General features: G+C 39.0%; 1 protein-coding gene, 1 long non-coding RNA gene and 1 pseudogene across 8 annotated transcripts; all 3 read right to left on the reverse strand.

Moving 5' to 3' along the window:
• Window positions 1-23,806: 23,806 nt before the first annotated feature.
• LOC136208430 (uncharacterized) lies at window positions 23,807-29,649 on the reverse strand. Of its 7 annotated transcripts, none has more exons than XR_010677124.1 (9): window positions 29,411-29,649; window positions 29,146-29,218; window positions 28,412-28,950; window positions 27,736-27,814; window positions 27,537-27,589; window positions 27,359-27,395; window positions 25,752-25,810; window positions 25,091-25,188; window positions 23,807-24,748 (listed from the first exon to the last, which is right to left on the reverse strand). It is a non-coding gene; the product is annotated as an uncharacterized lncRNA (long non-coding RNA). The 7 variants fall into 7 exon arrangements; XR_010677128.1 differs by having other exon boundaries at window positions 23,807-24,761; XR_010677126.1 differs by lacking the exon at window positions 23,807-24,748 and having other exon boundaries at window positions 24,922-25,188; window positions 27,736-27,782.
• A 5,078-nt stretch (window positions 29,650-34,727) lies between these two features.
• On the reverse strand, window positions 34,728-36,199 carry LOC136208057 (annexin D5). Its single transcript, XM_065998895.1, has 6 exons — window positions 36,117-36,199; window positions 35,818-35,963; window positions 35,523-35,741; window positions 35,242-35,451; window positions 35,062-35,151; window positions 34,728-34,955 (listed from the first exon to the last, which is right to left on the reverse strand). Exons 1-6 carry the CDS (start codon window positions 36,190-36,192, stop codon window positions 34,728-34,730), a joined length of 969 nt encoding a protein of 322 aa, XP_065854967.1. The 5' UTR covers window positions 36,193-36,199.
• Window positions 36,200-39,635: 3,436 nt separating this feature from the next.
• Window positions 39,636-46,825, reverse strand: LOC136208058 (uncharacterized; annotated as a pseudogene).
• Window positions 46,826-72,089: the final 25,264 nt, after the last annotated feature.

The raw sequence follows: 72,089 nt of genomic DNA on the forward strand, positions 1-72,089 counted from the left end.
GTGACACTTCAAGCACCGGTGATTTCGAATTTCGAAATAACTGTTGGAGGCTAACAGCTTCCTGTCGCTTTCACTCTGGACGTACTCAGTGTCGTTGGCCAATGAGATTCTTGTATCTTCTGTTTACGGCAGTTGTAGACACCGAGTCGGAGGACCTGTGACGAAAACCTGAAAACAAGACGGTTAAAGCGATTGATTCCGAAAGTTTCAAAAATAATAAAATAAATAAGTTACATTCGGTCGCTGTTATCAATCGGATAGCTCGCGAATGCTTAACGGCACGGTGAGAGTGTTTAGCGGCGGCCGGCGCGCGTTCGACGATGCAAAGCGCGCTCTCGACGTTTGTTGGACGCACGCATCCAACCATGAATGGTACGTGCTCGTTGTCCGAGCAAGACACGAGGCGTGTGCGCCCGACAGTGCGGAACACGTGTTCGGCGGTCACGACGCGTGAACGCCCGACGGCGCGGAGCGCGAGCTCGACGGCCGCGGGGCATGCACGCCCGATGACATGAGACGCGTCCCGGCGGCCGTTGAGCGAGTGCCCGACCGCGTCGGGCGGAAGCCCAACGGTAGGCGGGCGCGAGCACCCAACCGCGTCGGGCGGACGCCCAACGGCAGTAGGGCGCGCGCGCCCAACCGCGCGTTGGGCGCTCGCCCAACGCTGTTGGGCGGCGCCCGATTTTACTCGGGCGTCGCCCATTGTTCCGGGACCCGTTTCCCTATAAAAAGAGGCACGGATCCCAATGCAAAGAGGGGGATTTTTGGAGAGAGCTTTCTCACTCTAAACATTTTTAGAGAGAGAGAGTGAATTTTTTTGAGAAAAATATTTTTTTTCTCAAAAAATTCCAAATTTCCTAAAGTTCAATTTTTACTAAATTTTCATTAAAAACGGAAGATCGTGGTTCGTGGAATCAATCGGCTTCGACTGTCAGATACCGAATTTAAGGTATTATCCGAGGACTAGACTCTCTTTTATTTTATTTATCTTCTTCTCCTATTTATTTTTATGTTATAGTTTTTATTTATTTAGTTATTTATTTATGTTGTCACATTTTATTTAATTAGCGTATTTATTTAATTTCCATTTCGTGTTGAATAAAATTCGGTTTTGTTTTAAAATAAAAAACCTCGTTTTGATATCCCAATACGAACCGTGATCCGATAAAAAGGTTGTTCGGGTATCGAAAACGTTGTAATTACAAGTTTTTAATTTAAAAGAAATTTCCAAATAATGATTTGAAATAAAAAACGTCGTTTAGGAACTTCCGTTTTCGACTATGATCCATTTTTGGTAGTTCGGAAATCCAAAACGATTGAAGTAGATTTAATTTAAAGCTTTCGAATAAATCTGGAAAATATTGGAGTGCTGTTGTAATTTGTCATTTCTGTCACTAAATGCTGTTTACCGACGGATTTCCCGTCGGTAAATCTGCCAAAACGTAAAAGATGCCATTTCAGTCCATTTTTCTTAACTTTTAAGCTTTTAATCCTTAATATATATATGTATAGTTATGTAATATATGTTTTTCAAATTATTTTAGACCTTTAGTATATGTAATTATTTTAGAATATTTGTATGCTTTTTTAGTATTATTCTATTTTACAATATAAGTATATGTATATATATGTCTTTCTTTTTATTCATTTGGGCTCTATTAGATTCTATTTTGAAGATTATTTACTTGGGTATTTTAGGAAATAATTAATATATATTAGTATATGTTATTTTTTATATTTAAAACTATAATAGATATGTATATATGTAGTTTTTGGATATTTGGATTATTTTAGTGGTTATTGAAGGAAATTATTTTTGGATGAATATTATTTTCTTAGTTATAGGATTTACTTACTATTTTCACATTTTTAAAGTATAGATATAGTGTACCTACTAATTTTATATACATATAGTTTCTTTTGTATAAACTTTTATTTTTTTATTCTATTTTTTTGATTTAAATGTATATATATATGCTAGAATTACTTTCTTTATTCCTTTGGACCATTCATGGGTCCATGTTTCAAATTAGCTTTATTTGAGTATGAGTCTTGGTTTAAATGGGTTTATTATTGCAAGTATAATAGGTAGAGAGTTCATTAAATAAGAGAGGAAAATAAATCACAAAAAGAGTGCTTTCAACATGATTATTTAAACTAATGAATTTTTAGAGTTTCCTAATGTAAGTAAATAGAGTTGTTTTTGTTAACATTTCAAATCATTTCTCAAAACACCACGTCTTAAAACCTTAGTCCGTTCCAACGGCGGATTAAGCGAACATTATAATTAAAATCGTTTTCTTTGTGAATAATAGAGTTTTAGAATCATTTTCTTAAAGGATTTGTACAACATGAAATTGACTTGTATGTTTAACCACGTTTTCTCATTAAAAGGTTTTTATCCTAACGTTTTCAAACACTCGAGTCGTTCCAGCGGCGATTCGGGTAAAACTTCATCAAACGGGGTTTTAAAACGCACCTAAATCGTTCCAACGATGATTAAGGTGCGAACCATGTAAATAAACTCGTTTTGGGGAAAATAAGTTAGTGTAGAATAAACACATAGCGTGACATGTAAATGAAGTTGTAAATAAATCACTTCTTTCTCCCCCTCCTCTGTGTATGTATAACATAAATGGGTGATTCTTTACTAGTATGGCTTTCCAATAATATATGCTCAAAACGGTTTCTGAAAAAAGAAAGAAAAGGGTTTCAAATGAATTTTAAACTTAAAGAAGTATACGATTAGTCCGTTATCGCCTAACATGCTGAGTAGGATGCCGGTGGTTCATAACCGGGCGATGTCGGGGTGCCTAGTAGCCTTTCTCCGAAAAGGAGCTAGCCTTCTCGGCTCGTACCTAAGTTTCCCGAACCCACACCGGTCTCCCGCAAGGGATCGGTGTTCATTTTCCCATTCGTGGGTGGCGACTCTTCCATATCTCCGAGCTCCGGTCCTGCCGAGCAGCTTGATTCCACGATTGGTTGCTTTCGGTGCCAATCACCGCTTACGTCGCCATGAGGTTGTCCACCCCCCGGTCCGCCCGAGAGATTAGGCCGCGGCACCTCGTCTAACAAGTGGCGACTCTGCTGGGGAAGCGAGAAATTTGATTCCGGAAGGCGTGTATTAAGCCCTTAACGGGGACGGATCGTTTTACTTCTTTTCGTATGCATTCATGTGCATTATTGCAAACCCTTTGGGTAATTTCCGCGAAACCTCTAGCGAGAGTCCATTCGTCGCTCGAAAGAGGCTAGCGTAAGTTCCCCCTTATAGTAAGGCGCCAGAGGGTCCCCATCCATTCGTTAGGGGCGAATCTGTGCGGTCCTGTGAGGCCCCGCGGTCAGCCGTGTCAGCATATAGTAGCCTTAGAAGTTTCCATAGGATCACCCGTTACTATTTTTGATGTGATAAATGAATCAGTTCGTGTTTTCAAACCGCCATGATACGTGTCTAATCCTAAAGTATGTAAAGAAAATGAGACGATGCGTTAATATATACTCATGAATCGACATACTAATTACCCTAAAACATCGAAACGATTTGAACTAAAGACGACTTAGTTATCTCGTATGAATGAACATGTGCGACCCGCCTTGTCCCTTTCGGTGTCCCGACGAAGGCACGTGTTCAGGAAATACGTTATGACGTAAGCACGTATTAGTATGAATTGGTTCGGTGTTAAGGATAGTTACATTTCGATACAAAAGACTATATTAACAGTAGCCATTATTCACATTCTTTAGATAAATTGGGATAAAACGAGATCACGACGAAACGAAAACGAAGAACATTTCTGTTTCGAACGACCTTGTTGTAACGTGAAAAGTTTCGCACAAGTAGCCAGTCCCTTCCGAATAAAAGACGAGCTCTTACGTTATGCCTTGTGTCATTCTTAAGAGAAATGGACGTGTCCGCAAAAGGTGACTAAGAAAATAAAAAGACAAAAATGAACTAAACGACCAAAATCATTCTGAATCTACGATATATGTTAATCCCACGAGTAGTTAAAGAAAATAAACCAATGCCGTTGAATACGTGCCTCGAACGCTTTTATACCCCGTTTAAAATCTCGAAGCCGAATTAAGCCAAACCATATAATTGCGCTATATGGACGAGACTGCGGGTTTTGACTAACGACTCGATCATTTCGACCGTTACCAAAACTGCAAGAAATATGGCCCGATGTACGTGTTTGCTTAATTCGTGCCTAAAGGAAAGAGAACGGTAATATCCTCGCCTCGAATAAACATGCGATTCAACGAAACGTTGATTTTCTATAACCACACTGAGACGATATATCCCGTGGATTGGGAGGAACAAAGAGTTGTAATTAGCCGAAAGATTATCGTGCGCTCAAAATAAGACTCGCCGTCTTTTCACGTAGCAAAATGAGCAAACGAATCCTCGACGCTAAGAACAAACACGTTACGCGATGAGTCCGTTCCCTAAAATAAAATCCAAAAGTGATTCCATCACTAAATAAACACGTGGTTATGTCTCTCGATAGATCCAAAAGATCCCGTTGTAATCCAAAAATCGAGACACGAACCCGCGCGAACAAAAGGGAACGAGTCATTGACAATAACGAACGATTGGACTAGAAGAATAACTCGTACCCCGTCTAAAAACTGAGATGCGCTCAAAGGGAGTCAAAACCCGAACTAATGCGTCTCGCGAAAGGACAAAAGACGAGTTATTCTGAAAGGACAATCCAACTTGGTCGATTTCTTAGTCACCGAACGTGGATACGTCAAAACGAACTGTATTGTCTGATGGATGATTTAATTTCCCACAATAATCGATGACATCACGCATCCCCTGAACCGCAATGTGAGCCAAAAAACCAAAATCCTAGGAAAGAGACCTGGACCAACGAGTGTGTGGAGGAATAAGGGTGGAAGAGAGATGTTGTGATACGTGTAAATAGAACTAACATTTGTTTTTCTTATCTTATAATCGTAAATAAATAAACGCACACACCACGAATCATGCATATACAATCATGCATACATACTAATGGATACCGTTCACGCAGACGTCATCATTAAGCGGTTGTGGTTTCGCGAGAGTAATCGGCTTGTCAGACAGTTTGATTAGCTACGAGTAGACAGTTCAGAATCAGTAGTTGTGGCTTCTGAATCATCTTCGTCTGGGTATACTCAGTCTTCCGTCAGTATGTCTGCGACCGACAAGAAAGTGGCTGAATTGGAGAATTCTGTGAACAATATCAATGATCAGCTGGCCGCGATCTTGGCCCAGCTAGCTGAGTTAGCACTAAAGGACAACAAGAGTGGTAGTAAGCATGCTGAGAATGAGGTGAACGATGGTCCTCGCTTTGGGAATGAGGAGGATTATCAGGATTATATCCGAAAATAGTTAGAGAAAGAGAAAGCTAAGGAAGAGGAGTGGAAGCAACACATCACACAGGAAGTGCAGGACTTGCGTGGAGGAAGTTCCGGGAGTCAGGACTTTTATAACTTGAAGAATTGTTTATCAGCAACGGCTTTGCCTTTGAAATTCCGGCTCCCTGACATGAAAAAGTTCGATGGAACGGAAGATCCCACCGCTCACATGAATCAGTATGTTGCTGTGATGAAGCACACGATCCTGACTGAGGATCAAGTCCTAGGGCTGTTTAACACCTACCTAGAGGGGGCTGCCCTCACATGGTTCCATGCATTGCCGATGGTGACAAAGAGGGATTGGAAGGAATTAGCGAAGTCATTCATCGCTCAGTATAGCTTTAACACCATGCTTGAGGTCACTTTGAAAGAGTTAGAGAGCACTAAGCAACAGGCTGGGGAATCCTTTTCCGATTTTGTGAAAAGATGGAGGGCTAAGGCCGTAGTGATGAAACAAAAGCCGCTCGAGCAGGATCAGATCCGAATGGTGGTTGGCAACACGTTGCCGTATATCAAGAATGAGTTGCGGTATATGCCATTTACTGATTTCAATCAGATGTATAGTTGTGCCTTGACTGTTGAAGGGGATGGGGAGCCAAAGAAAGCTTATACCAAGTGGAGGAAGTCTGGATATAGTGTCGGAGGGCCTAGTGCGAGTACAGAATCCGCAGCAGTGAAAGTGGTTGATCTTAATGCTATTGAAAAGAGGCGGTTCGCCAAGTTCGATCAGACCTACGCAAAAGTTTTTGAGCGTCTGCAGAAAAAGGGATTGTTGAAAGCCCTTACCCCGTATAACAAAGCTCAACCTACTCCGCAGATACAGGCTAGAGGGTATTGTGAATTCCATAGCAGTTATGGGCATACAATAGAGAATTGTGAGAGGCTGAAACACGAAATCCAAGATTTAATCGAAGAGAAGAAGATAGTTGATCCTTCGTCAGCGAACCCTTCCGTTAGGCGCAATCCATTGCCTAATCATAGGGTGAGCGCGATCGGAGCTGGTTTTACAGAAACTGTAGTGATGGAATCCTTTGAGGAAGATGTAGAGGAGTTGTTGGACTCCAACGAAAAGAATAATGTGGGAAATGGTCTGTATGTGTCCTTCCTTGGTGAAGAACAAGAGGACGAACCAATGGGAGAAGGATCGGATGGTGGAGCACCATATGATGAGGATAGCGCCGAAGAGACAGGAGAAGGGTCGTCTCGAACTATTGTGCCGGAATTGGGTCTGTTTAGTGGAGGGGGAAATCCCGAGGTGCACTTGCGTGAATATATGCACGACATGTTTATTGAATCCTTCGGAGTAGATGAAATTGCCCAGTGGTTCCACCATTCGCTGGTAGGCGAGCCTCTGGAATGGTTCCATTCATTACCGGGCTCTTGCAAGCATGATTGGGATCGGTTGTCGGATTTGTTTCTAGAAAAGTACCAGAGAGTTGAGGACAGGACTGCGGAGTGCTTCGCAAGACAGATTGGACCTATCAAGCGTCCGTTGCCTAGGGTTAGCAAGTATAACGGCAATAAGGACCCAATGGAGAACCTTCACTTCTACTTGTCGGCTATGGCGCCCTTGGGTTTTAAAGAGGAAGAGATCACTAGCTTGTTTTGCAATTCGTTGAGGGGTGAACCGTTAATGTGGTACATGTCATTGCCAATGTATGTTAAGACCGATTGGGCAGCAATGACGAAGAGATTTATCAAGGAGTATACAATATGGATGCTAGCAGAGAAAACCCCTGATTCTCCGTCTTACCAAACACCTGATGCGGTGTGAGCAATGCCTAGGTATGGTGGATACCAGGATCCTGTGGAGCACGCGAGGTTATTCCGCAATCATATGTATGACGCCGGATTTCCGCAATGTGAGTTGCATGAACATTTTCCGGAAACCTTGATGGGTGAAGCCTTATTGTGGTATCAGGGTCTATCAGAGGAGGAGATGGGTCATTGGATACCGCTCAGAAGTGCCTTTGTGTCAAGATATGAAATGTACATTCCGTGGACGGGATCCCTGGACGATCTGGATAGGATTAGGCAATTCCCCGAGGAACCGTTTGTGGATTATGTTAGAAGGTGGAGGCACCGTTATGAGCAGTGTAATGAGACAATGAGTGACAAGGTGCAGCTTATGTGCATACAACGAGGTGCTATTCCATTGGCCGCGAGAAGGATGAGTAGAGTGTCTCTCCGTAACTATGATGAGTTGATAGGTTGGGCTTTGTATGGATCGGTGGATCCCTTCTTCTTGAATCCGAATGTTCATCACGTCATGGATTTAATGGTTGTGGACATTTGGGAGAGTTCCTCGGACGAGGAAGATGCCAATCGAAGGATCCCTATCAACATTTGGGATGAATCGGATGATGAGCCGGAAATTGCGGTAATGACGAGATCAGGTCGTGTGGCCGAGGGAAAGGCCCCTATAGTAGAGACTGAGATAGGGGAAGGGTCGGCTCCTAAGCCCGATGAGCACTTGAACGCAATCGAAGTCATATCGTGGAAAATGTTCTTCGACGGAGCAGTTAATTCGAATGGAGCTGGAGTTGGAGTACTACTTATCTCACCAGAGGGAGAAAGGATCCCGATGGCCAAGAAGTTGTCGTTCCCTCTTACCAATAATATGGCCGAATATGAAGCGTGCATTTATGGCTTAGAGTCATTAGCAGCACTGGGAGCATCATATGTCAAAATTTGGGGTGATTCCAAGTTGATCATCGAACAGGCACAAGGAAACTGGGAAGTAAGGGAAGAAAGGCTACGTCCATATCTAGATCAACTAGAAGGGTTGGCACAAAGATTCAAGGAATGTCGTTTCTATCATATTCCTCGAGCACAGAACCAGACGGCGGATGCTTTGGCCACTTTGGTGTCAGTTTGGGACAACCCCCGGAACCTTGCCTCGAAACCGTTGGTATTGAGAAGATCTCACAAACCATGCTACGAGGACGTAATGCTGTTAGGGGCAGATGAAAAAACCATGGTATTTCGATATCGTGAACTTCATGAAGCATGAAACATATCCGGCAGAGTCAGAACCGAGGGATCAAGCTGTGATTAGAAGGCTAGCTCGTCAGTTCGTCATCCATAACGACTTGCTTTACAAAAGGCACATTGACGGATTACAATTAAGATGCTTGGATGCGGGAGAAGCCCGCAAGGCAATGGAATCAGTACATTCAGGAATTTGTGGAGCCCATATGGGGGGAGCAGTACTAGCTAAGAAAATTATTAGGCAAGGCTTCTATTAGCTCACCATGGAAAGAGATTGTAACGAGTATACGAAGAAATGTCACGATTGTCAAATCCATGGCGATTGCAGTCATCTTCCGGCCATGGAATTACATGTGTTAGCACCTATTTGGCCATTCGCTGCCCGGGGCATTGACATCATCGGCGAAGTAAGGCCTAACGCTTCAAATGGACATAAGTTTATTGCAGTCGCCATCGATTATTTCACCAAGTGGGTAGAAGCAGAGTCGTTTAGCAAACTGGGATCCAAGCAAATGAGAAAGTTCCTTGAAAAACACTTGATCACCAGGTTCGGAGTGCCTCATCACATGATTACGGATAACGGGGTCCAGTTTCAGAGGGAAGTAAGGAATCTTTTCCGAGAATATGGCATTGAACATCACAGATCTTCTCCGTACCGTCCACAAGCTAATGGGGCAGTAGAAGCAGCTAATAAGAACCTTAAAAGGATTCTCGTAAAGATGGTGGAATCACATCGGAACTGGCATGGGCATCTCCCACTCGCGTTGTGGGCTTATCGCACGACAATTAGAACCTCGACTGGGGCAACGCCATTCTCCTTGGTATACGGAACAGAAGCAGTCCTGCCGATTGAGATCGAAAAGCGATCGTTGAGAATCGTAGTGGAGGCAGAAATTCCCGAGGCGGAATGGGTGAAGATGCGATGTGAGCAGTTGGCTCTAGTTGACGAGAAAAGGATGGAAGCACTTTACCATGTACAATTATATCAAAGAAGGATGGCTCGGGCTTTCAATAAAAAAGTCAAGACCAGCCCTATCAAAGAAAGAGATTTGGTGCTGAAACAGATCCGTGTGACGCACACCGACCCGAGGGGGAAGTTCAGGCCTAACTAGGAAGGACCATTCGTCGTGAAGAAGATACTAAGCAAATGAGCGGTGAAGTTAACCATAATGGACGGCATGGAATTCTCCGAACCTACCAACCTGGATAGGCTTAAGAAATACTTTTCGTAAAAAAAAAAAGAAAAATAAAGAAAAATTCCCGATAGGTTGAAAACCCGCAAAGGGCGACCTATGCAACAATAAGGGAAATCCCAATGGGTGAAAACCCGAAAGGGCACTCATTTAAAAATTCCGGGATAGTAAAAGGAGAGGAGAAAAATCGCCGGGATCCGAAAACCGAAAGGCGGGTCCTGGTAACAATAGTTATGAGTTGAGCAATTACAAAAACAATGTATAAGAGACTAAGTATTTCTGTTGTTTGTAAATAAATAAAGGCATGAATATATTTGACGAGAATGATTGGAATCATCATAATCTACTGAATGCATGGTAATATGAATCACGAGTTATACATTTCCTATCCTACTTTTCACAAAAAGCCTACCTACTATCCACCCCACTCCCTATACATCAGCTATACATCGGGGAAACTCTAATAAAAGCTACAAAGCAATAATGAAAGCTACAAAGCAATACATAACGAGCCTAATACGGAGGGAAGTCCCAATAGTCCTCAAAATCTCTCAGGTGTGATGCCCGCTCCGCAGATAGTGCCTCCTCGGCAGCACGCGCTCTCTCATCAGAAACTCGCGCTCTCTCATCAGAGGCGCGTGCTCTCTCATCAGCAGCTCGTGCTCTCTCCTCTGCAGCAAGGCGCCTGGTCGACTCATCACGCGCCCTCTCCTTGACGGCAAGGCGACCCTCAGTCTCCCATCGCATCATCCCTGACCAGTGGTCATTTCTCTCCTGATACACCCGACCAACCCGAGCGTCGGCCTCCCACACCAACTCGCTCTGCCTCCGCTCGTGGGCATGCAGATCACTCTACAGAAAAAGAAGAAAAAAAAAGAACAGATAAAAGGCAGCATAGGCAAAAACATAAATCATACATACATGCATACATTCCACTACACTAAAGTAAAGTAATGACACATACCAGGTGATCGATGCAGCGCAAGCTGAGGCGATCTCATAGGTAACCAGACAGCCCCACGTAATCCGTACAAGTCTCCCTCGTGGTTAGAGAAGCGTCTGAGGGATCAAATGGGACCCTCGAGGAGAAGATAGGAGGAGCCGCCTCGAATCCCGCATAAGCTGCCCTGGACTCGTCATAGCAAATCATGGCATAATCTCTCCCGTAGTCTGGTAGGGGCACGCCTAGGGAAGACCTCTCCGGTCGGGCAGCGCTGGAGGACTCGCCGACGTAGTAGGGCCGCTCGCACACAGGCGTCTGAGCTCGAGTATCGACCCCTCCTGCAAAAAAAAAACACAATAAAAACCCCTAAACATCTCATGAATGAAAGGTAAAATAAGAAGGGGGTAGAACCACTTACTGGGACCTCCTCCTGACCGAAGACTGCCGCGACAGCCTCCCTCGAAAATACATCTGCCACCGGATCCACCTCCATCGCTACCGCCGGGGCATCCCTCGCGCTCAGCAGAGTAGATAAGTAAGGCTCACGGCCCCCGGCGTGAATCCACACCGCTCTACCAACAAACTGATGGGTCAAGTCCCGACGAACGGTCGATAAGGGCATGGTCCGCACCGCGAACATAGAGACGGGGATCTCACCCGGTGTCCAGTGAGCGTCCCTAACTCCAGTGATGCCTCGATCCCCTAAATACCATGCCCGCACGCAGGGGCCGGTGAGCACACACTGCTGCTCCTGGATCATCGATACATATGTATAATCGGGGCCGAAGTCGAGGTCGTCCCACCTGAACTTAATCTAAAAAATGCACAAAGAGAAAGTCAGAAAGACTCAAACAAAAACCGAGGATGATTAGGCAAAATCTACCGGTGTGAGGGTCAGCGAGTCGATCCAATCTAGGAGCCGTGGCACCATCCGACTCCTTTCGGCGCTCAAGTCAAAATCCCTCCATCGAGTCATGAAAGGCGGCCTCGGTACTCTCAGTCGAGATCGAGACCGGCTGGGAAGGATGTGCCTCTCATACGCCCACACCTGCGGTAAAAACAAGGACTAGGAGTGTGAAAAACGCGAAGAAGATAAGACGGGCAAGTCAAGAAGGCGTCACGTACCAGTAGAGCAAAGGTGTAACCACCGAAATCCTTGCGCTTCCGGCAAGTCAGATCCAAAAACTTGTAGAGAAAGGCTAAGCCTGCCCCTGCCCAATCGTAGGAAGCCGCTGCATCCAAATCGTTGAGTGCCTGAATGAGACCCGCATGTACCTTTCCACCCTTCGTGCGGAAAATCGTCTCACTCAGAGTATACACTAAGAAGCTGCGAACCGCCAAGTCGGTATCGTCTGTCTCGCAGAAATCTCGCCGACTCAAGAGGCTCGCGGTGGAAATAAACTTCGCTGGAGTAGATTTGGCGCAAAGACGAACTCCCGGTCCAATCAAGGCAGCGAGCCTAGCAAGGTCGACCCGTGGTCGCATCATATCGAAATGGAAAGGAACGGGAGTGTTGCTCCCTCGCAACCCTGTCAGCAGTGAGAAATCTCTGGGCGAGATGGTCATCTCCCCAAAAGAAAGGTGGAAGGTGTGGGTCGAGTCAACCCACCGCTCACATAAGGCCCGTAGGCCGAAACGATCGCATACCCCGTTGGTGCGGGGCAACGCTGCAATAAAAGGCTCGAAGCCCAACTCACGCACACGGGCCCTCGCCGTGGCACCCAGTCTGGCATACCACGAGTGAATCTCGACAGTGGTCCCCGAAATCTCAATAAACTAAAAAGGGACAAGACAAGAAAATTTAAATACAGCTCCTAAAGCATGCAATTGATGAGAACGCGTTAAGTCTAGGTATTCTTTCATTATCTAACCTAGAGACATCCGGTCAGTTAGGACCAATTTTCTGTAAAAACCTCTCCTTTAGGGTCGTCCATGTAAGGTTTAGTCAATTCTTTAACCCACTCTCGTCTGCATAGACGAGGGACATAGATTAGGTTTACACTCACATGCATTAGTTAAGTTTGCACTATTCACGTTTTTTTTACTATTCACATGCACTATTCACGTTTTTACTATTCACGTGCATTAGTTAAGTTTTTACTATTCACGTTTTTACTATTCACGTGCATTAGTTAAGTTTTTACTATTAACGTGCACTATTCACGTTTTTACTATTCACGTGCACTATCCACGTCTTCACTATTCACGTTGTTTTTTACTGTTAGCATGCATAAATTCGCAGTGTCACTATTCACATGCATAAAGGAATTCATGTTTTCTAGCTAAAGTCCTCTAAGGCAGTCTAAGGGTTAGCATGCAAATCCTGTTCGAATAGGAATGCTAAAGCCTAGAGTTCGAATCAAATAAAAGTGAGAAATTACTTACCTCGTTGCAGCGTGTCCTGCTCAAATGCGTCGTAGGGTCGTGGAAGGTATCCACTCTATCCAGGTTTACGTAAACCTCGTCCATGCCTCTAGTGCCATCCCATTCATCCAAATCCATCCCGAGAATAATCCAAATCGAAGTCTAGAGAGAGAAAGAAGAGAGAGAAGGGGTGGGGTTGAAATGAAACCCCACCACCTTATATAGGAAGAGGGAATGTCATTCCCGTAAATAGTGAAAAATGTACGATTTGACGTAAAGGTAAAAAGTAAATAATTAATTACTAGGTGCACAGACCTCCGATTGGCAGTCCGTTTCAGCCTGCATTTCTCCTAAACAACGACCAACATTGTCAAGATATGAACTCCAGACAACAGTCAATTTTTACAGAACAGTGACACCAGTCAAAATACAGACAACAGTCAACAGAAAAATAATCGTTAGTCTATATCATTCCAGACTAAAATACGTCCCCATTAAACCTCCGAGATGCTAGCTCCAGTAAGAAAATACAGACAACAGTGTTGTAGAAGAATCCAGAGACAATCCCCGCTTTTGAGCCATCTTACTCACGGTCGCAGACCGGAGTTGCTTTTGAGCCATCTGACTCACGGTCGTAGACCGGAGTTGCTTTTGAGCCATCTGACTCACGGTCGCAGACCGGAGTTGCTTTTGAGCCATCTGACTCACGGTCGTAGACCGGAGTTGCTTTTGAGCCATCTGACTCACGGTCGCAGACCGGAGTTGCTTTTGAGCCATCTGACTCAAGGTCGCAGACCGGAGTTTCTTTTGAGCCATTTTACCCGCGGTCGTGGACCAGGGTCGCTTTTGAGCCATCTTACTCTCGGTCGTAGACTAGAGTTGCTTTTGAGCCATCTTACTCTCGGTCGTTGACCAGAGTTGCTTTTGAGCCATCTTACTCAAGGTCGCAGACCTCAGTTGCTTTTGAGCCATTTTACCCGCGGTCGTGGACTAGGGTCGCTTTTGAGCCATCTTACTCTCGGGCGTAGACCAGAGTTGCTTTTGAGCCATCTTACTCAAGGTCGCAGACCTGAGTTGCTTTTGAGCCATCTGACTCACGGTCGCAGACCGGAGTTGCTTTTGAGCCATCATCCTCGCAGTCGTAGACCAGGGTCGCTTTTGAGCCATCTTACTCGCGGTCGCAGACCTGAGTTGCTTTTGAGCCATCCCATTAACGGTCGTAGACCGAAATTGCTTTTGAGCCATTCTTACCCATAACCAACGTACACTAGATTCCGAGAAAAGAACATTCATCGACGGCCACTCCAAAGGTGACGATGGAAGGAATCAGAGAACGACACCGGAGCGCGCAGCGCGAAGGTCAGGTATGCTCCCTCCTACTCTTTACGTGTCTTTTACTTTTATATGTTTTACATTGCATGTGTTATGTTAGCAAAAAACGTTTTCGAAACACACACATCACTGTCAAAATAGAAAAGTAGGGGCAACTGTAGACACCGAGTCGGAGGACCTGTGACGAAAACCTGAAAACAAGACGGTTAAAGCGATTGATTCCGAAAGTTTCAAAAATAATAAAATAAATAAGTTACATTCGGTCGCTGTTGTCGATCGGATAGCTCGCGAATGCTTAACGGCACGGTGAGAGTGTTTAGCGGCGGCCGACGCGCGTTCGACGACAGTCGGACGCCCACTCGACGACGCAAAGCGCGCTCTCGATGTTTGTTGGACGCACGCATCCAACCATGAATGGTACGCGCTCAGTGTCCGAGCAAGACACGAGCTTGGCGGCACGGGACGCGCGCTCGTCGGCCACGAGGCGTGTGCACCCGGCAGTGCGGAACACGCGTTCGGCGGTCACGACGCGTGAACGCCCGACGGCGCGGAGCGCAAGCTCGGCGGCCGCGGGGCGTGCACGCCCGACGACATGAGACGCGCCCCGGTGGCCGTTGAACGAGTGCCCGACCGCGTCGGGCGCGAGCGCCCAACCGCGTCGGGCGGACGCCCAACGGAAGTTGGGCGCGCGCGCCCAACAATGTTGGGCGGTAGCCCAACGTAGTGTTGGGCGGCCGCCCAACAAGCCTTGGGCGGCCGCCCAACGGCTTTGGGCGACGCCCGATTTTACTCGGGCGTCGCCCATTGTTCCGGGACCCGTTTCCCTATAAAAAGGGGCACGGATCCCAATGCAAAGAGGGGGATTTTTGGACAGAGCTTTCTCACTCTAAACATTTTTAGAGAGAGAGAGTGAATTTTTTTGAGAAAAATATTTTTTTTCTCAAAAAATTCTAAATTTCCTAAAGTTCAATTTTTACTAAATTTTCATTAAAAACGAAAGATCGTGGTTCGTGGAATCAATCGGCTTCGACTGTCAGATACCGAATTTAAGTTATTATCCGAGGACTAGACTCTCTTTTATTTTATTTATCTTCTTCTCCTATTTATTTTTATGTTATAGTTTTTATTTATTTAGTTATTTATTTATGTTGTCACATTTTATTTAATTAGCGTATTTATTTAATTTCCATTTCGTGTTGAATAAAATTCGGTTTTGTTTTAAAATAAAAAACCTCGTTTTGATATCCCAATACGAACCGTGATCCGATAAAAAGGTAGTTCGGGTATCGAAAACGTTGTAACTACAAGTTTTTAATTTAAAAGAAATTTCCAAATAATGATTTGAAATAAAAAACGTCGTTTAGGAACTTCCGTTTTCGACTATGATCCATTTTTGGTAGTTCGGAAATCCAAAACGATTGAATTAGATTTAATTTAAAGCTTTCGAATAAATCTGGAAAATATTGGAGTGCTGCTGTAATTTGTCATTTCTGTCACTAAATGCTGTTTACCGACGGATTTCCCGTCGGTAAATCTGCCAAAATGTAAAAGATGCCATTTCAGTCCATTTTTCTTAACTTTTAAGCTTTTAATCCTTAATATATATATGTATAGTTATGTAATATATGTTTTTCAAATTATTTTAGACCTTTAGTATATGTAATTATTTTAGAATATTTGTATGCTTTTTTAGTATTATTCTATTTTACAATATAAGTATATGTATATATATGTCTTTCTTTTTATTCATTTGGACTCTATTAGATTCTATTTTGAAGATTATTTACTTGGATATTTTAGGAAATAATTAATATATATTAGTATATGTTATTTTTGATATTTAAAACTATAATAGATATGTATATATGTAGTTTTTGGATATTTGGATTATTTTAGTGGTTATTGAAGGAAATTATTTTTGGATGAATATTATTTTCTTAGTTATAGGATTTACTTACTATTTTCACATTTTTAAAGTATAGATATATTGTACCTACTATTTTTATATACATATAGTTTCTTTTGTATAAACTTTTATTTTCTTATTCTATTTTTTTGATTTAAATGTATATATATATGCTAGAATTACTTTCTTTATTCCTTTGGACCATTCATGGGTCCATGTTTCAAATGGGCTTTATTTGAGTATGAGTCTTGGTTTAAATGGGTTTATTATTGCAAGTATAATAGGTAGAGAGTCCATTAAATAAGAGAGAAAAATAAATCACAAAAAGAGAGCTTTCAACATGATTATTTAAACTAATGAATTTTTAGAGTTTCCTAATGTAAGTAAATAGAGTTGTTTTTGTTAACATTTCAAATCATTTCTCAAAACACCACGTCTTAAAACCTTAGTCCGTTCCAACGGCGGATTAAGCGAACATTATAATTAAAATCGTTTTCTTTGTGAATAATAGAGTTTTAGAATCATTTTCTTAAAGGATTTGTACAACATGAAATTGACTTGTATGTTTAACCACGTTTTCTCATTAAAAGGTTTTTATCCTAACGTTTTCAAACACTCGAGTCGTTCCAACGGCGATTCGGGTAAAACTTCATCAAACGGGGTTTTAAAACGCACCTAAATCGTTCCAACGATGATTAAGGTGCGAACCATGTAAATAAACTCGTTTTGGAGAAAATAAGTTAGTGTAGAATAAACACATAGCGTGACATGTAAATGAAGTTGTAAATAAATCACTTCTTTCTCCCCCTCCTCTGTGTATGTATAACATAAATGGGTGATTCTTTACTAGTATGGCTTTCCAATAATATATGCTCAAAACGGTTTCTGAAAAAAGAAAGAAAAGGGTTTCAAATGAATTTTAAACTTAAAGAAGTATACGATTAGTCCGTTATCGCCTAACATGCTGAGTATGAGGCCGGTGGTTCATAACCGGACGATGTCGGGGTGCCTAGTAGCCTTTCTCCGGAAAGGAGCTAGCCTTCTCGGCTTGTACCTAAGTTTCCCGAACCCACACCGGTCTCCCGCAAGGGATCGGTGTTCATTTTCCCATTCGTGGGTGGCGACTCTTCCATATCTCCGAGCTCCGGTCCTACCGAGCAGCTTGATTCCACGATTGGTTGCTTTCGGCGCCAATCACCGCTTACGTCGCCATGAGGTTGTCCACCCCCCGGTCCGCCCGGGAGATTAGGCCGCGGCACCTCGTCTAACAGCATTGCTCAGCAGCTTTTCGTCAGATGAACAGAATGTTTCGACATTTATAATAAAGTCTTCCAGACATCTTACTGCGCCTTCTGAGCTTTACCCAAAGTGGAAATACTTTGTCTTTAAGTTGGTTCTGTTCTGCCGCTGACTTGTACTTCTTATCGTTCAACTCAGCAGCTTCATCTTGAAGCAATTGATAGAAGGCTTCTCGATCCTTCTTCATGCTGAGCTAGTGCTTTGCTTAGAACGATTGCGTTTTGTCTTCCTGGGCCGTGAGGCCTTGATCTGTTGACTTGGGCTTGACTTCCTCTTATGGGCCTTTAGGCTTTTTATCTTAATGTCTTACAAATCAAATTAACTCAACATTGAACAAACACATTAGTGTGAATAAATCAAAGCATTTAAATTTAATGTGTTAGAATATTTTTATCATTCACATAAATAATTTTGTCAAATCAAAATCATGTGGAAAGGTGTTTCAACACCCATTGTTGCGGTGGTGCCCAAGGGTAGGTGTATCCCCAAGGAGGAAGGGCAGCAGGGCGATAATGCAGTGGCTGAGACGACCGGTAGTGGTGTCGACTGCCTCTATCGCGATATGGGAGTCCGTCGTGTCTGCCGCTGCGGTATGAGGAGTAGCCGCGATGTTGCGCGGGTCGTGATAGAGAGTGGTGCGACGGTGCAACAGTAGAGTCGACTGAAGATACAGTCAATGCAACGGGGTCAGATGTAGGGGGATTCTTACGGGCACGAGCTGTTTCCTCCAAAATCAGTATGGATCGAGCTTTCTGAAAAGAGGGAAGAGGGTCCCCATGTCTAATTTGAGTACCAACGGTATCATATGCATCAGTCAGACCGGATATAAGCTGCAACACCATCTGATCATTGGTAACCGGACAATCCACATTCGATAATTGATCAGATAGGGATTTGAGATGCTGACAGTAGGTGGAGATGTCAGAATAGTCACTGAGTTTGGTTTTTGAGAACTCTTGCTGGAGAAATAGAGCTCAGGAATTTTTGTTGTCTGAGAAAATCTCCTGGAGATGACTCCAGACCCAGTCGGCTTCAATAATAGTATGTAGAAGGTCGAGGGAGATGGTGCTATAGATCCATTGAAGAACAACAGCATCAATACGAGACCAGAGATCGGGGTTGGATTGTTGTAGAGTATTGGCGGAAGTGTTTGTGGGTGATGGAGGAAATATATGGTCCAGGACCTGGAATGCCTTGTCATGGAGCTTGAATAGAGCAGCCCAAGTAGGATAATGCCCTTTTTCTATGTCGAGGGTTATTTTGATGAAGGTAGATATGTTGGAGATGGTGAGGGAAGTATGGTGATTAGGGTTTGTGTCTGTGTTATTAATGTTCGAGTTTGTGTTGGGCGGGGTACCGGTTGTGGAGTTTTCCTTGTTGGTGCTCATGATTTGCGATGGGAAGAGGGAGGTGGTGTTTCGATTTTGCTGGATCGGTGGAGGAAGGTGGCCAGAAGCAGTGACGGCGGCGGCCGTATATGGGAGGAGGGAGGTGGTGTTTCAGTGAAGGTGGGAAAGAGAGAGAAGATTAGGGTTAAGGTTAGGTCTCTGATACCATATAATGATATGATTCTCATTGATTGTTATTGATGTGAAGTTTAGTATTTATACAGAATACAGTTCACTCTGTAGTGAACAACCTATATTTTAGGCTAGAGATAAATAACAGAATGATACAGATAAATGACAACTAAATACATAGTCTAATATATATATATATATATATATATATAGAGGAAAGTTCTCAATGGTATCAATTTATATCATGGAACCAAAATGTCATAACTCTTTAATAAATATATATCATGTTTCTAATTGATGTCATAACTCTTTAATAAATACACATCATGTTTCTCTCTCCTTAATTAATATATTAGACTTTCTCTCTCCATATTGAAATTAATGTTAAATTATTGGAGTCCTAATTTTAATATTTTTTTTGTTAAATATTGTTCTACGGTCGGTTCAAAACCGAACCGAAATAACCGAATACTCAATAAAATAAAGACCGAACCTAACTGAATAATATTAATGAACCAAACTGAACCAAATACTTCAATTCGGTTCGTTTTGGTTTTCGGTTTCAATACATACTAAAGCAAAAAAAAGTCCATTGCTTGTTGATATAAATGAGGGTCCAATCCAAAACTATATGAAGACATTTAGGGTGTTTAATGGTCAGTTTGGTCTAAAAACCGAATCAAACCAAAATAACCAAAAACCGAATATCATCTAAAATAAAAACCGAATCTAATCGGATTATATTAGCAAACTGAACCGAATCGAATATTCCGATTCGGTTCGGTTTTCGGTTTCAACACATACTAAAAGTTAAAAGACAGACTAATAGAAATAATTTTATAAACTTTAATTGATTTAGTTAATAATTTTATAAACTTCAATTAATTTCTTAAAATAATTAAGCTGAATAACATACAACATAAATTTTAATCAAATCAAAGTTTCAAAACTAAAAATTAAAGTTCATAAAAAAAAAAAATTACAAGAAAAACAAATCAATTTAGATTGGGATAGTTCAAATATTTGTATAATGCTTCAACTTTGAAAGATGTGAATAGTTGAATTTCAATCTTATTTAAGCCCTTTCACAAAAAAAAAAAAAAAAAAAATCTTATTTAAGCCTCCACGACTACAATTCACATTAATGATGCTATTGATTGATCAATATTAGTACAAAATCTGAACAATCTTAATATATTTTTCAATAGAACAACATTAATGTATCATGCCTTATAACATTGATAAGCATTTTTATAAATAGTTACGTTAGTTGGGTGGTCTGAGGAAAATTTTAAGTCTTAGTGATATACATTATAAATCTAATTAATCTTTATTTCAGTCGGTTCGGTTAATTTAGTTATTTTATCATAAAAACCGAACCGACCGATATTACCGATATATTTCAATATTTAAGACCGAAACTGAACCTAATAGATCGAGAATAACCGAAATTTCTTTCAGTACTTGTATTTCAATAGTTAAAAGAATATTATATAATTAATCAGGGCAATGAATAGTTGATTAATATAACACAGATGCAAGAATATGGTATAAGTTCCAATATGATGTGAGGTAGATGACTTGAAAATGGCAGTCGTCCTCTTCCTTGTGAGCTAAGAAAAAGGCAGTTGTCGTTTCTCGTCCTTTTTCTTTATATATTTTAACCTTTTCATTTAGGTAATTACGTGCAACTATGCATCTACTTAAAATAAATTAATTTGAATTGTATGAATTTAGGTTATGGTGTTAACTCACAAAATCATCTAATTCTTTAAGGGGTATATATTTGTTATTATTATTATCATATATTCTTTAAGTGGAAGCTTTTTATTTTTTGAACAAGAGTATTCTAAAGGAAAAAGTAAAACTATTTTATAAATTGGTAAAAGAACATCAAATAACCAAACTCTAGCACCACACACAAAATAATGTGACTATACAAGCAATAGCATGTGTTTCACTATAAAAAAAAAAAAGAATATTTAATTTTCATCAGATTCCTATATATCTGCATATCCATTCCTAGTGGACAAAATTTTATGAATTCCCTAACATAATTCAATCATTCCACATCCACAATTCGAAGATAATTCACAGGATATTTCTGCATTATTATTATTATTTCCACACCATTAATTCATTATTGATGCCAGATTCTTAAACAAATTTGTTTTGTCACTGATAAGCATGTATATGAATTTGTACTAGAGAGCCCGGACGATTTACTTGGTCTTCCTAACTATAAAACATAATCAAAGGTGAGAGAAGAGCTGGATTCCGACGAATCCAATTCGATGCCTAAGTCAGTAGATACTTTAGAAAGGGTTGAAGAGCACGAGTAGTGGTAAGTTATAGTGTTAACATACCCTAGAATGTAGCCATATCTATCTATTTATAAGGCTGAGGGCAAAAACCCTTCTTCTTCTTCTAGGTATCCTTTTAATATTAGGATTACTTCTCCTATTACGAGTCTGGTTTCAGGAGAAGTCCTCCATGGTGTGGAGTTCTTTGACCTAGCCATATGGGGGCTCCCTTTATAAATGAGACGTTTTATGGAAGCTTCTCAAGAGATCTGAAGGCCTGTTTTGAGACACGTGGTGGTCGATATGAAGGCTCCTGAGATGCCACGTGTCTTTTGAGTCTCCTCGAAACTTGCTTTCTTTATGGCAGGCGTTGTCCATGTGACATTCTTTGATTGGCTTCGTTTCTTATGTCTGTCAGGGTGCCTGCAACCACAACTGATCTTTTCCATAATAGGCATTTATTGCTCATATTTTATGTCATTCCGCCTTTCGTCTTCCTCTTTTGTTCTATAAAACACCCATTTCAATTGTCTTTGTCTCTCTTTATTTCCTTTTCTGCTAATTTCTTCTTGCATTTCAAGCTCTCCTTCATCCGTTTTTCTTTACTAAGTGCCTTCTCCTATTGTGTTTTATTTTGTTTCATAATGGGTCGTAAGAAACCTTAAGTCAGTGAAACCTCGGGTGATGAGAAAGTGAAGAAGCCGTTGTTCCTAATCTTAAATTTTTTTACAACCTTCTTCCCTGGATGACATCGCTTTGACAGACCCAACCTCCTAATACCCAGAATTCAAACACATGGGATTTGCCTCTCCTATTCGGGACCAAGTAATAACCTAGGACTTAGATGGATTTTTGGGTTTTTACCAACTGTTCTTTGAGAATGACGTTCGACTTCCTTCCTCTACCAGTATAGTTAACGTCCTGGTTGAGTTTGACATTTGCCCCGCTCAACTCTCCCCCAATGGCTGGTTAGATTTGTTGGGGCTGGTAAAGGTACGTGAAGACTTGTGTTCGTCCCTTGTGATTTGAGAATAAGTTCCTAAGGGGGGGGAGTTAAAGGAACTATTTAAAATTTTGCTCTTTTAGGCTGGCTTGATTCAGTTATGAGTTAAAGTTTTTCACTTGATTCTTAGCACAATGATATTGGGTATCACTACAAGAAAAACGCGTTTTACCAGCAGAATATTCCGTCCGTGATCCGCCAAATTCCGTCGGAAATCAACATTATCGACGGATCAGCAGAGGATTGTATTTCGCTGGTAAAAGGCTCGATGGTACCGCATACCGACCACAAATCTCTTTCCATCGGAGATCTATGCCGGCCAAAATTGGGTCGGAAGATTCCGCTGGTAAATTTCAAACACCGATCAACTATTACCAACCCCAATTTGGCCGGTGAATATTTCCAACCATTTTCCATCGGTGATTAATATTAAAAATTGAAAAAAAAAATCAATTTTTTTTTAATTAGTCAATTTATTTGGATTGAAGGGAAATCGTATATAATATATGTACAAATTTGAGTTTCATGATCACACAATTACAACTCATAAATTGACAGAACCTTTTTAATTCAAATTGTATAGGCGCATTGCATTGTCAATAATAAGCTATCATTATAATCATTTCCTTAATTTCTTCTTCCACATTCTAAATAACCAAACAACCTAACTTGCTTCTTCTGTGCGCAGGATACAAGTAAACATAGATCGTAGTAAAATTAACGTGCATCTAAGTCCAAGACCAACTCATCAATAAATGAACCTATAAATGCGATATAGAATCGTGATTCCTCTCTATGCCTAATAAGTTCATATTTATGGTGTTATAATGATCTCTGATAAGTAAAAGAAGAAAGCAACAAATTAAATGCTAACCTTTGATGGACGCGGCGCCTAGTGGTAGAGTTTCTTACGATGAAATGTATATATTATGAGTGCGGACTCTATATCTATGGATGTGGTCTTTATAAATGTTCTTAACTCTACTAGACGCTACGACTACTTAGGGGCAAGTGTACCCCATCGTATCAAGTAATAATCCGGTTAAGACCGGGTATTGAATCCACGGGATTTATAATTACAAGTATTAGACGACTCGGTTGCGTATGTTATTTAAGCGGCGATTACTTTGGGGTGAAACAAGATACAACTACACGTTATCCTAACTATTGGCGACTCAGATTTGTGTAGCTAAAACCCTATGAAGTGGGATGAATATTGATAAGTTATAACCACGATAAATAATGACTCTAAATGTATACGGATAATATTTTACTCTTGCAAAGACGACTAAGTATAGTAGGACCGACCCGTGAAGCACTTAGACTACGTAATTCCTAGTCAAGGCGTGTCTAATGCGGGGGAATTAGAAACTAGGGCCCATAAGTTCCGTGGCTTGTCAATTCCTACGGTTTCTGGGTTGTCACTTCCGTAGGGCAACACCTATATAACTCCCTAAAAATAGCCCGAATGGCGTTGGAAATCGCGTTCTCCTACACAATAGTCAATTATCAATATCAAAACAAGTAGCAAATACTAACACGTAAAGGGAAATAGAGATTATAAATCATGAAATTATAAATATGAAATGTATATAAATGGGATACAACCAAGCCTAGTACATAGGAAGAGTACAAGCTAATTAGCACGTAAAAGGGGAGAATCCGCCCTTGAAACTAGCTAACCGGACTCAAAGCCATCTCCTAGGTCGTGGAGGTGGAACTCTCGAGCTTGGTGACGAATGGTGGAGCGGAACTTCGATGGAATGCCGGAACAACCGAACAAGCTCTCGAGGTGGAGAGTTTAGCTACAAAAACTGAATCTATACTACAACAAGTAACAAAACAAGTATAGTTTGCTCTCTAGTGTGTAATTATTTCTTCGTATCAAATGAAGTTCAAGAGCTTCCTATTTATAGACATCAAGCAAGGGCAAGCTTGTAATTTCACAAAGCACAAGTATGGAGCAACATTATTTGGTGCAGAAATACCATGATACGCCCCGCGTGAAGTGGTCTACGCCCCGCGTAAATGTCCATTCCGTCAGAAATCTCCTGCATGTGGACCAATTCGTTGTCTTGTTGTCTCAAGCACGCCCTGTGTAAAGGATTGTATGCCCCGCGTGTTTGAGTCTCTGAAGTTTTATTGCTTGAATTGGTGCTTTTACGCCATGTGTAGCTGAAGTACGCCCCGCGTAAATGAGTCTCTGATCTTTTTATATTGAAGAACTGCCTTTTACGCCCCGCGTATATGGTGATACGCCCCGCGTATGGAGAGTTCACGTCGAGAGACAATGCAGTATGACTTTCAGGATTAGGCCAATTATTGCCGACACGTGTCATACGCCCCACGTAGGGTGGCATATGCCCCGCGTATGCTGAGTCAGTTCCACATGGCGTCTGCGGATAAGACAATCATTACCGACACCATGTTTCACGCCCCGCGTAGAGGATTATACGCCCCGCGTATGGAATGGATTTTTGCTCCTTGCTCGTACCTAAAATACAAATCTTGAGAGCCGAGTTAGCTTGACGTTTTTATTTCCTAAACTAATAAAAAACGAGGAAAATTAACTGAAAGTACGAAATCTATTTTTATTTTTTTTATTTTATCAAAATGCTTTATTTTTGTAATTAAACTTATTTATTTTATCCGAAATCAACCCGTAAATCACGCTAAAAGATAGGGGTAAAATACCCCTATCAACCTTGTAGTATAGGAAATCTAGAGAAAGTAGCAGCAATTCCTGTATGTTAAAGGTAAGCCCAGAAGAACAGAGAGCTCCAGAAAAGAACAGTAAACAAGATTTGGACAGGGTTCTGAAATGTAAATAAAGTACCAGCAATGCCTCTAATAATAATAAAAAGATGACCACTTAATTCTTTATGCAATTCCTTCTCTTCTCCTTGAATCTCAACATGCGACATTGTACTGAATCTACATTCACGGAGGAAAGGAGTCATGTATGAATCTGGTATTCCTCAAAAGTAATTTTAGTAAAATCAAGCAACACTATTTCGCACAAGATGTAAGGTTGATTTTAAGCAAAATAAAATATTTTGTAACTTTGATTTTATGATGGTGAAAGGCCTCAAAAGAGGCCAAAATGCATGCTAGCTGAAAAAATTGAAGCACATTGATGTTTGGACCATATATTATTATTCTTTAGCCACAAGGATAAGAAGTATCCGAATGGGAACAAGGACGAACAGAGCTACCATGGCTAGATTTTGGAAGGCAACCGGGCAAGACAAGGCGATTTTTGACAAAGGAAAACTCATTGGGATGAGAAAAACACTTGTTTACTGCAAAGGAACAACTCCTAATGGACTAAAAAATGACTGGATTATGCATGAATATAGACTCTAATGTGACCACAAATGTTTGAACCTTTGAACCTAAAATTCTTATAATGCCAAGCACTGCATGATCTCCATCAGCAATATCTAATCCTCCAAAAAGTTTGAACAGAAAATTATACAGGCCGTAATGTCTATTACCTTAAAGAAATTTTCCATAGAATAGGAGGTCGACCAGGGTATTGGAAAGCAGCTTCAACCTGCAACATATGCATACAAATAAAAGCTTTTCAGATTGTGAATTCATCGAAACAGAAGGAAATAAAATGAGAAAGGTGCATCTGCATTCCATATCCAATTAAGCATGAAATATTGCAAGACAAAGTCACCTCAGGATCCCATTTAACACAATTAACCTCTCCCTAAAATGTAATTTACACAAATTTCAATCCCCAAAAACTGCAAATTATAAAATAATAGTTCAAAAAAAATTCAGTAACCATCACAAACTTGAACCCAACTAATCTAATAAACATCTAACAACAGGACATGTCAAATAACAGAGTAAAAATTTGAAAAAAAAAATTGAGTTTGCTATCACAATCATTTCATGAGTTTGTTTGATAATGTAAATTTTATAAGAATATAAACTATAATTGCAAGAGTCTAAAATTGCAAAATATAAGAATATAAACTACAACATCACCTTTTGAATGGTATATAACCTGAAAGAGAGAGAATTTATAAATGGGATTATTTTCTTTCTCCTTCTTCCTACATGTGAAGCATTCCTAACAAGGCTTGCACACATATAGAATGATATATTATTTCTCCTTTTATTTTCCAGCAATTATTCTCCCATTCACTTAAAAGGAAAAAAATTATAGATTATATTCATTGTTAGTACATCACTACACAATTCCTACACCATAAGCACAAACACAAGTAAATGCCAAACTTTTTTCTATGATATATACTTTAGTATATTACTACACAATTCCTACATCATCATTTTTTAATACCCTAATAACGAAATGCAATTAAAAAGAATCAAGATATATGATCTCAGATGCTAAATGAAAACACTTATGCGGTCTTCTTGTAGTGTATGTTCTCTTCCTACCCCATACCTAAATATATACTACCTGCTCATATCACCCACAAACCTTCACATGATTAATGCCAACTAAGACCTCAAACTGTCCTGTTTACCCTGTTTTCCTAACATCATATTCTCCACCCGTAGACACATGTTTCGTATCGTTCCACTAGCCTATGGAGATCTATTTAATTTGTGGTACTGAAATGTAAAGAATTCAAAGGATACACGGAAGACAATCAGTTCAATTTTCAACAGCAAGCATAGATTCCATTCCTTTTTGTGTTGCCCTCCTTTCTAATGATGTATTACCACAACATCCATCATTTCGACAAAATCCAGAATGAAGCTGGAATATAAATGAATTCCGGCCAACATAAAACAACTAACACAAACACGCAACACCAGAAAAACCAAACAATTACAACCAATGCTCCCAATTTCGAACCATAAAATGAACCTAGACTTTAAAATCAGTCTATTAATCTATTAATGACTACCTAGTTAGCATTTATACACATCATAAGGAAAATTTTATTCAATGAACTTAGAATTTGAAAAGTCATCAATAATAAGTACATCAATCCCAGCCCTCTCTACCTCCAGAATCGAATATAAGTTGTGAGTCATAGAAATTTCCTGACATTAATTCCTAAACTTTTTTAAACACGTCAACAATGATAATATTAAGAAAATAATCAGAACTTACTATGTGATAGAGGCATCAGTTTCTTGTAAAAATTAGGCTGCAAGTTCAACTCGAAAAGTAAGAATACATTACCACAATAATATGGCACAAAAAAATATCAAATGAATTAAAAGAGAAAAACACAAGAACTAAATAAAGTAAGAGCATATATGTAAGAACAATATCACCTTTTACACACCTAGTGAAAAGTGTCAGCTGATCTGAAGCTGGAGGTGGATGGAGATGGGGATGCTGCATTAATGGATAGTGGATAAGAGACATATGGAATTGTCTGATGTGGGTAAGAGGAAAGTAACACCAGACAATGCTAATACTGGGAAAATAAACCAGAAAAAGGAAAATTAAAATTGAAATCCAAATAGAGGGTAAAGAGTTACAGTGAGCGGCGGGTCTTGAGTTGTTCAAGAGAGGAGACGTTGGAAACCTTAGCCAAATGAATATTGGAATCAGTTTGAACTGTAGAATCCATTTGAAGCAGTATCAAAATAAACCCTAAATCCCAGATTAAGGGCAAAATCTCTAAAGTCAACAAAATACATGTATATATGCATCATTTTAACGCAAATTCAAGTAACAAAATACAGTTGAAACAATGAACTCCAGAAAGTCAACAACTGAAGTGCTTTTTCATAACCTTATAAATCTGCTAACATAGCTTGGAATCTAGTTTTATAAAAAAAGCTTGGAATCTAGTTGAATTACTACACTATTTTTGGGTTAAAATTAGTTAAATTGCCAAACGGCACCAATTCGAGTGCCTGCAATTAGCAAAAACCATAAGCATTTGGGTGTTCAATGTACTAATTTTTTTCTTCCTTACAATTAGCAAAATAATTTTTTGTTTGTTACAATTCCAGACCTTTGATCTCCAATATGTAAAACTTGTTTAGGATCCCAATGTATATATCTAAGTGGACAAGTATAATTCAAATCCTAGATGAAAAATATCTCTCAGAATTCCAATTAAACAACTAGTTTTATATTAAACAGAAAAAAGTAAATATGAACCAAAATAAACCAAAGGCATTCCCAAAAATTGGGGTATCCACTTACCTCAAATAGCCTTGGATTTCCCAGAAATTGGGGTCTCCACTTCACCGTTCACCGGGTGTTAAACGTAACATGTAAAACATCTAACTAAGTTAGGTTAGCAAATAGAAATCTGATGAAGTGGAGCGGGCCTTAAACTATTTGGAGAAAGCGGACCCGAAACTGAGATTTTGAAGATAAAACGGGTTGTTGGAATCCGAGGTCGCGTTGTTTAGCCATCCGAGGTCGTTTTGGGCCTCAAATAGGCCTTTTTGTGTTTTTGCGCAATTTTCTTATTTTTGTTTTCCTTTTCCTTTTAGGTTTCGGATTAGGTTTTTATTTTATCAGCCTATATAAAGGCTCGACCTCCACCTTATGTAAGGCAGTTATTGATTAATAAGAATTTCAGAGTTTATTCTCTTTCCTCTAATTTTCGTTAGTCATGCGCGATTCAACGATAGTTGACGGTTTTAAGCTTTGTTCGTGCGCGAGCAAGTGTTTAGAACGAAAGTCTGTTTATTTCCGCTGCATCAAAATCACTGTTAATTCCTAATATCTTCTTGCTGCAAACAGAAATCATAGTATTAATCATCAACATCAAACTACAATTATAAGATATATAAAATTCTATTCAACCAATGCTTCAATCAACATAACTAAACACTAACCAACAGTAAACTAAGCTCTGATACAGAAACGCTAAGAACTCACAGTTTATAACCAAAATAGGGCTAACTAATCAGTGAAGTGTAAAAAACCTTTTAGAAAAAGCTAAAAGTTGTTCGAGAAGACAAAATATCCCTCATTGTCCGTAGCATTTGGGAAATTCCGCTGAACAAAGCAGAGAAACACACAAAATGAAGCAAAGTCATATACAAGTTTGTCCTAAATTTCAGTTCATCACTCAAGCTAAAATTTTCAATAGATCTACATTTGCTGGCAGATTTATCAAATTGAGGAGAAAACTCCCGAACCCATTAAAATTTAACGCAGCCCTATTCAATTTTAAGAAAGTTGACTCACCTAAAATGACGAACAATCTCAGGTGGCCGGTTCAACTTCTTCCGTCCAAGCAAGGCAAACAATGGTTGTAATTCGAACTGATAAAGGATGGGAGTGGAGAGAGAGAGAGATGAGGGAAAGAGTTGGGTAAATCGATAAGAAAGACAAAGAGAGAAGAGAGTGGGTGTTTGAGAGAGAATCGATTGTTCCAGATGGAGAGAGTGGGTTTTGAGAGAATCGAGTCTATGTTGAAAGATAAAGAGAAAAGGGGGGAAAACAAAAAGTAAAATGTGAAAGGGGGGGGGGGAGAATTCCCGCTCTCTAAAAAAAATTTCCTCTTAATTTAAATAAAATAAATTTTATTTTTTTTATTAATTTTACCACCAACGGAATTCTGTCGGTGTAGAAAATAATCCGCTGGTGAGTTAATAAGTCACTGACCACATTTAGTTTGCGCTGCTGATCCATCGGTGAACACCAGCGGAATCTGATCGGCTGTTATTCCGCTGGTGATCACCAGTGAAATTGACTCCTCTGGTAAATTCCGCTGGTAATACGTGTTTTTCTAGTAGTGTATAATCAGAGGCAGCTTTAGTTGATCAATGACTAAAGTTGTTTCTAACGTTGAGTCAGGAAATAACACTTGAGAGTTTATTCCTGAACTCAGAACCAAATCACACAACTCAGTATACTTTAAGTTAAGTGTTTACTAGGCAAAATAAAAGCAAGCAGATAAAGGAGTTAAGGGATAGAAAAGGTTACACAATAATTTTATCATGGTTCAGCCTCCTGCCTACATCCAGTCCCTGGAATCCTTGCCTTAATCCACTACTGAGCTCTTTTGGATGGAGCACAAACCCCTTACAATAGTCAGCGAGTATTACAGAGTACCGCCCTCTATATCCTATACTCAACACTATCTACGTCTGAGTGCTAAATACCGAGCAACTCAGAGTCTCCTAACAATTTGATAATTGATAAGGTTGTTTGTTCTAAAACAAAGAACACTTTGAAAGATCTAAACTAATCGTTTACACAAAAATGAGAATTGGTGTAAGATGTATTTGCTTTGCTTTTGCAGGGAACTTCAAGAGAGAATTTTCTCAGTGTTTCGACTTGATGAAGAACCACCTTGACTGAAGCAAATGACAGGCCTTTTATAGTGACACTTGAAGCCATCGGTCATTTCAAATTTCAAAATAACCGTTGCAGGGAAACGGCTCTGCTGTCCCTTTCAACCTCAGTGCTCATTGTCACGGCCAACGGGAACGTAGTCTTCTCTATGGTTTGATCAGTGCCTCAGTTGCTTTAGTCAGTAAGCGTCAGATTGTCTTTCCATTTTCAACAAAGATTCCTAGACAGCTTCTCTTTTGCGTCTGAACCTTTCCTCATTTGGATAACCTTTGTCCCGAAGTTTATCAAGTCAACTTCTGCTTTGTCTATGTGTCCGTTGAACTCAGCAGCTTCGATGTGAAGGAGTTAGCCATCCTCCTAGATCCTTCTTCATGCTGGGCTGAGTGGATCAAAAGCCTTTTGATCCATTTGACTTTCTTTGGGCCTTGACTTAGCTTATTGGACTTGGGCTTTGTCTTTAATATCTTTTGCACTTGTATATTTAATTACTCCAAAAATACTCAACAAACACATTAGTGATAATAAATCAAAGTATTTAAATTTAATGTGTTGGGATTTTATCTTAGGGATTTAATTCTAATTTAAATAGATTTGTCAAATTAAAATCAGTGTGGAAATGTGTTTCAACAACTTGGACATCGAGCTGACTGGATTCTTATTCCGAAGGATATGGACGACCTTTATGAGATCAGACACCGTTAGTCAATTTTATCCCTATTTGCTAACGGAATGAAGTTCAAGACACCGACTTGCAAACTTTTAAACCACATGGGTGCACTTCGAAAATGGGCCAAACCACAGGGTTTATTTTTGTATTTTTCCCTTAAATATATGTAATGTATTTAAACGAAAAGAACGGATTAATTAATTTTCAATTAATTAACAGTAGAGACTAATTGATTATTTGTTAAATAACAAGTTAATCAATTTAGTATTTAAATTGATTATAGTTAATTGATAAATTTTCTAATGTAATTAATTAATCAATTGATTAATTAGATTGCATCAGATAATTTATTAATGGAACTAAAAATGCAATTTAGTTCTTTTAGACCTTAATTGTAATTATGCATTCATCTAATTAAACCAAATTAATATCAATTGAATTAAATAAATACTCCAGGGTTTTATTTATAAGATTGTATTAATTAGGGGTTAATTTGTAATAAACCAAATCACACTTAACCTAGTTAGGAAAGTATTTCAGGTTTAATTAAATGAACTAAACTAACCCTAGCCCACTTAGTTAGATTTTTGGCCAGCCACTTTCTCCCCTAATCTCGATGTTCGTTGGTTCTGTTCTTGATTCGGGTAGCACTGTTTTCATTCCGTTTGAGTTGGTGCACGAGCCCTTTGGAGAATTATGCGACTTGTGAATTTCTTCAGTCATCTCTAGAAGAAACATAACCCGTAAGTTTCTGATTCTTCTTGAAAGTATGTTTTAAGGTTTAATCTGTGGCAGTCTAACACAGTCTACAAATTCTAGAAATTTCAAACAGTAGTTTTTTTTCTGCTGCGCTTTCTTATTTTTCTATGATGAATCCCCAACACTGGTATCAGAGCTACGACTCGTTAGACTGGATTGATTGACCCTATTCGAGTTTTGAAACTTCGAGTTTATTTAATGTATGTTTGTGTTTGATTATTTGTTTTTTCTATTTTGAAAAATTTAATTAAAATAAAATATATGTTTTCTGATTAGGATTCATGACTCATGGCTGAACTGATAAATATCGGCGTGGGGGCAGGGGTCGTGGAATCCATGTAAGGGTCGAGGTGCCGTGACGTCACCAGAATTGTTAGGGGCTGCTCGAACAACCCCTAACTATTTTTTGGGGCGGTTCGAACAACCCCTTACTGCCGCAGAGGCTGCTGTTTGCAGCCCCTATGGCTAGCAGTTGTAGCATGGCGGTCGTCTACTATGGATAGCCGCCAGGTCGTGTTATCGTGGGCCTATCGGTGTAAAAAAGGGTTGAGTTTTTAGGTTTTTTAAGTTTAAAAATTCAATTTTAACCCAGGGTCAATTTTGCACTAAATTAAAAGTTTTGGTATTGAAAATGTTTTAACTTTTAATCAAATTCATAAGTTTTAAAAATTATTTAGTTTAAATGATTTTAAAATAAAATGAATTTTGGATTGACATGGATTTTATTTATTAGAGATATATTATATGGTTTTAATTTATGCTATAATAAATAAAATTGTGTTAATTGTGAAATTAGTTCAATGGTCATGATACCGGTCATTGAATGAGTTTAATTTTAGAATTAATGATGACCCAATCTTTTAGTGTGAGTAGAATTGCCAATTCTGCATAAAAGCCTTCACGGGTCTCAATCATAAATTGGTAAAATCAAAGCGGTTTCACCCTAAATAACTCGGTTTAACTAAAAGGCTTAAGTGTGTATGGATTTTCCATGATCATTCATTTTATTTATTTTGGCTAACCCTGCAGCAATGTGTTTTAATCCATAGAATTATATGTGGCCAATTTTCAAGTATGATTGTAATTTAATTTCAACTTTGGTAAATATGGCCTGCGTGCCATTATTTATTTTGTAAGTAGATTATGCTTTTATTTCATTTAATTATAATCAAAGCCCATGAAGGAAGCCCAGATGAGCCAAGGCCCATGATGGAAGCCCAGAAGCAATCGAAGAAACCCAAAATGTTTTTAGACCTCCCCGTGGATAGGTCTGTTTTGGGCGAATTTTGGGAGGTCTGGCCGAGACCTGCCCCTAGAACAATTCCAGGTCTGCTTCCAGCCAATTGCAACGCTTTTGTGCGAATATGTTGCAATTGGCTCAAATTGTCCAAAAATTGCCGTTTTGTCGTCTCTCCACGTAATACATCCTTGTTCTTGCCCTGTAACTCACTCGGATAAATTGTCAACCTTGTGAGGGTGTGTGAGGGTATAAAAATAAACTAAAAACTCGTGAATTAAATTAAAATTACGTGACAGTGTGTGAAATTGTGAATTGAAGTGAATTTTAACAAAACTAATACTAAAGTAATAAAAGGACACACAAAATGGATGAAATTATGACTCGGTTTTACTGTGAAATTGGGCGGCAACAAGATGTTTGTTAAGGTATTCTAATGTGTTTAATAAAGACGTAATTTATGATGTAAATTAGTAGTTAGCTTGAGTGAGTATATACAATGGTTCCGAGCTTTGGTTATATTGTGATCACAGGCACATGTCTCGGAAGAGAGATGATATAGTGTTATTTTGCTCTAAATTGAGCTTGTACTGTGTCTTGCAAGAGTAGACGATAATAGTACCATTATGATAAAAAAATTATATTATGAATTTTAAGGTTGCGTGTCTTGCAATAGTAAACAATAGCGCATACATATTTATAATGATGATAATCATGAGACCATTAAATACATTTCACTTAAGTTAGCTCAACCCTTAAATAAAATATATAGTAGTTAATTAATGTGTCCTATTGTGTGATCACGATAATTAAATATGCATGTTGTAAATAGGATGGTATGAGCATGTGGATTGTTATATGAACAATTAGCTATCTTACTAGTCCTAGCTTACTCCCTCTCCATGAGTTTTCTTTTGGGTAAAGTTTCTTAATTAAATGTTTAGCAGTGTATTTGTAGGGACAGTCAGTATGTAAATCTACACTGCAATGTTCAATTTATAGTGGAAGCTTATCATTAAGTTTTGATATATTAAAGTTGATAAGTTAATCTATCATTATGGTTATGACGATTGCGTTTAATGACATTACATGTTTAGGATAGTCCAAATTCATGCATTAAATACTTAAATATTGACCGTATAAGAAGAAAACTAAAGGGGTGCTGCATTTCTTGATTAAACTCTTGAGCTTTAATATTTACACATATTGAGCACTTCTATAATGGCTTATCTAACATAAGTATTTGTGAGGGTTGAATGTGTGTGTAAATTAAATTTCAAGAGTTTTATCTAGAAAAATAAATGATATGGAGCTCAACATTAAAACCTTAAAAGTTGAACCCTTGTACTATTAGTTGATAAAATAAAATAAAATAAACAGTATCGAGACATTAAATGAATCAAATTGAATATACATATATAAAAAGATTGGTTCACCATCCTTGGTAGTAAATAGGTCTAATTACATTTATTGGTAACTAGCTAATCTTAATTAGACGACATAGAAATAATTATCACAATGAAATTGAGAAATATATACGACTAGGGATTATTATTGTTATTATTATTATCATTAGAGCCTAAGAGAGAAAGAAGAAAAGTCCTATAACTACCCGAAGTTTCAGAATGAACAGCTTCAGTTAATGATTTCTTATATAACTTTCGATATTCTTGCTTTATTCGTTGCATATCAACTTCTGCTCTTGTCACCACTACTCTTATTAGCGTTGTGTCTTTTGTTCCTAATCCTTTCATTGACTTGCGCAAAACCTGTATGTATGTATATCACTTACAAATAAATATTATTAATAGTAATATTAATGATATATATATATATGTATGTATGTATGTATGTATGTATGTATATAATTAATACCGTTGCGAAGTACTTTGCAGGATTATCAGCACATTGTAGAATTGTTAATAGACCATAGCGAAAACTCCCACTTGTTCCTTTCTTTATTGCCTTAAATGTATATATCAATATAGTTAGTTCGAGTGTTATCAATATCTAAGATATATAATTAGAGATAATGAGGGTTATATGTATATGTACCCTTCTCAAATCTGTTGCATACATTTTGTGGTAAGCAGATTGAAGAGCAACCAAATGGGATCTGCTTCTTTCACTGAAAATTTGGATCAAACCCATTTCATCCATTTCGAATTTCTTGTGTACACCTATAGCTTTAGCATCATTCTCCACCTGCAATTTATCAATTTCTGGGCCTTCGTAGCGTGTGGTGCTTGTGTATGCTAGCAACAACTATAATTATAATTAATTAGTAAATTAGTGTAACAAATCATATAGATGACATTAATAACAATAGTATGAACCTGCTTATGATTGCCTGATGTGTGTGCTTCAATATCAGACTGGAGGCGAGTATCATAAGTAGAAGCATATGCCTGCTTCAATTGTCGAATATGAGAAGAAGAACGAGAACATAATATCTCAGTTGCAGTTTTAAGTTCAACCATTGGTCCTGAGAGAGCCTGCCTCAGTATGCTCACATCTCTATCCATTTGATTTTGCATCCACAACATTATTGCTTTCTGTGATTCATATATCAACTAACATTAATATAAGAATAAATTAAGATAATAATAATAATAAGATGCATGGATGTACCTTAAGATGACCATGAAGCTCCGAAGATAATTGTTTCTTGAGATCATAAGAGTAAGTTGTTTCATATTCTTGTTGGATATCATCGCGCTGTGATGCATTTCTATGTGCAAGAATGTTGATGATTATTCCAGCATCACATCCTATTCCTGTTCATTATCCACCATTTTGAGAACAAACAAATATGTTATGCATAATCATATCTTATTGAATAACAAACAATAATTTATATTTTCTCAAATTAAGATTTTGCATTATGGGCAAGATATAAGAAACATAAACAACAAATGGAAAAGAAAAACCTTTAAAAGCACGATTGAGTTGTGTTGCATCATCACGAGCAGAAAATGGCCCTGAAGGGATAATCAAAGTTGACATATTTCCACACAGAACTTCTTTCTGATAATAGAAGCGCTTGTAAACAAATCAAAATTTAAGAGAGAAAATCAAATTCAAAGAGAAAAAACGGGAATGTCATAAATCAAATATGACCACAACTTTCATGCCACCAGAATTTTCTACTGTCTAATTTAATACAGATGTTCCATTTTACTTTCTACTTTATATTTTTCCCGATTTACAAGGATATTTTTTATTAATCTAAATTCATCTATAAATACATTTTTAAAAAGTTATATACATATAGTATTGGATAAATTGAACTTCATATGTGAAAATACAAATAATTTGAATCACTTATCATAAATACAATATGTTATTTATAGCATTTAAGTTCAACTACAAGGAAAACAATTGACGTGAGCGTTGTGACCTTGCCCTTTTGTGAGGATGCTCTTCATGTGTAGGAGGAAATTTTGAATATTACGATATATATAATCCTTTAGTTACAAAAGATTCTTTTTTCTTACACTCTCAAAGATTTTAGCAGCATCCTTTTTATCCTTATATTTTTAAGGAGTATCATACAATGCAAGTATTTTACTATTATTATTATTAGTAGGTTTACATGAGCTTAAACACTATAGATCAGGTCAAGTGTTCCAAATAATGGAAAAAAGACCAATAATGGTGACAAGTAACAATATGGAATTAACCTTCGTTATCAATTTTTCTCGACTTGAATGAATCTTTGAGGAACCTAAAAAATAAGCAATAACCTAACCACAATAATGCAATGATACACAGAAATGGCAGCCGCAACAATCAAAGACAACATCTATAATTTTTACATGGAAATCCCCCTCAATGAGAGGAGTAAAAAACCACGGGATTGTAGTCCGCTTAATACTTCTACTATATCAAATAATGGACATAAAACGATAGTTCATCTCTAGAAAATACTAGAGGCATACATAATCAATGTCACACTATTGGAAATCTCCCTCAAAAAGTATGGAACCAAAGAGAAAAACACAAAAGATGAGAAATACGCCAAAAGATACAATTTGCCAACAATCTGCATTATGGACGAAAATACTCTTAGGAGCTCATAATCTGATCTCGACCGGTCAAAACAAGAAACAATATTTTAGGAAACTTGTGTTCAAAAATCATGGTGGTGCAACGGTTCAATCTCCGAAAAAATTGATCTACTACAACTAGGGAAAATAGAGAAAAAATACATATTTTCTCTCCCTTTCTATATTATGCATGTGTTCTTCACTTAATATCTCAGTTAAAACTTACCCTTATATATCCTAAGGGCTCATTTGGTTCGCGGAATAGAATGAGAATATAATAGCTATTCTTAAAAAAAATAGTTATTCCCACCTTTGATTCAATGTTTTTTATGGAATAACTATTCCATGGAATCCATATTCCTTGTTTTCATGGAATAGTTATTCTTCAATTTATCCAAGGAATAACCTATTCCTAATATTGGATTCTTGTCATTTACAAAATCACCCTCTATTAAATCCTCAATTTCTCTCTAGTCAATTTCTCAAATCCTATATATTTTGGCGAATCCATAATTTATATCATAAAAAAACGTGAAAAATGAAAAAATGAGGAAAACCTTAAAAAATGTAAAAATATGAAACACGAAAAACGTGAATAACGTAAAAAGGTTATAAACACGAGAATATGCAGAAAAACGTGAACAAACGCGAAAAAAAGAAAACGCAAAAAAAAACAAACAGATAAAAAACACAAAACATAAATAACGCGAAAAAGTGACAAAACGCGAAATGTACGAAAACGTAAAAAATACAAAAAACACGAAAACATGAAAAAATACGAAAAACACAAAAATGTGAAAAAAATATGAAAACGTAAAAAATGCTGAAACACAAAAACGTGACAATACGTGAAAAACGCGAACAAAAAACAAAAACGTAAAAAACACGAAGACGTGAAAAAAATACGAAAAATATGAAAAAACGTGAATAACATGAAAAAGTAACAAAATGCGAAAAATACAAAAACGCGAAAAAAACAAAAAAGGGAAAAACTGAAAAACTAAAACCTGAAAATGTAAAAATGTTAAAAATTTTAAAAATACAATAACGTGAATAACACGAAAATGTGACAAAATGCGAAAAATATGGAAATGTCAACAAACGCGGAAAACAAGAAAACTTGAAAAACACGAAAAACGTAAAAAATGCAAAAAACATGAAAATATGTAATAAACACATTTTTCACATTTACGTGTTTTTAACGTTTTCGTGTTTTTTGTGTTTTTCGTTTTTTTCGCATTTTTCGCCTTTTTACAATTTTTTCATTTTTTTTTATCTTTTTATTGTTTTTATTGTTTGTTTTTATTGTTTTTATTGTTTTTGTTCTATTTTTTATGTTTTTTTCCATCTTTCATGTTTCCCTTTTTTATTTTTGTATATATTTTTTAAAATAATATATTTAAATATTTAAATAATTTATAGTAATAATTAAAATTTTAAAAGAAATAAGAAATTACATTTGAGGGTAATGTTGTCATTTGAATAAAAAAATTATCTATTCTATTCAATCTTATTCCACCAACCAAGCATAGGAATAGTTATTCCTAAGGATTTTTTATTTCATTCTTCGCTATTCTATTCCTTTGGAATAGCCATTCTATTCTATTCCATTCCATTTCGCCAACCAAACGGCACCTAAGAGTTAACACATGGGCCTAACTTGTTTTGGACTCCTCATGGGCCATAAAGGCCTAACAAATCTCCCACTTTCTAACTAGGAAGAGTTCTCCATCCGGACAATAGAAATACATACCTTCAGCTTCACTACAAGAAATTCATCATTTCTTGACTGATAAGTCCTTATTTACATATTTATGCATGCATATTCATATTTATATTAATGCATTTAGCTTAGTTTAGGATAGTTTTTGGAAAGATTTCACTTGTTTGTTCATGATTTGTCATAAGATAGGTTTGAAACACATAAAAACTCAATATGAAGAAATATCAGCAAGGAACAGGCCAAAGACAGAAGAATTGAGCCAGAAATAGGGCAAAATCATTTGTCACGTTCGTGACCCATCTTTCTCGAATGTGACATGACTTAAACTTGAGCATTGACAGAAAGCCATCTGTCGCGATCGTGACAGACAACTTCGCAAACTTTGCATGGCAAAGTAAAGTCACGAATGTGACACTCCTGTCTCATTCGTGATCGATGTCTTTACTACAAAAAGACATGATTCTTTAGTACAAATGCATCTCTTTCAACCTGAATCATCATTCTTCTTCACCACAGGCTGTGACTCTCCATAACAAAACTTGAAGAGTTATCATCTTGAAAAGACACAATCCCTCATCCACTATAAGAAGGATACTCCTCTCTCCAGACAAGATACAATACAACAAGCAAGAAGATAAAAATACAGATTGATACTCTGTAGAGATAAACTGAAGATATTAAGATTCTATAGTTTCTAAGCTTGAAATTCCAGCATTGAAGGAAGCAAGATCGAGAGATACACTTCCTCGAGATACAAGATACGAGATACCAAAGAAGAAGCCGCCTAGAGGCCTGACAACCTTACAGAGATAGTAAAAGGATTCATAACCTTTTTGTCCATTGTTTGCAGGCTCTTCCATCCATTTGTTCCCTGCAACATAAAATACACAAGTTAATTGAATGCTGATCTTAATGCCAAGTGCCTCTATTGTGCCACACACTCTAATATCATAATTATAGGGCCATTATAAACTCAATTGGAAGTGTTGCATACCTTGGCTGGTTCAGTCTTAAATCAATTATGCACATCCAAATTATAAACTCAAACACCTCCAAATATGCAAACAAAACGCAATTTAATACAAAACATAGAGATGTAATAGTAATCTAAGTAGCACAAAAGTAAAATTCAATTCTAATTGAGTTTTTAGATAATAATGACTGGCAAAAAATGGGAAGGGAAAAAGAATAATGGAGTCCACGAATATCTAGAGCATTATGTGCACAAGGGAGACCAAACTTCTATTTAGAGAGTCCTATTCTCCAACTTCTGATTCATTCTATCATAAAGATTATGGTCATACAATAAGCCACGTTCCAGTTCACTTATGAGTATCAAGAAGGGAAGAAATAGTTCCTGAACAACAACAACAACCCTTTGTAACTAAGTCCAATGCTTCATTGAGACTTGATCATGTTCTGAAATACATTTTTCTACTATGAGTTCATTGATTTACAATAATTCTGCAGCAATGATGCACTTCTCCAATTTCTCACAGGAAGTTATTTATATGCATATATGATTGCACTCGGGGTAAATAAAATATAATGTCTTCAATTCAATGCTTTAACTATTATCTACTAGTAGAATTTGCTCACTCCCACTGTCAAAGCCTTCCAATTCAAAGCTTCCGAAGAGCAACAATATGACCTGATACTAGCCCGGCGAACTGCTATGATCAAGTGAGGAAGGTTCACACTCTCTGGCACCCATTCTGCAGATGATTGTAAACTTATAAAAATTTGTAACAAGCATATAGTTAACAACAACAACAACAACAACAACAACAAAGCCTTAGTCCCGAAATGATTCGGGGTCGGCTAACATGAACCATCATATAAAACCGTGAAAATCAAGTCGTGTCAGCGACACAGATTCGCTCCCTCCACTCCGTCCTATCCACTACCATATTTTCCTCAATTCCCAATAAACTCATATCACTCTCGATCACCCTCCTCCAAGTTTGCTTAGGTCTTCCCCTACCCCTCACCACTACATCCCTTTGCCACTCTTCGGTTCTCCTAACCGGCGCATCAAGCGCTCTACGTCTCACATGGCCAAACCACCTTAGTCGGTTTTCTCTCATTTTATTCTCAATAGATGTGACCCCTACTTTTGTCCTAATTATTTCATTACGCACCCGGTCCTTTCTCGTGTGACCACACATCCATCTCAACATACGCATCTCCGCCACCGACATCTTATGGATATGGCAGTGTTTCACTTCCCAACACTCCGTACCATATAACAATGCTGGTCTAATTGCCGTCCGGTAGAATTTTCCCTTCAATCTATTAGGCATGCCGGGATCACAAAGGAAACCCGTAGCACTCTTCCACTTCGACCAACCAGCTTTAATCCTATGAGCAACATCTCCATCTACTTCTCGATCCGTTTGGATAATAGATCCTAAATACCGGAAGCAATCCGAGGCCTAAACAACTCTCCCATCTAGGGTGATTGTCCCTGCCTCCCTACTCCTACGGCCGCTAAACTTACACTCCAAATATTCTGTCTTACTTCGACTCAACTTAAAGCCTCTAGATTCTAGAGTTTGCCTCCATAGTTCCAACTTCATCTCCACTCCTTCTTTCGTCTCATCAACCAACACAATATCATCTGCAAACAGCATGCACCATGGTATACCATCTTGAAGTGAACTTGTTAGTTCATCCATAACGATGGCAAAAAGAAATGGGCTTAGTGCGGAACCTTGATGCACTCCAATCGTAATAGGAAACTCTTCAGTCTTCCCAATACTAGTACGTACACTCGTGCATACTCCCTCATACATGTCCTTTATGATGTCAATATATTTCCGCGAAATGCCTTTCCTTATCAAGGCCCACCAAAGTACTTCCCTTGGTACCTTATCATATGCTTTCTCCAAGTCAATGAAAACCATATGCAAGTCTTTCTTCTTATTTCGATAGTGCTCCATTAATTGTCTCATTAGATGGATGGCTTCCATAGTTGATCTTCCCGGCATAAAGCCAAACTGGTTTTCCGAGATCTTCACCGTCCTCCTTAGCCTTTGTTCAATCACTCGCTCCCAAAGTTTCATAGTGTGACTCATTAATTTGATTCCCCGATAGTTGGCACAATCTTGGACATCGCCTTTGTTCTTATACAAAGGGATTAAGGTACTTTTCCTCCATTCTGATGGCATCTTATTGTTTCTCCAAATTTTGTTGAAGAACGTCGTCAACCATTCAATTCCTCTTTCTCCCAAACATCTCCAAATCTCAATAGGGATGCCATCAGGTCCTACTGCTTTCTTCAACTTCATCTTACTTAATGCCATTTTTACTTCACCCTTTTGAATTCTCCGCAGGCATTCATGATTTATCATATCGTGATGGATACTTATATCTCCAACATCTTGTTGGCGATCTCCATTAAATAAGTCATCAAAATAGGACCTCCATCGTTCCTTGATATCCTTATCTCCAACTAGGACTTTCTGGTCCACATCCTTCACACATTTAACTTTTCCGAGATCTCGCGTCTTCCTATCTCTCATCCGAGCAATTCTATATATGTCTCTTTCCCCTTCTTTCGTATCCAATCTTGTATACAGATCCCGATTCACCTTTGCTCTAGCATCTCGTATGACCTTCTTTACTTCCCTTTTAGCCTCTTTGTATTTTTCGTAGTTCTCGTCACTCCTACATTTCCCCAATAGTTTATAGGATTCTCTCTTACTCTTTACTGCTTGTCGTACTTCTTCTGTCCACCAAGATGTGTCCTTACCCGGTGGCATGCTACCTTTAGATTCCCCTAGAACTTCCTTCGCTACTTCCCTTATACTATGCTCCATCTTATTCCATATCGAATCTATATCTGAATCCATATTGCAAGTCCAAATATCTTTTTTGGTCATCTCATCCACAAATTTTTGTTGATTCTCCCTTTGCAATTTCCACCACTTAATCTTAGTCTCTACTTGAGGTGTTTGTTTTCTTATACATTTCCTACTTCGAAAATCTAGCACCACTACTCTATGTTGGGTTGCCGTACTCTCACCAGGGATCACCTTACAATCAATATAACTCTTTCTCCAAGCACTCCTTACTAAGAAGAAGTCAATTTGGCTCGCATTACCGCCACTCCGATAAGTCACTAAGTGGGATGTTCTCTTCATAAACCATGTGTTCATGATACTCAAGTCATAGGCTGATGCGAATTCCAAAATATCATTTCCTGCTTCATTCTTATCTCCAAAACCATACCCTCCATGAACACTCTCAAACCCATCTCGCCTAGAACCCACGTGTCCATTGAGATCACCCCCTAGTACCATTTTTTCATCCCTAGGAACCTGTTGCACCACTTCCTCTAAGTCATCCCAAAAAGCTTGTCTTATAGACACATCTAATCCTATTTGTGGCGCATATGCACTAATGACATTCACAACCTCATCCCCTATCACTAGCTTAACACTCATAATTCTATCGCTCTTCCTAGACACCGCTACTACCTCATCAATATACTCCCTATCAATATGAATACCTACTCCATTTCTACCCTTATCCTTTCCTGAGTATCAAAGCTTATAACCCCAAGGAGCTATCTCTCTAGCCTTGGCTCCAACCCACTCGGTTAACAAGAATATAGTTAAAAGAGAGAAAAATTAAACCCTGCTAAGGAAGGTTGAACCTTCATAGGTGATTAATTTGATTAAGAAATAGTGCGAGCTAATTAGACTACGAATAACTCGAGAAATCTAATATCAAAACCTGCATTGATGAACTGCCAAACTCATGTTGCATCTGTTACATCCATTGTTCATTCATATTGTTAGTTCCACCTCTATGATAACACGTTATCATCTAAGCACTATCAAGGTTTCAAAAGTATTTTACTATTGATATGCATGCAATTTCCATTTTATGATTCAAATGCAAGGACCAGTATAGAAAGCCATAAGCACAACAAAACTGGTAACCGTGTACTTATATGAGAAAGAGGTGAAGGATAAATAGCTGGTGAAATAAAATTTAAAACAAACCCAGTCAAGGATGAAGCCAGATGCGTATAAGGATATTAATATGCCAGACCCAAACCATATTCACCTGACCATTCATTTGATTCAACGCCCTAGAGGCCGTGGCTTCCGAATCAAACTGCACAAACCCATATCCTTTCCACTAAAAACTATAAAATCAATTAACATTGAGATGGATAATTCATGTGATCAATTATGCTCAGCAATCCTGATCTGTAACTTGGATAAATAAGCTCAACTCCTAGCTCTCTTTTCATGCGACTATTGCATACACGTTTCTCACCTCTTGAACTATCCTTCTCGTATGCTACAACTCTTTCACATGGTGCACTTTTCTTCACCCAGCCACCCCACTTCTTCTCAACTAACTCCTCTGCGTATGCAAACACTTCCTCACAAGAGGCCGGATCATCATCTACAATGTTGTAAATTCTCCTGACAATCACATATTTAATCAGACTTGAGGCGTCGTCACCGTATTATGAACAGAAAGAGTCAATTCACAAAAGATACATCATCATAATAACAATAGTTCTACAACAGTAATCCTAATTGCACTTGCAGCTGCATTTAAGTACTGCATGAGGTTAACAATAAACCAGAACATCCTTTTCTACAGCGGGGAAATGCAGAATGAAGGAATGGGGGGATAGCCTACCTAAACGATGGCTTCTTGATGCTCGCCGTGAGTGCTTGACATATATCCTCAACATGAATTCTTCATGTGTACTGCCTGGATATTCTCATTTTCTGACTTTTTGATAAAGCTTCCTGCTTAATTGTGGTGTCAACAGGTCCCCGCTGAGCGAGGGTCCGGGGAGGGGTCCCACCACAAGGGTGTACTGGGGCAAGCCTTTCCCTGCCAATTTATTTGGCAAGAGGCCGCTCCTAAGACTCGAACCCGTGACCTCTTGGTCACACGACAACAACGTTTACCGTTGCGCCAAGGCTCGCCCTCTAATAATAATAATAATCTCAAAGATGTAGCCTAACTATAGCCTTCCAAGCAAATTGAACATTTAGATAGCTAATTAACCAAAGAGATATGCATGCTAAGGAAACGCTGGTCCAAGCCAAATGGTGTTGCTGATATTTAATGTTGAGAATAATATGTATATTGTACATGTACACAGCTTAAGAGGTTGAAATTCAGCATGCATGCACATATAAGGATAGTAACCACCACGTTCTACCAGGGCCGTAGATACCTCCGAGTCGAAATATTTGTGTTGGAATCCCAAAACTGTCGCCCCAATTTAGCCATCCCTCCTCAGCAGGTAACCTTGATTTAGCTGCCTTACTCATAGGATTTGCTGGGTAAATGTCACATGATTGAAAAACAAAGTAATCAAATCCACAAAATGGATAATTTGATTCCAAGTTGGACGGTAAAGAAGACAAACAAGTATGAGAAACAAAATTTAACTACATTACATGTGCCTGTGCCTCTTTATTGTAAAATGCAAGAAACACATCAACCTTCAAAATTGACCCAATATGCACATTTAATAATGACTCATCACCTCACTTCCTTCTTTATTGACTTCATCATTCAATAAACTATGGACTACTCATATTAATAAAGGGTCCACTGAAAATTGAATTTAGTATAAAGTTCAACATTATTTAATATATCACATTATTTACCATGTTTTTGTTCATGGGATAAACTCAGCTTGTACCTAGGCAGCTAATAATACTAGAGATAAACAATTTCTCCGCATGCTTCCTTGCAGGACAACCTCTTATGCTGCTACATTTATAATAACCCATGCACAAGTTCAAATTTGACATCTCAATCAAGATAAATTCTTTAAAGATCTTGATACAGATCGGGTAACGGGCGATAGTTTTCAATCGTAAACTACCAAAGATATTCTCAAGCTAAACTTGAAGGAGCCGTGAAACCCCCAAATTTACAAGCTAAACTTGAAGGAATTAGAAATCCCCATTGTTAAGAGGGATGAACCCTAAAAACATTCTCAAAGAGAAGATATAATTTGATTGATAAAAAGTTGTATATCCTTACAAAGATGGGGTTTAAATACCCCCCTAAAGAAAACTAAAGAAATAATTACCCCTACTAGGGTTACAACTAAAGAAAGAAAATAAAGGGTAAAATAGGTAAGTGTATATTCTTCCTTGTGAAGGAAAGAAAACTTAAATAGGCAGGATGTATATCCTTCCTTGTTTAAGGAAGGAAAGCTTGCAACTATCCTTCCTTAAACAAGGAAGGAAAGTTCACTCCTTGTAAAAAGGAAGTATCTCTAGGACCCGCCTCAATTATTCATCCAGTATACGCCATTAGGTGCACATGTTGTTCGTATTGCCCACATCTGAATATGATCTGCCAGGATTCAATGTAGAGTGAGATCCGCCAATCTGGGTCAAAGTAGATACGATAGGTAGATCCGTCGAAGTAGATATACATCGACAGAAATACAATGAATAGATATGCCAAGGTAGATCCACTCAGGTAGATACTGGAAGTAGATACGTCGATGAGTATATACGCCAATGTAGATATGTCGAAGTAGGTCCGCTCAACTAGATATTTGAAGGAGATACATCAATGTAGACACATCGAAGTAGATCCGCCCAAGTAGACACCTGAAGGAGATACATCAACGTAGACACATCGAAGTAGATCCGCCCAAGTAGACACCTAGAGGAGATACATCAATGTAGACACATCGAAGTAGATCCATCCAAGTAGATACCTGAAGGAGATAGGTTGAAGTAGATCTGCCTAAGAAGATACTTGAGGAGGATACGTCGAAGTAGATCAGCCCAGGTAGATGCTTAAAGGAGATACGTTGAAGTAGATACACTGAAGTAGATACGTTGAGTAGATCCATCAAAGAGATCCGTAGAGTAGATCCGTCGAAGAGATCCGTTGATGAGATCCGTCAAGGGGGATCCGTCAAAGGAGATCCATCAAAGGAGATCCGCCAAAGGAGATCCATCGGAGAGATCCATCAAAGGAGATCCGTCGAAGAGATCCGTCGAGGAGATCCTTTAAAGGAGACCCGCCGAAGGGATCCATCAAAGGAGATCTGTCAAAGGAGATTGACGCGGCCTCACGCGGTTGTGGAGCGAGGCCGATCTTAGGGATAAGTGTACCCCATCGTTATCAAGTAATAAAATTCTGGAAAGTCCAGGTATCGTCCACAGGATTTATTTCTGCAAGTATCGAGTTACTTGGTTTCAGGTGTTATCTAGGCTTAGGGGGTTTTGAGTTGGTTTTTCTTAAGTTAATCTACTCCTAGGTTGAATTATACTACTCCTAGCTAAGTTATCTGATTCTAACTAAGTTATTCTACGCCTAGTTAAATTACTCTACCCCTAATTAAGTTAAACTACTCCTAAGTGATCTTTTACCAATGCAATTATCCGAAGGAACATGAAGGGATACGGCAATAATGAAAATAGATTGTTTAAGCAATTGAATTAAAACCTAAGTCACTTGTGTCCGAGGCGATTAACCCGACCTATCCTCCTAAAGTCCCTAGTTCGTGATTCTCTTGTAAGGCCGAAACTAGCTCTAAGCCTCAGCAATTTGGGCTTAATCTTCTATAGGGTCGTCAATCCTATAGGCACTGACTAGGTCAGATTCAGCTCACAATATGTGCCAACTTGATTTTGGGATTATCGAATGAGTTAAACCAATCAGACAAAGCGTAAAACAAAGATTAAAGCATTAAAACAATTGAATGAACAAAAACAATAATATATATCAAAGATGAAAGTATTGTCACGAAGTTACAATGAGCCTAGGATTCATAACATGTATCAGAGGCTAGACATAATGTAAAAGAAGAAAAATCCCTTTCAGGGAACCTGCCTACCAATGCAGGCGTCTTCCTAGGACTTAAGGATGGAGCTTGAGCAATCCTCGGTGAGCGGAGCTTCGGAGGTGTCTTCAATGGAGGTTTGAAGGATATGGAGGAGGTGGAGAGGATTTCTCAAGATGAAAAGCTAAGAAAATTACAAAAGATAAAAGATATCTAATTACATTGGAAAAATCCTATTTATAGGCGTGGCTCGGGCCCTTTTGATGACCTAATTCATGTCCTTATGCAGGTAGGAAGTCGTGGGGTCCATCGTGGCATCGTGGGGGCGGAATTGGTCTTTTTGACCAATTCCCGCAGGTCTGCTCGCCGAGCAGGGCGAGCTGCTCGGCGAGCAGGCACTGCTCGTCGCGAGTAGGCACAACCTGCTCGGCGAGCAGGCCTCTAGGGGCCTGCTCGGCGAGCAGGCACAGTGCCTGGGCGGTGCCTGGGCAGTGCCTGGGCAGCTCGCCGAGTAGCGCCTGGGCAGCTCGCCGAGCAGCGCCTAGGCTGCTCACCGATGCTCAATTCACCGAGCGACTGCCGGGGGTCCCCGAGACACGATTTTTGCCTGAAATTGATCATGTTTTAACCTGCACACGCACATAAACTTCAAACAACATTAGTCCAAAGGCTAAATTGACCCGCCAATTAATTGCTTATTTTAAGCAAACGCTTCGTTTGGTGCGACTTTTGACGGATCAATTAGCTTCAAAAGATAATGGAATTATAATATGCATGCCATATTGGCCGTATTTGCCTAAATTGATCATAAAACGAGCCTGAACAACGAAAAGTAAATAAAACATTTCCAATTTCTAACTAACTCACACAAAAGCATTTAAATGCGAGAATTGCTCGCTTATTAACTAAATAACGCTAAAAACCATTCTAAAATCGTACCCAAAGATAGGGGTTTTTGACCCATATCAGAGATCCGTCAAAGAGATCCGCCCAGGTAGATACACTTAAAAGAATAAGATATACTAGACTTTAAGTGTGTCTTCCTCCTCTTCTGAATCACTTTCCCCACATACCTGACGAAATTTGTTACCTTGCTACTTCCCTAGCCTGGACTTGGAATTTGTTGAAAAGATGTCTGCATCATACTCTCTTTCTTAAAAACAAAAGAAATAGGATCACACTTGCCTTTAAACACCAGCAGACCATGTGCTCTTTATCACTCGAACTGCCCTTCCCATTCGTCAAGTGTTCCATGAAGCTCTTGGTTATCGTCATCATAGGTGTACTCATTTTGGCTCCCTCCAACATCCTCCAACTCATCATCACAGTAGAAACTATCTTCATTATCTTCATAATTAGGAGTTCCGCTTTGGTTCCACTCAATGTCCCTTGACTCATCTTCATAAAACCTACCTTCATCAGCTTCATAAGTATATTCATTTTGGTTCCACTCACCATCCTCCAACTCATCATCACAATGAAATTTGTTCTCCTCATCTTCATATGTGGCCTCACTTTAGTTCCACTCAGTGATTTGATGCTCATCTTCATCATAATAGGTTTCATCATCCTCATCATAATCAAGTTCATTCTCATGATGACGAAATCTACCTTCATCATATAACTTACCATCAAAATCACTCTCTTCCCCTTCATTCCCCTTCCGGGACCCATTATCATCATACTCAAGCTCATTGTTGCTATCCAACTCGCTTTCATAATGGTCCTCCTCTTTATCAATCTTCCACTCGAGTTCATCTCCTTCACGATTATTTCCAAATTTGTACAGCTCCTCTTCCTCCACCCAATCTTTCCCACGACCTCTCGCTTCCATCCGCTCCTTCTTATAGTTCAAGCCGACCACTCCATTTATCGAGTGGTCCGACTTAAACGACGTTCGACATCCGAGCATTTTTTATCCGCCAACATCTCTCCTATCACCATAGCCATCAACCCCCACACATAAAATAAATCCCTCATCCGCCTTAAGAGGATCCGCCAGCCCAAGGTCACCCTTCACTACTTTAACAATACGGCTACCGCCTCCATTAAGCGTACACGTGAAGTTTTGTCTAAGGGGCATTTCATCAAACACATAGTACGCACCCTTTTCTACTTGAACTTCTTCAAAGTTCCTACATGCTAACCCCCCTTCCTCCTCATTCACAGATACATTTAAATTCTCATCCACAAATTCATTATCAACAACTCCACAATGAGAACTTAAATCACCAACAACATCACAAATAACCAAATCCTCACTAATGACAGGCATACCCACAACTTCCACAAGAATTGAAGGTTTTGGATTTACCTTTTCCTTAGGGAATAGAGGACATATTTGGCATGAATCTTTAGGGGGTGAGATAGTGGTTTCTCCATCTTGTTTTTGTTGGGCTCGACGTTGTCGTCTCCGGCTATTTCGGATGCTTCTGGTTCCTCTTTGCAGATTCTCCATCCTTTCTTGCTCCATGTTTTCTATTGTCTTTATCCTTACTTCGGCAAGCTTGAAATCCATCTCTTCAAGCTCGGCTTGCCATTCTTCAAAACTCTTGTCAGTGGCTACCATCGTCGAAAGAAGTTTTGGATTAGGAAACGATCGGCTCTGATACCAACTGATACAGATCGGGTAATGGGCGATAGTTTTCAATCGTAAACTACCAAAGATATTCTCAAGCTAAACTTGAAGGAGCCGTGAAACCCCCAGATTTACAAGCTAAACTTGAAGGAATTAGAAATCCCCATTGTTGGTCCCTTGTAAGGTTGCAAGTATAGTTCCAAGGGGGGGTTAGGAACTATTTAAACTTTTTCGCAATTAGGGCAGACTTCTTTTTCTAAGGAAAAAAGGTTTTAATAGCGGCGCTGAGTAAACAGCAAGATACTGGCTTAGTCAACTGGTGACTAGGTCAGTTTCTTAGCTTGAGTCAGGAGATAGCACTTAAAGTCTATTCCTGAGCTCAGATGTTCAGCACGCACAACTCAGCTTGACCTCTTTACTTGGTCAGTTTTTGGTTATTTCAAGCAAGCCATATATATAAGGAGTTAAAGGTAAGAAATACTTTACTCAGCAGATTTATCCAGGTTCGGCTTCTTCTAAGCCTACGTCCTGTCCCCGGAACACGTTCCGAGATTTCGAATCCTCTACTGAGCTCTTTAAAGGTAGAGCCTCAAACCTTTTACAATCTTAGCAACTAAGTATGACAAGAGTACCTTCCTCTATACCTCTACTCAATCCTAATCTCTCGCTGAGTACTATAACCGAGTACTCAGCCTCTCCTTTCTATCTTCTAGAAATGATAAGTGTTTGTCCTATACAAAGATTTGCTAAGACACTTTAGACGATTGAAATAATCACTCTAGACTTTTACACAGATATAAGAATTGTAGTGTAAGATTTGCTTTGCTTCTTTGCTTGCAGAACTTGTGTAGAAATTTGGTCAGCGTAATGGCTTGATCAAGTTCTGTGTAGAATGAAGCTTCTGATGGCACTATTTATAGAGACGTTTGGGCATCGGTCATTTCGAATTTCGAAATAACCGTTGGAGGGAAACGGCTTCCTATCGTTGTCATCCTGACTTGCTCAGAGCTCTCGGCCAATCAGATTTGTGTATCTTCTGTCCTCGGTCAGCTCAGCAGACTGTCTCTCCTTTTACGGTAAAGTCAATTGGACAGCATACTGTGTCGTCTGAACTTTACCCAAAATGGAAATACTTTGTCTGGAAGTTTTCTTAAGCCAGCTGCTGTCTTTGTACGTTTGTCGAATCTACTCAGCAGCTTCATCTTGAAGTTGTTCCCGAAGGTCTTCTAGATCCTTCTGTTGCTGAGTTGCGTTTTGTCCAAAACGGCAACGTTTTGACAAACGCGGGCCGAGTTGTACTGAGTTGTTTGACTTGGGCTTTAACACTTGTATTGGGCTTGGGCCTTTTAATTCTTGTGTCTTATAAACAGTTTTAACTCAACATTGAACAAACACATTAGTAGAATAAATCAAAGCATTTAAACTTAGTGTGTTTAGAATATTTTACTTAAACAATTCTGTCAAATCAAAATTATGTGGAAAGGTGTTTCAACAAACTCCCCCATTTTGATGTTGGCAAAACTGTTCAGCGAAGAACTCAGTATTGAGCTCCCCCATGATAGTTGACCGATTTCAACTTAGCAAACTCCCCCGTAAGGGTTGAGCTACTGACTTAGTTTTACTCTAAACATTTAAAGGTTTAATTCGAGTAAGTCTAAGGTCAGTTTTCAGATATAGGTCAGCTTATTAAACATATTCTATTTACTCAGTATTAAGCGGAAGGTTTAATCATATAGAGTTCGCTGAGTAATTTATTGTTCAATGGATTCTTAATAAACAATGTTTTATAAGCACATAGGACAATGTCAAACATGTTATCAGCATTTGATTCAGTCAATAAGATTTATAAGTATAAAACATAGCTGATTTAATTGAAGATACGTAATGACTCAGTACACAGTAACATATATTAACATATATCATAACTCAGGAATAGGAATAAAAGATGCAGATATGATATATTGATAGTAGTCAGTGTTTAGACAACAAAACTTATAGATAAGGCATATAGATTATATCTGACTTAGTCTATACTGAGCTAGCCTATCTATTTCTTTTTCTTGTGTTGCGACTGACTTCGCTCATGCTGAGCTCTAGCTGCTTGTTCTTTCTTCCCCGTTTTGTCAGCATCAGGAGGAGGAAGTCTGAAAGCATCAGTTAAGACAGCTCGAGTCAGTTCTTTAGACAGCTCCTTAAGTTTCTCAGCGCTTTCGTTGACGCCGTCAAAAATTGCAACTCCATCAGCTGATACCTCTTCGGGTACGTTGAGTTCAGCAGAACTGAGCATGTTTACGCTAAACGCTTGAGCTTTGCCTTGCTAGATGAGAGCTTCAGTAAGACCAGCAAAGATTTGGTGAAAGGTCTTTAAAAGGGTTGTGTCGTAATACTGACGTTGAATATTGTTATGACGAATGTGGTTGAAGGTTTTTGTTGTATGATAGACTGCATCTCATTCTGTTTCATTGCATCAGTATCCATTTCTTGCTTATTCAGATTCAGCAAGCGAATAGCCTCACCAATTTGCTCTACTGAGCACTGATTGTAAGAAACCATTTGCTCATTGGTCTTGAGTTGCTCGGTGTGAAGCTGAGAAAAGAGCATCTTGATTTCAGATGAAGTGGCATAGTCGGGATTCACAGCTGACAAGTTCTGAACTTGTTGGTGTAAAAAGTTCAAGTGTTGCACAGTTGTCAGCTGGATCTCAGCCAGCTTGGCAATTGAATCCTACTTAGCTTGCTGTGCTTGGAAGGTAATGATTACATTCAGCAAGTCCTTGAGTCCATTAACTTCGTTGAGAAGTTGAGTGACCTGGGAAAGCTGAGTGTTCTCAAAAGTTGAAGACCCAACAGCAGCAGGAGTGGACTGTTGAAGGTCTCTGATCAATGCTTGAACTGAGTCAATGATCTTTTTGCCGGACTCAGTGGCATTCAGATAGCTTTGAGAGCCTTCAGGGACATCAGTGTGACCGGAAGGAAAAGGAATGAAAGGAGTGACCTGGTCAGTGACTGGAATAGCATTTTCAATCTGCACTTGAGTTTTAGGTATAGTTGATTGATCGGTAGAGAGTTGAGTTGGAGAAGTGGTAATCCGAATACTGTCTGTGCTGACGGCAGAAGTGTGTGGAGTCAGCACCATGCTTGAAGAAATAGCATTCACAGTAATCGGCTCAACCTGACTGGTTGAGGTGGCGGAAGCATTTTGGTCGGCATGTTCCTGTTGAGAAGAAACAGAGGCTTGCTTTTCTAATGACGCCGATGCAGTAGAGGTAGGTTGGCGTTTGAAAAATTTGAGCTTTACTGAGGAGGGGTCCTTGGTTGTCTTTGAAATGACAAAGTCAGGAAGAGTTGGTGGTGGCACAAAATCTTCACTGACAGGCTTCTCACTGGCCTTAACCAACTTTCTTCTTCTATGAGGTGGAGTGATAGTTTGACTAGGATCTCCTGAGTGAGAAGGAGAAGATTCGTGTTGCTCATCATGAGGCTGGTCAGCTTGTTCTTGGACTGGATCAACATTGTGTTGATCAAGTACTTGCTCATCTCCAGCGACAAACCCATCATTGGCCTGCTCAGTCTCATGTTCACTGGCAATCTCCTCAGAGTCCTCAGCGTCATCTTGACCACTGGCCTCTTCTTCTTCTTCTTCTGTACTGTCACCATCGAGCTCTTCCTCTACTTGAGAGATGAAATGATCATCCAGTTGTACCTCATGTTCTTCGGACTCAGCTATTATACCTTGACACTGGGTGAAGTGAGAGTCACCCGGTACAACAAAGTCTGTAGGTATGGCATTGAGGGGAGTCAGTGTAGAAGGCTTCTGCTTTTTCTGAGGTTGCTCAGCAGTTTCCCCAGTTCCAGGCTCACCTTGCCTGCTTCGTTTCTCAGCTGACTTACCAGCTGACTTCTGTCTTTTTGCTGGAGACTCAACATTTTTAGAAGGAGTCTCAGTAGTTTTTCTTTTGCGGGAAGCTGGGGCCTTAGTCCTTCTCCCTTTCTTTGGCTCAGCAGTTCCCTCAGCTTGTCCAGCAGCAGCAGCAACTTTACCTTTCTTCAAAGGCTGTCCGAATTTTAGAGCTCTCAGCGAGGCAGCTGTTATCTCAGATCCTCGAGTCTTCTCCTCACCTTCGAGATCAACTTTATGGTCGATGAGGATTCTTGTGATGATTGATCCTAGCCTCAGCGTACCAGAGCTGCGTAGGAAGCCAGCGACAAGAAAAACTGGCATATTGATTGGAGTGTACGTCAGCATATGCCATATAAAGCATTGCTCGAAGTTTGTTGCTGATGTAGTGCAGTTGATCTTCGGGTAGATGAAGTAGGTCAGCAAGTAATGAGCCATCTTCTGGTGCTGACCCATAGATGAAGCTGAGACTTCTCCTGAGTGGCCCTCAGGTTTGCAGAAGTTGTGTGCATACCCAGTGCCATCCTGATCTCCAGATCTCCTCAGCCTTGCTCCCTCAGTTTTTAATTTGAGCAGATTGTCTAAGTAGAGAGGGTTGATGAAGATGGTTTTCTCTTTCACCACTGTACACAGATAGTCAGTGTTGTCATTTGCAACGCGGAGGTTGTGGTAAAACTCCCTTACCAGGTCAAGGTAGGTGTCATCCCTAACCGAAAACAGCTCCGTCCAGCCATTTTGTGAAATCCACTCGCAGAAGGGTTGTTCGTTTTGTACGAAGTTTTCTGATACCCATCTTGAGGGCTCAACTTTCCATTCACGGACGTTTTCAAAAACCTTTGAGTAGGTCCTGACTTTTACAGGCTTTCCCTGACCAGAGGTTTGGCCAGCTTTTCCTTTGCTCGGCGAGGTGACTTTGGTAGGTTCCGGCACAGAGGTTTGCCTGGAAGTGTCATCGGAGCTGGGCTTAGAGTGGCCAGCACCGGAGATGTTGTGGGAAACCTTAGTCATAGTTGAGGATGGGAAAGCTTAGAGGGTTTTTAGAGAGAAAGAATTTCTTTGCCAGAGAGTTCGATAAGCGTAAAGGATAAAAATGGGGAATTACCTATTATTTATAGAGGTGAGGAATGGATCTTATCGAATCCATGTGTCAGTTTTGCCTCGGGATTGTGAACCGACAATAATCCTAGCATTTATGACACATTCAGCGCGTATGTCATCCTAGGTGGCTATACTTGTGCTTTTGCAATGATTCTAACGGATATAACACTCAGCGTTTAGAATACTAATCGTTTGATATTCTGAGTGGTCAGTATTGCACAATGGGATGATTTCTAAGTTTAAGTTTAAACTAACTTACTCAGTGTGCAAGTTTACTCAGTATTTGCTGTTTAATTAATTTCAATGAGTACACAACAAAAGCAATCATTCAGCATAGTAATTCACTCAGCATGCATATTCATTTAGTTCAGGAATTTACTGAAGAGGATTAAACATACCAATAGCTTCTCTCAGTATGCTGAACTGCTCACGGGCCAGTGGCTTCGTGAAGATATCCGCAAGCTGCTCGTCCATTGGGACAAAGGTCAGCTTGATCTCACCTTTGAGTACATGGTCTCTAATGAAGTGATGTCTGATGCTGACATGCTTCATTCTGCTGTGTTGAATTGGGTTCTTTGAAAGATCAATTGCACTTTTGCTGTCACATTTGACTTCAATTGTCTTCGTTTGAACACCATAGTCTTCAAGCTGTTGCTTAATCCATAGGACTTGAGCAACATAATGACCAGCAGCAATGTACTCAGCTTCAGTGGTAGACAAGGCTACTGACGCCTGCTTTTTGCTGAACCAGGATACCAGACAGCTTCCTAAGAAGTGACATCCTCCAGAGGTGCTTTTACGTTCCAGCTTATCCCATCCATAGTCAGCGTCAGTGTATCCGATGAGTGTAAAATCATGAGTATTGGGATACCATAAACCTGCATTCACTGAGCTTTACAAATATCTAAGGATTCTTTTTACAGCAATGTAATGAGATTCCTTAGGGTTAGATTGATATCTAGCACAGTAGCATACTGAAAACTCAATGTCCGGTCTACTAGCTGTTAAGTAAAGTAGAGAGCCTATCATACCTCGATATAATTTGTTGTCTACTGACTTACCATTCTCGTCAGCACAGAGGACAGTGTCAGTGCCTATAGGAGTGGATATTGGCTTGCAATTTTCCAAGTCATATTTCTTTAATATCTCCTTGGCATATTTGGCTTGACTAATGAAGATGCCATTCTTTCCTTGTTTAATTTGAAGACCGAGGAAGAAGTTGAGTTCTCCCATCATGGACATTTCAAACTCAGTCTGCATTTGTTTGCTAAACTCCTTGCACATTGATTCGTTAGTTGCACCAAATATTATATCATCAACATAAATTTGGGCCAGCAGGGTATCTTTACCCTTTTTCTTAATGAATAAGGTTGTATCAGCTTTGCCCCTGACGTAATTTTTAGTCAGCAGGAAACTGGTCAGCCTCTCATACCAAGCACGTGGTGCTTGCTTGAGGGTGTACAGAGCCTTTTTGAGTTTTTAAACGTGGTTAGGGAATTTATGGTCCTCAAAACCTGGAGGTTGATTAACATAAACCTCCTCGTTTATAACTCCATTAAGAAATGCACTTTTGACATCCATTTGGAATAATTTAAAGTTCATGTAAGATGCATATGCACATAGAATTCTAATTGCCTCTAGCCTTGCCACTGGGGGAAAAGGTCTCACCGTAGTCAATACCTTCTTGCTGACTGTAGCCCTGAGCTACAAGCCTTGCTTTGTTCCTGACTACATTCCCTTGTTCATCCATCTTGTTCCTGAAGACCCATCTTGTTCCAATGGTCTTTTGACTCTTTGGATGAGGCACTAGCTCCCATACATCGTTTCTTCTGAATTGATCGAGCTCCTCTTGCATTGTGTCCATCCAGAATTCATCGTACTCAGCTTCAGCGAAATTCTTCGGTTCTTGAACTGAGACGAAAGCAACATTGCTGAGGTACTTCCTGAGTTGATTCCTCGTCATCAGGGTATTCCCAGCAGAATCAAGGATTACACTTTCTGAGTGCCCTCTAGGAATCCTTATCTCTTTAGGTAGATTCATGTCTTGTGCTGTCTGTGTTTCAACAATCTCTGCAGAAGTAGATGGGTTAGTAAAAGTAATCTTAGGTTCACTCTTACTCTTGGTCAGCCTTTTCGTGAATGACTCAGTAGCTGGATCTTGGTCAGCGGTTACTGAGTGTGGATCATCTTCGATCAGTGGCTGGTATCTACCTGCAGGGTTAGTTTCGTCGAACTCCACATGTACTGACTCTTCTAGAACATGAGTTCGCTTATTAAAAACTCTGTATGTTTTGCTGTTTGTTGAGTAGCCCAAAAAGATAGCCTCATCAGCTTTTGAATCAAACTTTGCTAAGCTATCTTTGGTATTTAAAATAAAACATCTACAGCCAAAGGCACGAAAGTATCCAATATTGGGCTTTCGTCCTTTCCAAAGTTCATAGGGGGTTTTCTTTAATATAGGTCTAACTAGAGCCCTATTAAGAATATAGCATGCTGTGTTAACAGCCTCTCCCCAAAAATACTTTGGAAGCCTATGCTCATCCAGCATTGTCCTGGCTATTTCAACCAGAGTTCTGTTCTTCCTTTCTACAACCCCATTTTGCTGAGGTGTTCTAGGAGCAGAAAAATTGTGGTCAATGTCGCTGGCTTTACAGAATTCAACAAACTTTTGGTTTTTGAATTCTCCACCATTATCACTACGGATGTGAGCTAATTTTAGGTCTTTTTCATTTTCAATTTTTCTAACCAAATTTGAAAATGTCTCAAAGGTTTCATCCTTGCTGGTCAGTAAGATGACCCACGTATACCAAGAGAAGTCATCTACAATGACCAAGGAAAATCTTCTTCCACCCAGACTCAGCGGCTGGACTGGACCGAAGAGATCCAAGTGTAGTAACTCTAACGGACGTTTAGTTGAGACAATATTTTTGCTGTGAAAATATTGTTTGGTTTGTTTTCCAGCTTGGCAAGCGTGGCATAATTGATCTTTTTCAAATTTAAGTTCAGGCAGTCCCTCAACCAATTGCTTTCTTGCTAGTTTGGCCAGGAGGTCCATGCTTACATGACCAAGTCTCCTGTGCCATAGCCAGGAATTCTCTTCCTTTGATACTAAGCACACAGTTTTTGAAAACTTTTTCTCTAAGTCTAGCATAAAGACATTATCTATGCGAGGGGCAGTTAAGATTAACTCATTTGTTTTACCCTCGTATATTTTACATCCAGTAGCATCAAATATAACTTTTCTCCCATTGTCACATAGCTGAGCTACGCTGAGTAAGTTATATTTGAGTCCGCTGACTAGGGAGACAGATTCAATAGTAGGATTACCTCCGATGGTTCCTGACCCTAATATCTTACCCTTCTTGTTGTCTCCAAAACTTACGCTCCCTCATCGTTTATGCTCAAACGTGATGAACTGAGTTTCATCACCCGTCATATGCCTTGAGCATGCGCTGTCAATATACCACATCTTTGACTTCTCAGCACATCTCAGGCTTACCTGCATTGTAACTAGTTACTTTTAGGTACCCAATTCTTTTTGGGTCCTTGCTTGTTAGGTGCAACAGGTAAAGTATCATATTTTATTTTATGGCGGCATACATGGACAGTATGGCCATTCTTTCCACAGAAGTCACAACTGACCTTATGTTTAGGATATTTCACTGACTTGTCAGCACCCCAGTGCTGAGCGTGCCAGCACACCTTAGTGGTGTGTCCTTTCTTCCCACAAAAGTCACACTGGACTTTTCGCTGGGGATTCCATCTCTGCTTAGTACCTTGGTACTAAGTTCTCAGAGGAATGTTTCTTTTATTTGGAACCTTTAGTTGGTTCTGGATAGTTGTGACGTCCTTTCTCAGTTTCAATGAAACTGATTGGACTTCAGAGACAGACTCATGTATGATCTTCATGTTATCATGCAGAGTTGAATTGTCCTGAAGAAGGAATCTGAGGTCACTCAGTTTGACCTCTTCCACTTCGTCACAGCGCCTGCTGAGTGCTCTAACTTTCTTATTACACTTCTTGACAAGTGTGTAGAGATCACTCAGGGCATTAACCATATCGTTTCTGAGCTGGGGAAGAGTAATTACCTCATTTGATTGCTCTTCGTCATCTGATGCGACGGATAGGTCAGCATGCTCAGAGACGCACGGCTCAGCAAGTTCGTCAACCATGAAGCATATCTTCGCTAACTCGGTGGCCTCAGTTTCTGTGGATGAAGACTCATCACTGTCACTCCATGTAGCCACCATTGCCTTTTTGCCGTTCTTCTTGTCTTTCCTCAGTGTGGGGCAGCTTGACTTAATATGGCCGGTTTGATGGCACTCAAAGCATGTAATGGGCTTTGAGCTGTCCTTTTTGTATTTGTTGTCACTTAAGTCAGCTTTATACTTATCAAACTTTCTGTAAGGCTTCTTAGAGTATTTGTCATTCTTCCTGAATAGCCTTTTCATCTTCCTTGTGAACATGGCCATCTCCTCATTATCAGTTGAGCTCCCGTCAGTGGAGTCAGCTTTCATGACAAGGGATTTCTGCTTCTTGTCTTCAGATTTTTCCTTCACCTCAAAGTTTTCCATAGATATCTCATGGGTCAGCAATGAACCGATGAGTTCGTCATATTTGTAGGTGGTTAAATCCTGAGCTTCCTCAACTGCTGTCTTCTTTGCTTGCCAATCTTTAGGAAGACTCCTGAGTATCTTTTTAACTTGTTCTTCCTCAGTGAAGATTTTCCCAAGTCTCTTGAGCTCATTAATGATGTTGGTAAACCTTGCATTCATGTCTGAAATGCCCTCATCATTGTTCATCTCGAACAGCTCGTACAGTCTCATCTGCTGATTCACCTTGGACTCCTTTACTTTATTGGTTCCCTCGTAGGTGACTTCCAGCTTTTTCCAGATCTCTTGTGTCGACTCACAACCTGAGATTTTATTATATTCTGCAGCATCGAGCGCACAGTGAAGCATATTGATAGTTGAAGCGTGATTTTGGAGCTTCTTAAGATCATCCTCTGTCCATTTGGCCTCAGCTTTTACAACTGTTTGGCCAGCCACAACTTCGACAGGTACAAATGGGCCTTGGACTATAGATAGCCAGGCACTCATGTTTGTAGCCTGAATGAAGGTTTTCATCCTATTCTTCCAGAAGGTATAGTTAGACCCGAAGAATAGGGGAGGCCTAGTAATGGACAGCCCCTCAGGCAGTATCTGAGTTGTTTGGTTTCCAGGGAGAAACCGAGTGCTGTTTTCGCCCATGGTAGGGATCAGCTCAAGGTTGTTAGACCTTTTACAGTGAGCTTTTAGGCTCTGATACCACTTGTTGGTCCCTTATAAGGTTGCAAGTATAGTTCCAAGGGGGGGTTATGAACTATTTAAACTTTTTCGCAATTAGGGCAAACTTCTTTTTCTAAGGAAAAAAGGTTTTAACAGCGGCGCTGAGTAAACAGCAAGATACTGGCTTAGTCAACTGGTGACTAGGTCAGTTTCTTAGCTTGAGTCAGGAGATAGCACTTAAAGTCTATTCCTGAGCTCAGATGTTCAGCACGCACAACTCAGCTTGACCTCTTTACTTGGTCAGTTTTTTGTTATTTCAAGCAAGCAATATATATAAGGAGTTAAAGGTAAGAAATACTTTACTCAGCAGATTTATCCAGGTTCGGCTTCTTCTAAGCCTACGTTCTATCCCCGGAACACGTTCCGAGATTTCGAATCCTCTACTGAGCTCTTTAAAGGTAGAGCCTCAAACCTTTTACAATCTTAGCAACTGAGTATGACAAGAGTACCTCCCTCTATACCTCTACTCAATCCTAATCTCTCGCTGAGTACTATAACCGAGTACTCAGCCTCTCCTTTCTATCTTCTAGAAATGATAAGTGTTTGTCCTATACAAAGATTTGCTAAGACACTTTAGACGATTGAAATAATCACTCTAGACTTTTACACAGATATAAGAATTGTAGTGTAAGATTTGCTTTGCTTCTTTGCTTGCAGAACTTGTGTAGAAATTTGGTCAGCGTAATGGCTTGATCAAGTTCTGTGTAGAATGAAGCTTCTGATGGCACTATTTATAGAGACGTCTGGGCATCGGTCATTTCGAATTTCGAAATAACCGTTGGAGGGAAACGGCTTCCTGTTGTTGTCATCCTGACTTGCTCAGAGCTCTTGGCCAATCAGATTTGTGTATCTTCTGTCCTCGGTCAGCTCAGCAGACTGTCTCTCCTTTTACGGTAAAGTCAACTGGACAGCATACTGTGTCGTCTGAACCTTACCCAAAGTGGAAATACTTTGTCTGGAAGTTTTCTTAAGCAAGCTGCTGTCTTTGTACGTTTGTCGAATCTTCTCAGCAGCTTCATCTTGAAGTTGTTCCCGAAGGTCTTCTAGATCCTTCTGTTGCTGAGTTGCGTTTTGTCCAAAACGGCAACGTTTTGACAAACGCGGGCCGAGTTGTACTGAGTTGTTTGACTTAGGCTTTAACACTTGTATTGGGCTTGGGCCTTTTAATTCTTGTGTCTTATAAACAGTTTTAACTCAACATTGAACAAACACATTAGTAGAATAAATCAAAGCATTTAAACTTAGTGTGTTTAGAATATTTTACTTAAACAATTCTGTCAAATCAAAATTATGTGGAAAGGTGTTTCAACACCCATTGTTAAGAGGGATGAACCCTAAAAACATTCTCAAAGAGAAGATATAATTTGATTGATAAAAAGTTGTATATCCTTACAAAGATAGGGTTTAAATACCTCCCCTAAAGAAAACTAAAGAAATAATTACCCCTACTAGGGTTACAACTAAAGAAAGAAAATAAAGGGTAAAATAGGTAAGTGTATATTCTTCCTTGTGAAGGAAAGAAAACTCAAATAGGCAGGATGTATATCCTTCCTTGTTTAAGGAAGGAAAGCTTGCAACTATCCTTCCTTAAACAAGGAAGGAAAGTTCACTCCTTGTAAAAAGGAAGTATCTCTAGGACCCGCCTCAATTATTCATCCGGTATATGCCATTAGGTGCACATGTTGTTCGTATTGCCCACATCTGAATATGATCTGCCAGGATTCAATGTAGAGTGAGATCCGCCAATCTGTGTCAAAGTAGATACGATAGGTAGATCCGTCGAAGTAGATATACATCGACAGAAATACAATGAATAGATATGCCAAGGTAGATCCACTCAGGTAGATACTGGAAGTAGATACGTCGATGAGTATATACGCCAATGTAGATATGTCGAAGTAGGTCCGCTCAACTAGATACCTGAAGGAGATACATCAACGTAGACACATCGAAGTAGATCCGCCCAAGTAGACACCTGAAGGAGATACATCAACGTAGACACATCGAAGTAGATCCGCCCAAGGAGACACCTGAAGGAGATACATCAACATAGACACATCGAAGTAGATCCGCCCAAGTAGACACCTGGAGGAGATACATCAATGTAGACACATCGAAGTAGATCCATCCAAGTAGATACCTGAAGGAGATAGGTTGAAGTATATCTGCCTAAGAAGATACTTGAGGAGGATACGTCGAAGTAGATCAGCCCAGGTGGATGCTTAAAGGAGATACGTTGAAGTAGATACACTGAAGTAGATACGTTGAGTAGATCCATCGAAGAGATCCGTAGAGTAGATCCGTCGAAGAGATTCGTTGATGAGATCCGTCGAGGGGGATCCGTCAAAGGAGATCCATCAAAGGAGATCCGCCAAAGGAGATCCATCGGAGAGATCCATCAAAGGAGATCCGTCGAAGAGATCCGTCGAGGAGATCCTTCAAAGGAGACTCGCCGAAGGGATCTATCAAAGGAGATCTGTCAAAGGAGATCCGTCAAAGAGATCCGCCCAAGTAGATACACTTAAAAGAACAAGATATACTAGACTTTAAGTGTGTCTTCCTCCTCTTCTGAATCACTTTCCCCACATACCTGACGAAATTTGTTACCTTGCTACTTCCCTAACCTGGACTTGGAATTTGTTGAAAAGATGTCTGCATCAGATCTAGCATAAGGAACCAAGGTAAAACCAAACACTAGGATTTCTATTATAGGGAGCAACAATGGGACATCCCATAGGATAATGGTAAAATTGATCTTCCTCATTCTGTAATACTCTTAGATGCAATATATATATCTCAACTATTTCTTCTCTTTTAACCCTCCTGCTCTCTTCTTTGCTCAAATCTATAATGGCTCTATCAAGTTGATAGAAATTGCAAATAGACACAGAACAAATGATAAAGGAAATTAAGAGGATTATGAGAAACTTTTGATCTTTATTTGCTGTTGATGAAAGAGGAGAAATACGATGCTCATATATAGAGCTTACAAAGAAACTGATTAGCTAAAAAAACTCAACTAACTAAGATATTCTAGCAGCACTATAATTCAGTAAATCAAGGAAAATAAAATCTCAGATAACAACTGATAACAAAGACCAAGTCAGTTTGAATCAAATCAAATCGATTCTCAACAGCCCCCCTTGATTCAAACCTGCAAACACCAAGACGAGATCTGAAATAAACATGTTTCTCACGAGGAAGGGACTTAGTGAAGATGTCTGCTACTTGCTGCTCTGTGTTGCAGTATAATAAACCAATTTTCCCTTCAGCTGTAAGATCTCTGATGAAGTGAACACGCATTTCGATATGTTTGGTTATGTTATGGAAAACTGGATTTCTAGTCATAAAAATTGCCGCTTTATTAACACAAAAAATCTGAGTTGCTTCTCTTTGTTCATGACCAAGTTCCTCAAGTACTCTTCGCATCCATACCGCCTGACACGCAGCTGAAGTTACAGCAACATATTCACCTTCTGATGATGACAGAGCTGTTGTTGCTTGCTTTTTTGAGCTCCAAGAGATTGCAGCTGAACCAAGATTGAAAGTGTATCCTGACGTGCTCTTCCGATTATCGATACACCCGGCTCAATAACTGTCAGTGAATCCAATCAGCTTGAAATTGACAACAGGGTTGTACCATAAACCATACTTAATTGTTGCAGCAATATAGCGCAAGATTCTTTTTGCTGCTCCAAGATGATGCCTTGAGGGAGAATGCATAAACCTCGAGACAACCCCTACCGAATAGGAAATTTCTGGTCGGGTATGAGTTAAAGTATATCAGACCTCCCACTAAACTCCTGAAATATGCTTCATCAGCTGATTCAGTCCCATTTTTAAGCTGCAATTTTTCATTCAAATTCATTGGTGTAGCTGCAACTTTGCAATTAAGCATGTTAAACCTCTTAAGAAGGTCAGTAGCATATTTATTTTGAAAAACAAATATTCCATCAGCAGCTTGTTTGTTTCACTTCCAGACCAAGAAAATAGTGCAGCTCACCCAAATCTGACATCTCAAATTTTTCCCTCATACATGCTTTAAACTCTTCAACAATGGAAGAAGATGAACCCAGATAAATGATATCATCGACATATAAGCAGACAATGAGAAAGTTGTTACCAGATTTCTTCAAATAGAGTGTGGGCTCGTTTTTGCTTCTTTCAAAGCCACTCTCTTGAAAGTACGAATCGATCTTGTTGTACCAGGCACGTGGGGCTTGCTTTAAGCCATAAAGAGCTTTCCTCAACCTGTACACTTTTTCTTCTTGACCATGAACAACAAAACCTTCCGGTTGGATAACATAAACTTCTTCTTTTAGCTCACTATTTAAGAAGGCAGATTTAACATCAAATTGATAAACAGGCAATCTAAATTGTGCAGCCAAGGCTAAAAGAATTCTCACAGTTTCAAAGCGTGCTACAGGAGAGAAGGTATCATCATAGTTGACACCTTGTTGTTGCGAGTACCCCTTCGCCACAAGTCGTGCTTTGTGCTTCTGAATTTCTCCATCTGAATTGTATTTATTTCTAAATACCCATTTGACTCCATTGACATTTTTTCCTTCTGGAAGTTTCACTAACTCCCATGTTTCATTTTTCTTTATTGCCTCCATTTCTTCATTCATGGCCTTCCACCATTCCTCTTTGCCTACAGCCTCTTCGAAATTCTTAGGATCAACAACAAGTAAGGCGTGTGAAGCCTCATAGATGTCAGCTACTGATCTGAACTTTTGTGGGGGAGTTTCATCATCTGATGAGGTGTTTTCACTGGAGCTAGATGGTCTAGATATTGTTGAAGTTGATCCGACTGCACCATCTGATAGGTTGTTAGTGCTAGAGCTAGAGGATATGGAAGTTGTTGATGTAGAACTGACTGAATTAGGAGTGTTCTTTGGAGCTGCATTTTCTATTGTAACAACAATCTCAAAACCATCTGCTGCTTCTTCTTTCCACACCCATCTTGCATCCTCATCGAAAATTACACTCCTGCTAATAATGACTTTGCCACTAACCGGGTTATATAGCCTATATGCTTTAGATTGTTTAAAATAACTAACAAAAATACACTTAGTTGATTTATCATCAAGCTTGCTACGATTGTGAGAGTCAATTAAAGCATAGGCAATACAACCGAATATACGTAAGTGGCTTACCGAAGGTCTTCTTCCTCTCCAAGCTTCATACAGGGTCTGATTCATGACTGCTTTTGTTGGAGATAAATTCAGAAGATAAACTGATGTTGCAACTGCTTCTGCCCAAAAATTATCTGAAAGACCTTGGGCTGATATCATGCTTCTCGCCATTTCTACAACAGTGCGATTCTTGTGCTCGGCAATACCGTTTTGTTGTAGTGTATAGGGCGCCGTCAATTCTCTATGAATACCATTTTCTGCACAAAATACAAAGAATTCTTTGGATAAAAACTCACCACCTCTGTCAGTTCGAAGAGCCTTAATTAGTGTGCCACTTTGCTTCTCAACATAGGCTTTAAACTTTTTAAAATTACCAAACGTTTCTGATTTGAGTTCTTGAAAGAACACCCAACTCATACGTCTGTAATCATCAGTAAAAAGAAGAAAATATCGACTGCTACTAAATGATGTAGTTTTCATTGGACCACATAAATCAGCATGCACCAATTCAAGTGTTTTAGATGCCCTCCATGACGTGCCTACATGAAAATGACGTTTGTTTTGCTTTCCATAAATACACCCCTCACACAACTCAATTGAATTTATTTGAGGCAGCCCACTCACCATTTCTTTTTCTCTCCATAATTTCAGACCTTGAACATGCAAATGCCCATATCTCAAGTGCCATAGAGTGGATTCATCTTGTTTTTTTGGCAACGAGAGCATGACTCTCTACACTAGAAATTTCAAGAGGAAACAATTTGTTTCTAGTCATAGAAACATTAGCTATAACACGACCTGATGTTTTTTCTCTAATCACACATGAATCATCATCAAATAAAAGAGAATAACCACTCCCCATTAACTGCCTAACACTCAGCAGATTATGTGACAATGAAGGAATAAAATAAACATCATAAAGCAGTTTGATGTTACCGTGTCCATTATTTACTGTCACAATGCCTTTGCCTTCGACTTGCATCTGCTTATTGTCACCAATTCTCACCTTCAACTTGTAAGAATCATCAAACTCCTTGAATAAGGACCTATCATTCGTCATATGATTGGAACAGCCGCTATCCAAGCACCAAATGTCACTCATGATTTTTGCATTATCATGATAGGCCATGAACAACTTGGCCTCTTCTTCATCTTCCACTTCTTCTTCATGAACAGCATAGTTTGCTTGTCTTTCTCTCTGTCGCTGCCAACATTCAGCTTGTACATGCCCATATTGATGACAATAGTAACATTGGACATTACTTTTGTATCTTTCACGTCCTTTACCACGACCTCCTCTTCCACGATAGCCTCCTCCGCCACGTCCTCTGCTGGACATCTCCTCTTTCACATGAAAGGCTTTTTCTTCATCTGGTTCATACTGTTTTTTTAATCTTACTTCATGAGATTGCAAGGATCCCATTAGCTCATCAAATGAGTAGGTTTCCAGGTCTTTGGACTCCTCTATAGCTGCGACAACGTGATCAAATTTCGGATTCAAACTTCTCAATACCTTGGCAACAACTGTTTGATCTTTGATCTCTTCTCCATATGACCTCATTTGATTGACAATAACATGTACTCTTGTAAGATAAACTTGTACTGATTCTCCACTTTTCATTTGTAAGGTTTCAAAATCACGACGAAGAGACTGGAGTTTCACCGTGATTACCTTCGAGGAGCCTTGGAAGGCTGTCTGCAGTGACATCCATGCCTCCTTAGTAGTGTTTGCTGCTGAAATCTTTGTGCATATTGATTCATGAACAGCCTGCTGAATAAAGAACAAAGCTTTTGCATCCTTCTTCTTGTTCTCCTTTAATTTCACCCCATCATCTGGATCTAGGTAGCCATTTTCTACTAAATCCCATAAATCTTAGGACCTGAACAAAGTTTTCATTTTGATGCTCCAGAATTCATAACAGTCCCCTTTGAAAACAGGAATTGCTGGTTGAGAGATATTAAGGACATTATTGTTTGCCATTAGCATGCCCAATAAAAAAACCAAACCTGGCTCGGATACCACTTTGATAGAAATTGCAAATAGACACGGAACAAATGATAAAGGAAATTGAGAGGATTATGAGAAACTTTTGATCTTTATTTGCTGTTGATGAAAGAGGAGAAATACGATGCTCATATATAGAGCTTACAAAGAAACTGATTAGCTAAAAAAACTCAACTAACTAAGATATTCTAGCAGCACTATAATTCAGTAAATCAAGGAAAATAAAATCTCAGATAACAACTGATAACAAGGACCAAGTCAGTTTGAATCCAATCAAATCAATTCTCAACACAAGTTATAAGCACCACTTTGCTAACTGAAAGCTCTCTCTACCCCTCTTTTACAGCTTAGAACAGACTTCTAACAAAGGCAACCGCTAGAAGGCTAGAACTCATTAAATTACAAAGCAACCCGAAAATGAATAAAACAGACTTCTAAATGCTTTCGATGTGTACACTCCATCAAGGAATTTCCCAAAACAAATACAGTCAAAAAAGTAAAATTCGAAATATACCCTACACACCTCTCAAAAATGGAATTTCACCTTCATAAGTAACAATGAGCATGGATGGATCTTCCAGGCACCTCTCCACATGCTTCCTTGCAGGACTTTCCTTCTTGCAAAACTTAACTGCTTCAACAATTGGCTTCGCATCCTTCTCTAGTGTATTATCCCTAGAAGAAGAAACATAAAAAGCAAAAGATTAGACACAATTTGAATAGGAAGAAACGATGAAGAAGAAAAGAAGAACATGAAAGATTTAGGGTTTGGACTTACTCGTGAATGCAAAGGATTCTAGAGAAATGGACAGAAAAAATGAGAAATTAGGTTTTCATTTTCCCGTTTATATCCTGTCTAAAATATTGGGCGCGTTAAAATTTGGGAATTTTTTGCTCCCCCGCGAAACTAATATTTGTTTGCTGCTTTTTTAGATTTCAGTTAACAATGACAGTCATTTATTCGCAGTGTCGTCTGATGGTTAAGTAACTTTTGCATCAAAATCGTGTTTTTTTGAGATGATAGAAGACTATAATCGTAACGTCATCTAAGAATCGAGCTCGTTTTTAATTACGCCTTCAGATGACATAATGTTAAAATACTGTCACGAAAAATATTCAGACGACACGAAATTAAATGTCTATCATGTATCTTGTGTCATGTGAAAGGGAAAATGGCATAGTGACTCATACTTATTTAAAGTATGTGGAGATGGAATAATTAGGAAATGCGTGAATGATCATGAAATAAATGCTATAATTCATGATTGTCATGATAGCCCATATGGAGGACATCATGGGGCTACTAAAATCGTAGCCAAGATACTAGACAGTGGGTTCTTTTGGCCAACGTTGTTTAGAGATATTCATGCTTATGTCACTCATTGTGATAAGTGCCAAAGAATTGGTAACTTAGGCAAGCGTGATGAAATGCCATTAAGATCTATCTTAGAGGTAGAACTTTTTGATGTATGGGGTATAGATTTCATGGGTCCATTCCCTATGTCGTTTTGCAACACATATATATTAGTTGCAGTAGACTATGTGTCTGAATGGGTTGAAGCAATAACTGCTCCCACTAATGATGCAAAGGTCGTAATTAAATTCTTGAATTTTTTTTAGCAGATTTGGAGTACCAAGAGCAATAATAAATGATGGAGGAACACATTTTATAAACAGTTCATTTGCAACTCTAATGAGAAAATACGGGGTACACGTCTCTACCCCTTATCATCCACAAACTAGTGGACAAGTTGAGATTTCTAATAGAGAAATCAAATGGATTCTAGAGAAAACAATTTCATCCTCCAAGAAAAATTGGTCAATTAAGCTTGATGATGCATTGTGGGCATACCGTACTACATTTAAAACTCCAATAGGAATAACGTCGTATCGGTTGGTTTATGGTAAGGCATGTCATTTACATGTGGAATTAGAACATAAAGCTTACTGGGCAATTAAAGCTTTGAATTATGATCTGCAAAATGCAGGAAAGAAAAGGCTTCTGCAATTAAATGAATTAGATGAATTGCGTATCGAATCATATGAAAATGCTAAATTATATAAGGAACGAATTAAGGGATGGCATGATTCCAGTATGAAAACAAAAGTGTTTAATGTAGGTGATAAAGTTTTACTTTTTAATTCCTGCTTTAGACTGTTCCCTGGAAAATTAAAATCTACATGGACAAGTACCCTTCCTCTTTGTCATTTTACGTTATTCTTGTATATCTTTATCTTTATTTTAAAATTGAACATTTATATGCAATTTTTAAACTTATGATTTCTTAAAACATGTTTTTACAAAACTGTTTTTAACTTGATTCTTCTTAAAATTATTTCAAAATACAGATGAGGGACTAAGGAAACTACAACCATAATACATATAAGGCCATTAAGTCAATAAAGGATGAGGGTATATGCATTTGAGAGAAAAAACGAGTTGAGAGAAATATCCAATGAGATATGAAAAAGGTGAGAAGTGGTATGGAGCATAAGATGCAACCACTTAAGTGAGCCAAAAGAAAAATATATATATGCAGATTGCAACTCGAAGACGAGTAAAAAACAAAAGCAAATGCAAAAGAGCGGAAAAAGGTGAGTATGGTACGGAGCATAAGATGCAACCATATGAGCAAAATAGAAATTAGGATACCTAAAAATGCCTTGAGTCTTTTTGATCATAAGTGTGTGCTTCAAAAACGTCCTGAAAGCTTCATCTTGTTACCAAAAGTACAAATGAGATAGTTGATAGTTATATTCAGTTTACATACTTTAGATTTTGCATATAAATTGTCTTCAAAAATATTTTTTAGAAATTTTCAATTTTTCAGATAAAGATGAATTTATATAATCGTAATTTTTAAGTGTAGGGAAATTGATAAGTCCTTAATTTGCGTATTTATGCATTCATATTCATGTTTATATTAATGCATTTAGCTTAGTTTAGGATAGGTTTTGGAAAGATTTCACTTGTTTGTTCATGATTTGTACAAAGATAGGTTTGAAACACATAAAAACTCAATATGAAGAAATATCAGCAAGGAACAAGCCAAAGACAGAAGAATTGAGCCTGAAATAGGGCAAAATCATTTGTCACGTTCGTGATCCATCTGTCTCGAACGTGACATGACATAACACTACGCCAAAACCCCCTTCAGACGACGGTTAAAAATAGTCGTTCTGCGAGATATAAATATGTCACGGGGCTCGCTGCCGTCTGTTGCACCTTCAGATGACGGTTAGGTTCTTTCATGTGAAGATACGATACATGACATAAGCCTAGTTTCGTACTGTCATATTAATCTTGTTATGATGCAACTTTTTTATTATTAACGTCACCTTTAATGTCATCACATGACATACTAATAATTAAAAAGGTCAAGTAGATATATGGAAAATTGGCATATTGGTATTCGTGATGACAGTTTTTATAATAATTTATGTCGTTGTAGCTTGTTTCAGATAACATAGGTCTTAATCAATCATGTCAATGGATTTATTTTCAGATGACAGATTCGTTTATTTTAATGTCTTTGTATTGTTGTTTAGATGATTTTTTTAAAACGTAAATGTCACTTTTTGCCTTTTGTTTAGATGATTTTTTTTAAACGTAAATGTCACTCTTTGCCTTCTTCTTCGAATGAATCTGGTAATGAAACATAATCAAATGAACAAGAATTTATGTATATCAATGATCTTAAATTTATTTGAGACTAATGCTCATAATTTGTTTACATTTGAACTAGACAAATTTCTGAATGTAATTAAGTTAGGTGTCGAAACCAACAAATATTATTTCCTACTCTGTTAATTTTATAGAATCAGTAAGCAGGGCCGAATCCACAGAGACTGGTATTATAATCTGAATTTTTTTAATAAACAAAAAATAAAAAGAGGGGGGGTTTTGAAATTGTTGTTGATCAATTGAGGAGTAAATGATTAAATTAAGACTTTAAGAATGATAAGAAAATTTCCAGTCAAGATCTATTTCAGTATTGATTCCATTTAATTGATCATCGAATAGAAATATAAATTTCTCTCTCAAATGAAACGGTTATGAATACTAACAAGTTCTAATACTCTGCTTTTCCTTAATTGTAATTTAAAAGGGAATTGATCCACCAATAAACTTTGTTTATCAATCAATTCTAAATAAGCTTTTAGAATTTAGAATGTAAACAGCTTTAGAAATTAGAAAAGCTACCATTTGCACCCAATAATACTCGAATTGGATTATTTAAGATGGATTGAATATTTTCACAAATGCAATTCAAACGATTTAATTTG

This window comes from Euphorbia lathyris, chromosome 10 (assembly GCF_963576675.1).
Source record: "Euphorbia lathyris chromosome 10, ddEupLath1.1, whole genome shotgun sequence".
NCBI classification, from domain to species: domain Eukaryota; kingdom Viridiplantae; phylum Streptophyta; class Magnoliopsida; order Malpighiales; family Euphorbiaceae; genus Euphorbia; species Euphorbia lathyris.

What these genes read in the sequence shown, in the direction of transcription:
- LOC136208057 (XM_065998895.1), bottom strand. Translation starts at nt 36,192, where the DNA reads ATGTCAACTTTGATTATCCCTTCAGGGCCATTTTCTGCTCGTGATGAT. An exon ending in AGCTTCATGGTCATCTTAAG is followed by an intron (nt 35,742 to 35,817) that starts GTACATCCATGC and finishes TATGAATCACAG; the next exon opens with AAAGCAATAATGTTGTGGAT. An exon ending in CATCAGGCAATCATAAGCAG is followed by an intron (nt 35,452 to 35,522) that starts GTTCATACTATT and finishes TTATAATTATAG; the next exon opens with TTGTTGCTAGCATACACAAG.